This window comes from Cupressus sempervirens, chromosome 6 (genome assembly GCF_028749045.1).
Source record: "Cupressus sempervirens isolate cs-2001-9-10 chromosome 6, ASM2874904v1, whole genome shotgun sequence".
NCBI lineage: Eukaryota > Viridiplantae > Streptophyta > Pinopsida > Cupressales > Cupressaceae > Cupressus > Cupressus sempervirens.
In genome coordinates, this window is record NC_143123.1 from 471,644,351 (window position 1) to 471,716,439 (window position 72,089).

At 37.1% G+C, this 72,089-nt stretch overlaps 1 protein-coding gene across 1 annotated transcript; it reads right to left on the reverse strand.

Moving 5' to 3' along the window:
• Positions 1-11,935: 11,935 nt before the first annotated feature.
• SNX1 (sorting nexin 1) lies at positions 11,936-50,128 on the reverse strand. Its single transcript, XM_089788607.1, has 11 exons — positions 49,769-50,128; positions 48,778-48,903; positions 46,307-46,442; positions 17,557-17,690; positions 14,470-14,544; positions 13,579-13,738; positions 13,296-13,429; positions 13,088-13,156; positions 12,860-12,939; positions 12,678-12,741; positions 11,936-12,583 (listed from the first exon to the last, which is right to left on the reverse strand). Exons 1-11 carry the CDS (start codon positions 49,778-49,780, stop codon positions 12,341-12,343), a joined length of 1,233 nt encoding a protein of 410 aa, XP_089644733.1. The 5' UTR covers positions 49,781-50,128; the 3' UTR covers positions 11,936-12,340.
• Between the last annotated feature and the right edge of the window lie 21,961 nt (positions 50,129-72,089).

Genomic DNA, 72,089 nt, shown 5'->3' on the forward strand with positions numbered 1-72,089 from the left:
TAACGTGGAGAATGTATGCCTTACATGTGATGGAACAGATATAATGGGTTGCCCTAAGTGCTATGGCAAAAGATAATCTCATGTTTTAATCTGATAAGTTGGTGATAGTTGGGTTTGTGGCAAAGGGAGAGACGATTCTTGTGGATGGAAGCGATTATGAGCACGTACTGGCTTATTGTTATGGAGTTCCCTAATAATCCCAAGCTCTCTGAGGCATGGATGGAGGACAAGCATGCACATTGCGATGCTTTCTTCAATTTGGTCAAAATCTTGCATACAGCATGCACATTGTTGTGCCTTTTTCAAACTTAGTCAAACTCCGGTGGATGGCCAGGTATGTTGCGATGCCTCCTTAAAAAGACTATTTTGAGTCTCACGTTCCTTAAAATTTTGAGATTCTTCTGCAACTATTTGAAGCCATCCTTGAAGATGAGTAGTACATAGAAGATGCGAGGGGGATATCCCACCATGGGCTAAACAGGAAGTCAACAGCTCTACAGGTGAGAATAAAAGTGGAAAGAGAAGAAATAAAGTGCAAGAAAGTAAGAAAAACCATATGCAATCTAATGATGTGGAGGATGCATTTGAAGAAGCATTGGAGGACAAGGAGTGGAAAAACGTAGAGACTTGGGTTGGTTTTGTCCATCCAAAAGAAGACTCTACTTAAGAGTTTTAATCCCACATTGCCAGGGCGAAAGAACTTTTTTCATTTTTTATATGGGATCACTCTAATGCATAACGTCTCAAAGACATCAATTTTTGTAAGCCGTAAGAAGCTCATGTGGAGCCTACGGCCAGTTAGAGGGGAAGGCTAAGAAATTTTGACGATGGGGCACTATGATGTAAAGATCCAGATGAATCAGAAAGAGACAAGTGGCAAGATATCTACAAGCCTAGCATGAAGTTTGAGGCGATGATGTGGTGAGAAGTGACATGTGGCACAATGTCACTATGTCTCTTGTGACATGGCAGTTGCTAACTGTGATAGTGACATAGTGACATTGCGACACATGGCAGGGGCAATGAGGTGGTAGTTACCAATCAGATGCACAGGATTTTGCCATGTGGTGCAAAATTGACGGTTGTCGCTACGTCGCCATGAGAAGTTGTAAGGAAGATAGCCATAGCAACATAGTGATGCACTAACATGTGGCAGAAGGCCCACTCAGAGGTGTGATAGATTCGACCAATCAAGAAGTGCCACGTGGCAGTGACGTGGCAGGGCACCCAGTAGGTGATAACATGGCACAATAATTGTGCATAGAAGAGCTAATGAAATGGTGACATGTGGCAATGTGTCAAATGATAGGTGGAAATTAAAGGGTCCAATCAAAGGGTGCCACATGGCACCTAGGTGGTAGTGACAGAGCAGAACCCAGCGAATCACAGGCTAACACATGGCATAGGGGGGTCAAACTTGAGTTAATGCATAATTGGAAGGAAAAATCAGATTCAGAAAAATAATATTTTTATTATTATTTTTTGGTTTTGGATGTCCAAGAGGTTTTTAATCAAAAAGTTTTTATTATATAGTTTTGACTTTAGGAAAATTTAATTTTTTGCATAAAAATACAGTCTTGAGGGTCATGTCAGGAACCTGATCTTCAAATGGACATTCTAGGCATTTTCAATGAGTGGGTATAGGACTATCATATATCGTCAGAACCAAGAGAGAACAAACTTTCCATATTTGTAGTTAACTTTTGCACAAGAAGCCATGTATTCAAGTTATTCAAGGTTCTTTTTACCAAGAGCCTTTTTTCAACCTCATTCGATTGGTGCAGTTCAAATTTGACTTTTGGCAAGATGGTGAATTGGATGTGTGACAGAGGCAATAAGGATGCATTTAGGGATGGTTTTTTCATCTCTAAGTCAGTTTAGTGAAGGTTTTATCAACATTTCATATGCATATCTAATGCTTTTGTCAAGACAAGGGTTTCTCATCAGTTACAGAAGATATTTTGAGTTTGTTAAAACTTAATAATGAGATTCATTTCATATGTTGGTTGTAGAGAGAAGAGAGATGCTTTGCAATAGCGGGAGATGGAGATTCAAGTGGACATGTGTCCCTTCCAGATCGGATCCAGTTTCTTCTTCCTTTCTATATCTTTCTCTTTCTCTCTCATTGTAAGGGTTTTAGTTTTGGAGAAATTTTCTCATTGTTGTGATACCAAGGTTGGTTCCAGTTAGTCTGTGATACCACAAGGTTGGATCGAGAGTTGTAATTCCACCGTATTCTTCAGCTTTCTCTCTTGTATGAATAGCAGTAATGAAGCTAATATAGATATTTTTGATCTACTTAGTAGTTTTATGGGTCATTTACATGTATCTTGAATGTATAGTTTCAAACAAATGAATACAATGGGCAGCAAACTTCTTACTTTCATTCTGATTCTCGTCTCCTACCTCTGTAATTTGCAATGTTTTGTGGTTTCGGGACAAAGAACTTAAACCCTTTTGCATCCCCTTAAGATTGTATGTCTTGTATGTTTTGTTGTTGGAACAAAGAGCCACGTAAATGCTTGATATATTTGACAAGGTTGCTAGTTATTTGAGAAGGAATATTTCATGAGAATGAGGTCTTTATAACATTGATGTTTGATTCATAAAGTGATAGAATAGATTTGATATCTTGATGTATGAAATATGTCATTGGTAGCATAGATATATGTGTGTGATTTATGGAACTGCTTGATAGGTAAGGCACTAATCAACTACAAGATCAACATGTTTCTTACTGTTGCATATTTGGGATCTGTTGAAATCAAATTTATAATCATCCATTTCCCTTTCTATTTAAGGGCTAAAAGGATGCCCTCACTTAGCTTGTGGATTTCATAGGATTTGCAATTTACTACTACACATTTTTGTTATTGCATAAGTATAGGAGAAATAAGGGTTTTATCTACTTTATTTAGATTCAGTTGAATGTTTTTAACACTGGTACTATATGAAGAATCTATAGGTCCACCCACCTAGGTTTTGCAGAGCCTGAAGTAGAAGAAAGGTCTAGCCTTATAGTTGGCTTGGTGTCTGAAAGGGTATATTGTAGATGGGAAGTAGCTGCCCCTAGATGTATTTGTTCTCATTGGGATATTTGAAACATGATGTTTTAAGACACCAACATAGCCCATTATTTCTCTTAGGTGCATTATATTTATGCTTGTCTTTCATAGGTATACATCTTGAGCTATGGTACATGAGTTAGTTCTAGAGGGTTCATTTGATAACTGGTTTAGCATTGATTATCTCCTTGTACATATGTTGTTATGTTGCTTGAGTTTGGGAGATGGTTTTATTGGGCATATTCCTTGGTTTATGAGTTTCATCTTCATGTGAGAGGCTTACATCCATGATTAATTATATGGTACGGTGTTGGTACCCAATATGGACACAGTTTTAAAACTTCCAGTGTGGAGTCCTGAACTACTTCAACTAAGGTTCAAAGCAGTTCAAAGTGCTTTGAATTGGTTCAATTTGCTAGAAATGGTTCAAATGATTCTACAAGCTCGTTGGTTCAATGTAGCATAACAAACGTGTTCAGAGAATATTATTAGAAGTGCAAGGTTATGGTTGGAATCTTTAGTGCATTATTTCAATAGTTCGGTCTACATAAGAAGATTCACAGGTTTAGAGGTTCACATTGCCAAGTTTGAAATACAGTCCAGTGCTTCAGGCACTCAGATTTATATTGACTCCATCATTGATCAATACCTCAAAGTTCATATGCTCAAAGTGCCCACCAATGTTCAGTTTTCAAATTCAAGGTTTCATAATGCAGTTTCAAACACTCCAAATCTATGACAAAAAGCTTGAAGATCAAGTTTGGACTCAAAGACGCACCCTTTGTCTTAGAAGTGCAGGTCCAAAATTCGGTGGTGTAAATTAAAAAGTAGAAATTCTCATGAGCCATTTCGAAATGTGTGGCAATTTAAATCTAAGAAGTATTGCTATTCATAAATGAGAATTATGTTATTATAGACACTCATGATTACACAAAAGGTTCGTTGACACTAGCAACGGGTCAAAGTTTACATCAAGTAAGTCTTGCTGCCCTCAATCCACACGATCAGCAGATAATTCGAATAGGGAACCGAGGTGTGGAAGACCTGCATATAACCATATGGGAAACCGAGATTTTGATGGCAATCACCTCCGTGGATGGTTGATAAATTTGCAATAGAGTGCAAACACACGAGTGGCCAATAACTAAGTCATCCACATGGCACATTGATCTCATCACAGTGATGACAATATCTGCAGTTAATACTTTTCTTTCAAAACTAGGAGAGTACAAAGTAGCAATGAAGTCGGCAAAGGTGCCTGACCGATCCTGGTAAATTAGAGATGCACCCAAATCATGAAGATACAGCTCTTTATGTCAAGCTCCTACCAATGAAGTGTTTTAATTGCTTCATCAGATTCAGTCAAATGGATTCCGGCTCTATTTACTTTAGACACATCTAATGGTCATTCTTCCCGAAGAATGGATATTATAAACAAAACTGTTTCAAGAGATTTGGAAATCTGTCCAAAGGATCGGACCTTATCTATATTGGTTTCTTTATGTCCAAAGTTATAAAAGTTTATTAAACGACTCTATCAATGGACATAAGACCAATTTTTAAAAATGGAGAATATCGACAAATTGTTTGACAAATGATAGCGTCAAACCCTCGTCTAAGCCTGCAAGTGTATGTAATGTCTCCCGATCCCCATAGTCAAATGGCATGAAGTCTGAAACCAAAATATTGATTCTATCATTTGTGCAAAGTGTGATTGCGCCCGTGGAAGTATCATTGTGAAGGTTTCGAAGCCATAAATCAAATTCTCCATAATGAAATGCGAGCTCTGTCATAGACAGCCCCGAGACGGTGATACCACAAGGTTTCATTTTATATATATGTATACAGAGGCCCGACGAGTGCCTTCTAACCAAATCCTTCACTACCACAATGCTTGTTCCATACCAATGCTGAGAGACGGCAATCATTTGAACAAATGATCGGTATGATAAAGCTTAGTATCCATACTCAGAGTCGGCGTCTTCAATAGAAGTGGGAATACCAGAAATGAAAATACCCTTGACCGGTTGATACGAAGTTGAATATGCATTGGGTCTATCATAAACCCATCACCATGGATGCGTTCATACAAGAGCACACATGAACCGACGTATATCATGAGGCAGGTGTGCAATCTCTACATAGAAAACCTGAGCTCAAATAGTGAGTATATGGGCTCGGCTCCCTTAGAGGAAGAGAGAACCTGCAGATATCCTCACCCACGCAATCAATGGTCTTCTTGCAATGATGAGATTGTTATTTTGATGAGTGCAAAGTCTGTCAGACTTAGAGAAGAAAAAGACGTCCTCCATATATCTGAATGACTCACAAACATAAACATCATCTGTATGATCGGGTATAAGTTTTCATTTGACAAAATACCTCATATGACAAAGCTTGATCAACTCATCCCAGCATGTTGTACTGGAATCAAGAGATGAATCATGCGGCCGAGTTGCGTGTTTGAAGACACAGAGATGTGCACCTAATATTCAGCAGAATTCTCATGGCTATATTAAAGGAAGTAATAACAATAGCCCGATAATAGTCAACATGGTTGGTTTGAAAAGTTTCACTACCAGAAACCCAACTATACCAGAGATATTTCGTGATAGTAAAGTCACAGAGGAGTAAACATTTTTAGACAAGTCTTCCCTAAGGTTATGACGGGTGAGTTCTATACAATAAGCATTCTCGGTGTCATCTCAAAGATAAACTTCTGTTGCCGAATCATATGACCACCTGTCATTTTACCTGTATTATAGGAGTCTCGTATTCACAATGTTATAAACAATCAATAAAGTTTATAATGTTGAAAAAGTATAAGCAAGAAGATATTTTCAGTCTCTTGTTACCACGCATCGGTTGCCATAATTGTTTATCAGTTACAAACCGAAGGAGAATTATTCCAGAGAACTATTTAACCTGGCAGAGAAATCAAATGGAGTTCGACTTTTCCTTCTGTTGACTGCAGACTGTTTGCTACAGCAGGGAAGGGAAAGTTTCCAGATTTGTTCCATTTTTTTTAGAAAGAGAGGGCAGAGTTTGTTTCTAAACTATGTGTTAGAGATAAGAGTAAATTTTGATTGTTAATGTAATATTAAAGAAAAGAGTTTCAGTTTTTCTTTAGACAATAGTTTTGGCTGTAAATGTGTAAGAAGATCTTGGTTGTTCTTTACATTTAGAGAAGGGAGGCTGGGGGATAATTGTATCAAAACTTTGATTATGATGCATTTTCCTTCCACTGATCACGATCTTTGTGTTGTTTTTATTTTTCTCTAAAAATATATTGTAATATCATTGTTTTATAATTACATTATCATTTCAAGATATCTTTAACAGCTCTGATTCCTCATTCTCTCAAGAGGATGGAAGATACTTTCTTTGTGTTTGTTTACTTTTAATGCAACATCCAAGCAAATAGACTCTGTGTAATTTGTTGTTCTTTCCTTTTCAGTTTCTTAGTTTTCGCATCTATTTTGTGTTTACAGGTAGATGTTTGTAAATCTTTCATGCTTTCTGATTAAAAGCATCCATATTTAAATTCATTGTAAATCATATACAAAGAGTTGTACCTGGATAAAGTCAGAGGGTGCTTACACTCTTTCAATAGTGAAGTGACCCAACTATTAGTGCTGATTCAGTCTTCCTATCTGGGCATTTAGAGTTAATTTGTGTTTATTTCTTCGAAAGACAATCTGTTCACTAGCATACACTTTGGGCTTTGATGTGGTTTCTTGGTTGGAGTTTAATGGAGGACATAATACTTGGCATAGTTTAAATTTTAGGAGTGTGTGTAGAAGGACATGACACAGGTTATGATTTGCATTATTTCTCTTTGGTCTTGGTTATCTTCCTAGATGTTCAGTTTCACTTATATTCGATTTGGGATTAGTTAGAACTTGTGATCACTTGTTTGTGTTCATATATGTCATGTGAGAGATGACATGATTAATTACTTATATCTTTCTTTTGTGATTATGGAGAACATGGGAGACTATTGAAGTCTTGGTTTATATGTTGCACATCATTGTGCATGTCCTTGATGCTACATTGATTCACTTCTATGAGATGTTGTGAGTGGATTGGTTTCAGATTTGACATTATCTTTGTAGTGAGAGCTTATTGGTGTGTATGTGGATAGTATTGTACTTCAGGCTTGTGATTGCAGGTTAAAGGTTGGAAATGTTGATGATGTGAGATTCACCTAGTATACTTCTAGAGGTATCGAAAGTTGGATGGGTTAGCATTTTTTATGGGTTTTATTTTAATTATGGATTTTGACAAGTAGTGATTACATTTTGAATTGGGTGTTTGTGCTTAACATTTCAGTTGGTATAAGATTTGATGATTCTTATGTGACACATTGCGTGGCTTTCTCTTTAAGTGGTTTTTATGTATGTCTGGTGGCAGTGGCATAATAGGAAGTGGGATCATTCATGTTCGAAATGATAGATGCTTTGATTTTGTTTCAGGTACTTAGATGGAGCACATGGTATACTTTGATCTATGATGGTGGATGTGTTAGGAGGGATTGTTCTCTTGTATTGCAATGGTGATTTGCAAATGATTTTGGAGGTTGGGTTTTTCCCTCAAAATGAAGGTTTCTCAGGGTGTATCTCGTGTCACATTTTTGTGAATATGTTGTTTATTCTCTTACATGTGAATTCTAAGTGTCTATTTATTATGGTGATCTTTATTGGTTGCAAGTTTACTTCGTTCTAAATGTGCAACTTTAAAAAAGAGAAGTATCTACTCTTTACATTGTTTCCATTTTCATATTGTACATGTCCTACTAGGTTTTGTGCTTTGGAATGCTCATGGGTCCTATGTGAAAAAAATTACTAAGCAGCTCAACAATGTATACTCATGAGGCCCTATATGATGATGTTATAAGAAACTAGTCTACTAAGGTGGAGGATGTCATAAAGAAAAAGTAGAGAACTCCCATGAGAGAACAAAAGTTGAAGAGGAATTTAGATCCAATTTTTTAGGCTTCTTTCACAATTTGCCTCCCTTGCAAAGAATTTAATCAGTTGATGCAAAATTAAGATAAGTTGTGTGGCAAAGTCCCACAATTGAACATAAACCATAACCCCCACATTTCCCACCAAAATTTTTTTAAAAATATAGGTGTCCTACTCAAAGAACACAGAGAAGAGGTGGTGTCAGCAAATAGAGCTACACTCACTTGTGAGCCTGAATTAAAGAGGCAGGTAATCGTCCCTCATGTTGCTTAGTCTTTTCATGAAGTAGTAGTTAAGAGTGGTGGCGGTGAAGATGAAGTGGACTGGGTCACCAAAAGAATACGTGAACAATTGGATGAGGACCCTGAGGAAAGAATGGAGATCAATAAGGAAGTTCCACTCAACAAGTTCATGGTGAGAGACTGATAGCACCAAAACAATTTCTTGAGGATAAAAAAAATTGTCCAATCAAAGGAGTTTAAAGGTTTTCTATTGAAACTTAAAGGTAGAGAGATTCAAAAGAGACTGGAACAAGAAAGATATGGCGACGGCCCTAATCAATAGAGTAAGGTTGTTCTTTCTGCTATTCATAACTTTGATCATGATCAAATCATTTTGTCAGTTGAGGAGGTTAGAAAACTTGTAATGAAAAGCGGGATGCTTTTGCACCTTGGTTGGGACTTACAGTCCTCGTTTATTCTTGACCAAGTCAGGAATCAAAAAGATCTAGTATTTGCTTCAAATTTTAAAGTTGGTCAGTTTGTACCAGGATTGGGATTTGATCCTAATTCCTAGATTTAAGCTATTTGGACATTGGCTTCTTCCATGATTGGAGAAGAAAAAAGGGTGAACTGACTTTTATAGTTGAGATGGAATACTTGGTGTCTCATATTGCAATGTTGTCTAAGGCTGCAATTGATAAGGAAAGGAACATAAAGAAGTATCAGAAGATCGTGTTATATTGGCTAAGAAATTTGGTGTACTTTTGACGGACAATGCATTTTTGAAAGAGCAAATAGAAAAATATCTTATGCAGCTTCCCATGTCCACACATGCAGAATAGGTCAACACGGACACTCCAATGCAAATACCTCGTGAAGATACCAATGTCTCTAATTATGAAACAACTAAAGAACATATAGGGAGAATTGAGGAGTTTGAAGTGCATGTTAAGGATGCAGAAGCATTAATTTGGTTGAAGAGTGTCAATACCCTAATGAAGCTTCTTGAGCGCAGGGTGGGTAAAAGTTTGATGTTGTACATCAAAGTTACATTTTTCTGTTACAAACTCAGCTATTATGCTTGAAATTTAATTGTCTTCTTAAAATCATTATACAAATATTGACACCCAAGAATGGATCTAATAGAAAAGTTGGAAATTGTTTTTTGATTCAGAGATTCAATTATTATTGAGACGAGGAAGAGTTCAAAATAAATTTTCATTGTTGGCCTTCTTTGAAGGGAAGGAAAAGTTAATTAAGATCCAAGCATTGTTCAACATAAAGCATCCCCCTAATACCAGATATCATGGATAAAGATGAGAATTTGAGAATTTTCGAGAAATGGACATTTGCTCTGAGTCGATTGTCCTTTGGTGTAGATAGTGGAGAAATTGAAATTGAGCAATTCAATAGCATAATCGATAAAATGTTGAGTTTTGAGGTTGTTATTCAAAGTTTGCCTCAGAGTTGAGCAATTACAGTTGATATGTGGAAGGTAGTAGTTGGATAAAAGGAGCAACTGCAAAGCCTCCGGTGGCCAAATGAAGTGGATGTGACGAAATTAGCAACAAAAACTTTTGAACAAGAAAAGCTGGTAAAAGAATTTGTATAAGCTGTACCTATGATGACAGAGCCACAAATAGACATCCAAGCAATTGATCAATTATTTGCACGGGACACGAGTCATTTACACTACAAGTGGTCTACATGGTATGGAATGAAGCTGACAAACAGTTTGAAGGTTGTGGGATATAACCACTGCCTTTGTTCATTCCCGACAACTTTTCTCTTCAGTTTCTACTTGCAGATTGTGGAGGTCGCATCATTAGGTTTTCAACTTCCTTTTTGTATGTAGCAAGATCAAATATCATATTCCTTGAGAACATTCACATTTAATAGATCTCACAAGCATCTATGTCTTGCTGAAGATCAGTTAGGCTAGGAATAGAATATTTGTTGTCACAATGCAATCTTGTAAATAATTTGACGCTTGTTACATTCTTTGTTTATAAAGGGGATTCGTGGATCATGTATTACTTCTTCAAAAACTTACTAATATGATATAATAGTGTCAAGTTTCTATAATGGAAAACCTAAGCCAAACAGGTGCCAAATAGGTGTTGAATGTCAAACATTGGCTTGAAGTCGTATTCAGACATTTACGTGAATTCAATATAAAGTATACCAAAGTTCATCTGTCCCATATGTTGTGGATTTGTATTGATTATTTTTAGCTCTCTTTCAAGAAAAGGGTTAGATGTAATATATTAGTAGTAGATGTGTGAATAGAATTCAGCCTTCACAAGAAAAATGTATTATATAAATGCAAGGCATTATTTAGTAGACTAGTTTTAAATGTCCTTTCTTTATTCAAGGGAATTAATATAATCTATCTTGTTTGCCTCTATCACTCAAATGGATAGGCACTTGTCTGGCGTGTTCTTACGGTTAAAACTGAAACATATCAAAAAATTAGAACCAAATTCATTTTATGTTTTAGGTGTGGGGATAGTTTACCATTTGCTCCCAACTAGTGATTGATGGTATACGTCAAGTAAATAGATCAACAAAAGAATTCAAATTTGTTGCCCTTGTCATAATTTCATTGGGAATCTATTATTTTTATATTTGAATATTTGTAGAATGTTAAGTTGTGAGAATGTTTAAATGCAAGGTATTATTTAGCAGTTTAGTTTTGAGTATCTTTTCATTATTGAAGGGAATTAATATAATCTATCTTTTTTGCCTCTGTCACTGTGGATAGGCACTAGTCTTGAGTGTTCATATGATTTTAACTGAAACAAATAAAAAATTAGAATCAGTTTCATTTTATGTTTAAGGTGTAGGATAGTTCAGTATTTGCTCCCAACTGGTGATTGATGGTATATGTCAAGTAAATTGATCAACAGAAGAGTTCAGATTTGTTGCCCTTGGCATAATTTCATTGGAAATCTATCATTTTTATATTTGAATATTTGTAGAATGTTACATTGTGAGAATGTTTAAGGGTATGCCCGCCTAAATTTGGCAGCACTTAAAATGCAGAAGGATTGTAAGCGCTTGTTTGTTAACCACTGAGCCTAATTGTCTGTTGATAATGGGCAGCAACCCTTAGGATTTTCTACAACATTGGTTGGAGTCACTAACACAGAAAGCTCAAGCACAACCTGAATATTTGCAGGTGCAGTGATAGAACCAGTGGTAGCTTTTTAGAAGCTGTTTTCTTAAACATGGCTGCTGAATTCAGACCAACTACTAACTATCTCTACTAGAGACATGATTGTGGAATACAGCAATGATGGTCAAATATGAAAGGACTTTTTGTCAAATCGTGTAGAATTAATTAGTACTTTTATGATTAGAGGTATAAATATATGACATGCAAACTTTGAAAATAAGGATCTGAATTACATGCCATGAAAACCTAGGAAAAAGAAAACTCTGAATGCTAACCCGGGAGCAAGAATAATATAGGCTAGAAGCATTCGATTCACTGTCCGAAAAATTATGTTATTTTGCTAACCGACACAACTCAAACTGGCTTTCCACTTGGGTATCTTAGTTTTTAGTTTTAATTTTACCTCTGCACAATATAGCATTTGCTTTCCAAAACTCATAACAGAGGGCAGCTGACAACATTTCCAAGAAAACTGGATCCACCATTAACTTTGAACAAAACCTATATGAAACTTTTGCAGGCACTATGAACGTCCATTCATAATTTTAGGAGAAAATTGAGTTCCACAAAACTGAGATAGCAGTTCCACGTATTGACTATGATACATGTTCATAAAACAGAAACCAATAGCATAAACAGTAGTGGATATGACCCTTCCACTAATTTCAACAGGAAAAAGGTTCGGAGATGCATTCTCCTGTAAAATATCCCTCCAAAGCAAAAGCTTTAAGAGGAATACTCACAATAATGACAAATGTTGATATGAACATCTATCATACTAACCAGGTTGGCCTCTAATTTTCAAGAATTGCAATAACTCAAATCAGACGAACGCTTTAATTACAGAGTGGTTATGCTCTACAAGTACAAAATCCTTTTCCACCTGAATTCATCATCTTGTGGAAGAGATCAATCTGAAGAATCTATGGTTGCTTTGGCTTTGGAATCTTGAGAGCAGTTGTCTAATTTAGGAAGAAGGGTCCGCCAAGCTTCAGCAATATCCTTCGCAAGCTGTGCCTGACCTTTTGCAAATTCATGAAAAACAAAACCTAAATCAAGAGTTTTCTCTTCCTGAAATCTTTTGATCTCCTGATTCATTAATTTTATGATTGACTCTAACCGTTGAGTTGCTTCTTCACTCTGAATCTTAACCTGCAACAGAGGTGGGTAAGAACAACTTACTAAAAAAATTCCACGAGATAAAACCAATTCAATGCAGTAAAATCCACAAAAATGGATCCCTCACATCTCTGTATTCTGCTTCTGCCTCTGGGACTTTGCTGTCCTGTCTAGTAGCTTTCAATCTCTCTCTGAAATGTGGAAATAACAATAAATCATTGGCGCATCAAATTCAGGAATAAGTTATAGCTAATAAAATTTCAAGAAAGACATAAAAATCAATACAGAGGCAAACTACCCAGCACATACACGTTGATCTCTTTCAATTTTGCTGTCTCTGACAATTCACATTGTTGTCTGAAAGCTTGAGCTCTGTCAACTATAGTTGCCTGCTTTGGTAAACAATGTGAAGGGCATGTTTTGGGGAAAAAAATATTTACGGCAATGGTCCTATAGCTTAAATCAAAATTAAAATAGTCATAGAAGGATTGTTTCAAATCCTATTTCTCAGAAGCCAATCCAAAACCTAAGTCATACCTTTATAGACTGCACCGTACGTACATAGTCCTTAAGTGGTTCTTCAAAGTTCAGTAGAAGATCCTGTGCCTGATTCAAATTCATTCAAATTGAATAAATGTATCACATTCTTCCATGATGAAAAGCATTTGTTCCGCTTCATTTTGATTCCGTCTTAAGTTCAAATAGTTTCAACAGATAATGGAAAAATGATAAGTAGATTGAATACCTCTTTCTGCAGTTTAAATGACAACATCTCTGACTGAGAGCCAAGAGCTGAAAATGCTTTTCCAAGTGAACCTCCTTCACAGTCACCAAGTAACTTGATTGCTTTCCCAAAATCAACTAAGGACTGGCCCAGCTCTGAATGTTTTATTCAATTTGAGCAAAAGGCACACACAGAAGTCAATGCAAAATATAAAGCTAAAATGAGTACCAAAACAAGGCGCATTCTATAATTAATAATTATGGAATAACCCTGACAATATGATTATTGCCAATGACACATTTACCTCTATGTCTTTTCACCAAACGAAATGCTTGTTTTTGGGCCTCCGACAAGTGATCTTCCAATTCAAAAACATAATGTTTAAGCTTTTCATACTGAGGGTCACTCTCTTCAACAGGCTTTTCCTTGCCAAGTACGGCATCACTAACCCTTGTTTGTACATCCTGGATTCAGAACAAATTATAAGTAAGATTCTTTCCCAAAATTATGAATCATAAAAATCATATATGTTCTTTGAAAAATTAGAATGCCCTTAGAAGAACATCTAGATTCTGGACTCAGAAGTCATAATAAGGGTTTGCAGCCATATACAGGATTAAACACACCATGATGTAGGCCCAGACTTCATCATCTAATTAAATACATACTATTAAGTAATACTTAAATTGCATTACCAAAGAAGAATATCACCCACTGTTCCCTGAAAATAATCAACATGATTTGAAGTATGAATTCATTAATAATCAGTTTGTAGTTTTATTTAAAAACAAATTAAAATACCTAATAATGCTATCTGTACTTGAAAGAATTTTAATTTAGCAAGGGAAAAAATTGTCTTAACTCACCATAACAAACAAAAGTTATCAGAGATGATATAACAAATCAAGAATATATTTATCAGTACAAGAACAATGGCATCAACACGAAGCCGAGAACCTAAAAATTAACTGGAACCAGGAAAAATACAAAATGGTAGTTTATTCTTCTACAACATGTATCAAAGAGATAAAATCTGTCTGGACTCAAGATGAAACAAATTCTATGTGAGCACGCAAAAATATATTTTAGAAAGTTGTTCATTAAATGTAACAAGCAAAGTACTTCCTATATTCACATATTACATAACTCGATATTCCCTTTCTAATCCGCTAAGCTAATCACAACGTTGTTATACCTTAAATATCTGAATAAAATCACTAGGCTTCTTTCCAAAGATAGTACTCTCCACAGATCTAGTTCGGTCCATTGCCTGCAAAATGCCAAAGAGTGTCATAGAATTTGTTAATTGACAAGATTGACTTGCTTTCCAAAATGCCTAACATTTTATCAATAAGCCAAGTCGAAGAATTCCACCAGTGAACAGGTAAATGCAAGATCAGAAAATAAGCACCCCAGAGCCATGCTGATAACCAAAAGTATATTATATATTTTTCCAATTCCAGTAGCAAAAGAAATTTTGAAAACTAAGATCTCATTGTCGATCTATAAATAAATTCCAATATCCTTTAGGCTCTCTTGGAATTTTGAAACGACATCTATATCTATATTAGCCCCCTCAGCCAGGGATCTAGACTCTAAACTGATATATTACTAGAGAGGACAAACAGATTTAGAGCAGAGAAACTATCTTGATAACATGCTAATATAGGCATGTCACCATGTCCCAGTGATCGACAGCTTGGACAATTAAAAAAAAATCGAGTTAAATTACCAAGTATTTTATAATTCATTTGACAATTATATATCAAATTAAAAAAATGTATAATTTACATATCCAATAAATCAATCAAAACATCTATTTCTGATGATTCAGTTGATCTTCATCTCATTAAAAACCAATACTTCACTGGTAGGAAGAGAATAATTTAAACATGTTATTCATCTTAACACAAACAAGGAACAAGTATGACAACCAACAGGTTGATATTTTTGGACATCATAATGGCAATCTACTTGTGGTTAATGGGCATAGTGGGGCATGGAAGGTTGAAGTGCCTTTCTAGGTGAGTACCTTAAGTTTAGAATGAAAAGGCTCCGGTACAATGTGCTTTACACTGGTGGTAATCTATAAATAAAAGGAATTACTGTGCTTAAGTACTCAACCAATCAAGCCTTGTCACCTGTAAACACAAAAGGAGATCACCTGTATTCTATGGCTTATTATAATTTATAATTGAATTGGTTTCACAGGCCCCAACTTAAGCTTCACAGTCAAATGATAAAACGGCCACAGGCTCTTCATGGCTTATAACAGTAGGAGGTTCTACCTGCATGGTTTTGCCAAAAATGCATCACATGGAACAGCACTTTGCTTCGATCAGCTGATAGTGGGTATTTTAATGAATAGAAATCTGAATTCCTTTGAAGAAACCTCATCAAATAATCTTTGCTACTACTATATATGAAGGGCATATAAAAAAGATATTAAGAATTGTTCACAGCTGTGATTGTTTGAACCCAATCAAGAAAGTCAAGTGCTCTATAACTTTAATCCATAACTATTTAATTGAACAAAGATGGCATAGATCTCACTATAATTGAACTAAACATTTCCCCGGTGAAGCTTCTAAGAAAGTCACTAAACTAAACAAAAGCTTTTCAAGAATCCATTGGGACAGAACCTAGACCACGAACAAGTGAGCTTTATAAGTCACTGTAGCTTTATCTGTTTCCCAAGAGAAGAAAGACTATTATGGTCGTGAAACCACATCATCAAACAAACTACAATAGCCAACAGCTATCACATGGTTCTTGAATCCATGTCTCCTTTTTGGAATGGCCGGATCTAGAAGCTTGGGTTTGATCAGCTATTAGCATATTACAAATGGTGTTATCAATCTCTGTACTGTGCTACCCCCACCACTCATTTGGCTAATTGCAATATCCATGTCTTAACGTGCAAGTTGAACAGGCTCATTTGTATTGTGTATCTATATGCTCCACCAAAGTAAAAGTTTTGATCACTGATACTTCCCACCTGATGATTATACAAACTTCTAGGTTACAATTTATTACTCGGCAATTGTATAACACAACAAAACATTGATAATTAACTGAAAATGTACAGAACACCTAGGCAAATTGCAACTATGATACTTTAAACAAAGTACCTCGAAAATTATAAATGTTTTATTGGAAATACAAAATTAAAACTTTAACAAATCATATGCCTCCAACATGTCAAATTTACCAGCTAATTTATCTTTAATCAGCACTACCCCAAAAATCAAATGGATAATATTAGCATATGTTACTTTGAGTTTCTAGATGGTGAGGATAAAAGGATGAATTTAAGGACAGAAAAAATTTCCTCAATTTTGGAGATGGCTGGCAAATTGCAACTATGTTTGCATGTATATGTAAGCAAGCATTTTATAGCATTCACATTGTATAATTAAACTGGTAAGCATCATTAAACATTAGAATTTTCAAGCTATTTGGAAAACATTGTAGTAATGTTTAATCAACATTTAGTATCAGAGAGTGTAATCCCAAATGTTGATGTAAAATTGCTACACAATTTTCTCCAAAATGATTGAAAAGCACCATTAAATGGAATATGAAAATCCAATGCTGCTAATCATTAAGCATTCTCAGGAGCTGAAATTCAGTAGACAACAGTACATTACCATGAACAACACTGTAGGTTGAAAGTGGAACAATGAACATTCAGCTTTGACTGCTGAATGATTAAAATTGAACCCAACAAAACACTAAGATGCATATATATGACAATGCTAACAAAACACTAAGATGCATATAGATGACAATGTTAACATAATCAATGATCATACAAATAATTGTTTTGAAATAACCCATGCTTGTTTTCTTGAGTTTACTACAATTTTTTGAATTTTCAAACACTTTTGGTGTGGGCAATCAGGATACACCCGGAACATTTTTAGCAGATTGAGAATGTTCCTCAATGTCTCTAGGCTTACTAAAGTCCCCATGTAGAACTCGAAATGTAGCAAGAATACAGAAATTTCTTGTTAAAGTGAAGAAAATATGCAGAATAAATGAAGATTGCAAGGCACGGAAAATTTGCACTTGTGCCCCATCATGCCTTTGCATTCATCAAACACTCAGGATGACCCATATGGCACAGAACAACCTAGTAGAACACTAAAATATTTGCTTAATCTGCTAACAAACATTTGATGTTATGAACTATCAAGAATTAATCAACACTAATTTCTAAACTTTTTATTTTACTTGCAAAATATACATCTTATTAGAAATTTTGTAACAGCCATCATACCTCTTCATTCACTTGCAAGAAGAACTTTAAATCTTCACTTTGTCGCAGTTGTGGATGAGAAGCTATTCTATTTAAAAAGACATCTAGTCCACGGCGCCTCAGCTCAATAAACTCTGCACTAAAACGGAACTTCTCTGCATTGCAAAACAATTGGATTAAAGTATGGGAAAAAGTAAGTACAACTACAACTTGTCTACTTTATTACTTGTTTTACAACAACAACTAGAATCATATGTTCATTCGCTATTGTCGGACTTTCAGCCTAGTATATGGCATTCCAAGAACAAAAGTAACCCAAACATAATGTTTCCACAGTGCATTATAGTTGTAGAACACTATGTTTGAGATTTTGCATGAATATAGTTTAAAACACCATGCATATAGCCCATCAGATTGTCGCCGATACATCTAAAAACATTACCCAATTGACTTAGGATTCAATAATTGTATCCACGAAATAAAATCAACTAAAAGAACATAAATGTTGATTTTGCATATATATAATCATTTCAAAAGAGGTATTGTACGACAATCAGTGAATAAATAAAAACTATCAAAGAAGCACAGACAAACAAATATATAATGTCGTTCACCTGAGCATATCTAAGTATATGAATCAAGGCAGGTAAATGCAGTTGGTTTTGTGACTTTTCTAAAGTGATGCAAAGATAAATAAAGCCTTCTCTACTTCAATGTGAAAAGAAAATTGAATGTTGTATTAAACAAAAGAGAAGAATACTCCTTATTAGAAGATATCAGATCTTTCCACAACAAAAACATACAAGAACTAAAGATATAAATGGAAATTACTAAAACTGACTTACACAATAGTAAGTTACTAACTAAACTACTTAGATGACCATTATAAGCTAAATATTAAAATATTACTTTCATGTAATGCATAGTTACAAGGACACATACAGATACAACAAACTTCAAGCCCCCCTAATATGGATACAGCACTCATTAAAGAACATGTGTATATAATTATATCAAAAGACGTGAGTATAATTTTTAAAACAAAAACTATTTTGATTACAAGGGAAGTAAAATACATTACTATTGCTGAGTTCCAAAATGTTTACCCTTTACATCTAATTTTATCATTGAAAGTAAAACATCAATATAATTGCATACTATAAAAAAGGTAGAGATACATAGGGAGGAATTACTTATTATGGATATAGTTAAACCTTTCTCACACAACCACTGCCCTTTAGTAAATAATAGTTTAATTTTAATTCAATTCTTCTTTCCCAATCACTAGTACAAAACAAGTGTCACTTTTTTCCTTCAGCATTATCTCCATAAACTTATATGATAATGGCACCACTTCAAGTGATTCCCTTATTTCTTAGTTTAAGCAGCTTACTATTGTCTAATGCTAGGAAGCAATCTCTGATACCAACATTCTTTGTCTTTTTGATATGTGTGATTCATATTATAATTCCAATCCGTAAAGCTGCTGTTTTCAAATGTTAGAGAAGGGATTTGTTATTTCCGAATCATCCAAAGTTCAAACCATCCAAAGCTACCCCAAGAATCGCAACGTAGCCACATTGAATGTGTCGTTTATGATGCAAATGGGAATTGTTGGGTATTGGAGTATTATATGGAGCTGCTAGGTAGAGAACTAGTGACTTAATCATGTTGGTTCCAATGAGCTCAGTTGAATTAGAGGAGTTAAGTGATGCTCTCAGGGTTTTTTTTGGGCTTCTAGTTTGGGCTCCAAGAATCTTGGAGAGAGCATCTATTAATAGTAAGTCACCCCATTAGGTTCATTTGTCGTCTTTCTTCATCAAGATCACTCTGGTGTTTTCAAATTTCGATTTTGATGCATCTATAGTTGTTTTTGCAAGATAGGTGATTTATTATTATTATTCATCTAAATATGCTGAGGTTTCATAAAATATCTCTGTGATATTTATTTTTAAAAATCGAAAAGCAAATTTCTGGAAAAAAATCCAAATCAAAAGAGGCTCTTATAAAATATGCCAAATTTTATGAAATCCAATCGACCTACTCTGATACCATGTTATGGTAAATTGATGTCGTTGTAGTTGTAATAAAGAAAGGAGATGAAAGCTCCTTATATAGATTTACAAAGACGATGTTTCTAAAAGAAACAATTGTGAAGTAAACACGGAAATAGAAACTACCTTAATAAACTAAAGACTAACTAAGATGACCATTAAAGAAACACAATAATATCTTAATATGCTGATGGTGATCATATTAAATGATTATCACTTATGTTGGCAATTTATTATTCGTTGCTTCATCTCCTCTCACCATCAACAGTATCGTCACTTTTGTCCATGCCTCTATTATGGTTGTTGCATGGAAAGAGAAGTATGATTTGAGTTATTAATATCTCTCTTGGTTGTAGGGGGCAACAAAAAGCAATGTGATGAGGATGTTGACTTGATGATACACGTACACAAGGAAACACATATTCATGAGACTTTAGTGTGAAATGCTAGAAACGATAGTAAATCTAATGACAAAGTAGACCCAAGAAACTACCAAATTAACCTTTCAAGAACATCTCATGTCTCCCTAACTACAACTGCTCAAATTGCTCTCAGATCAACATCTTAGTGACAGTCCTAGAATGAGATTAAGCTATTATGCAAATCTATAATGATGCTTTGAAGATTTGAAAAAGCTAAATGAAAGTTATATGGATGAATGACCTAACAAGATGTAGACATGAAATACTTTAAATATGATGCTAAATGATGCAAAAATGCTCTAGAATTGCCTATAATTATATTGCTTAATGACTTGATATCTCTTAGCTCTAGAATGCCTATAGTAATGATGCATAAAACTTGGGTCCATTTGCTCTTGAATGGCCTTGTATTTATAGATTTTCCAAAGGGGTTTGGGTAAGGTTTAGGTTTAACATGGTCTTAGTAGGGTAAGGTCAAATGAGGTCCACCAAGGATAAGAAATCCATAAAAGGAAAATCCATTTTGCATTATCATTTAGGATATTTGAGGATAAATATTCATTTTCTTTTATTCTTTTATTGATTTTTATCTTTTGAGATATTTTCCAAAAAAGTGAGGATAAATACTCATTTTCTTTTATTATTTTTGTTGATTTTATCTTTTGAGATATTTTCTAAAAAGGTGAGGATAAATGTTTATTTTATTTCTTTTTTGAATTGATTTTAGAATTTGGATTTCAATATGATCGAGAACTAGGCAATTAATTGACTAGATTAATTACATAATAATCTAATGTTGTGATTAATCCAAATGTCTTTTGTTTTCCTCATTTCTCTAATATTAACCCTTAATAATTTGATTAAAATCATGTTTTTGAAACCCTGCCAAATTTAGGGTGTCTACAATACATATTCGGAGGGAGATATTCATCTTCAAAAGCTATCTTATTGTGTTGATCAAAGTTGTCCCTACGAAGAGGGAGTCTTTGTTGAGAGAGAATCTCAATCATTGCTATACATGTGTTAATGAGTTCTTTTCCGTGAGAGAAATTCAAGATGCAATCCCTTCTTAATGAGTTCTTCTTTGTGAGAGGAGTTTAAGGTGCAATCTCTTGTTAATGAGTTCTTCTCTATGAGAGAAGTTGAGGTGAAATTCCTTGTTCCACCATTTACGAGTAGGTATGATGGATCCACCCTCTACAATGAGGCATGGTAGAAATGCATTCTTCTTAGGGAGAAGTTTGAGGTGAAAGCCCTTGTTCCACCCCATGCAATGAGGCATGCTAAAAGTCATGTGTGTGACTCCATGATATTAATCTTATGCTACTATGATAAATTATCTTATGCTGCGATAACATGTTTTTATGTGATGAAAATTTATCATTGACATCTTTGGTTGCAGCTATGTGTGACTGCCATACTGAAGATCTCTTTCTTGCTAAGAGGGAGTGTTCAATAACGAGCAATTCTAAAATCTCGCTTGCTCTTTGTTGAAATGTTTCAAACATGTGACTATATTTAGAGAGGAAGGACGCAGGGAAAGGGAGAACATATTTAATAAATTGATAATATATATGTAATTATACATTGAATATATTATATATTAATATTATCTATTATTATGATTTATTATACAATATATATTATTATCAATATAAAAATGCTATAGGGTTGACCACAAAGTGCAATGGTAGTTGCAATGTAGTGTTATTGCTGCAATCATGGTTCAAATCTCACCAGCAGGGTGTTAATGCCTTGGCATGTTCTTGGGTGTGGAGATACCATTGTGGCCCCACTAGTACAAGCTCCAATCAAAAGTGGTCACTAATCAATATATATGTGTGTGTGTGTGCGCTCACTATTATAATATGATTTTTAAATGTTATGTCTTTTAAAAACAAATTTGCAACTGCAACTAGAAGCATCCAAACAAATCACAAGATGGAAGGGGCATGCCAAGGCTATCTTGTGCAGAGCCCTACTCCACTCCCATTTGTTTCGAATACTGCACGAGTACTCAATGTACCTAATAACATAGAATTACAATAACAAATTGTTTTAAATTACTATTGGCATTAGCCTAATAAGATTGTAAAATACTCCAATTTGTCATGTTAAACTCATTGGAAATATTTAAGAAACATTGGCAAAATTAGAATTACATAGCCTATTATTCAACAAAGGTGAGAGAAGCTCAACAATCTCGTGTACATGGTTGCATGTGCATTGAATCTCAAATATTATATGTAAAGGCCTAGCAAAGATGTAAAGACAAATAAAGAGGTGAACTGAAGCTTCATGAAGGCACTACAAAATATGTACAATGCAACGAAGGCTGCTAACCCCTATCATGAGTGAACAAAATTTACCACACTCAGTCTATGCAGAAAAGACAAAGGAAGAGAGTTTAAGGTGCACGACATCCCACTATAATGGTCAACATTGAAGGGGCCTCATTCATCGGCAACCGCACTAGCCATTCGCCTCTTCCCACAAGTTTGTAGTTTCCCTACTGCTGAAATGAATTGATCTACATATAGCTTAATCCACTCTTATCAAGAGAAGCGAGCTTACCTCTTCAAGAGCAAAGAAGCTACTGCTTGTGTATTGTGTCTTACATCTAATGGACCACAATACACTTGCACATGGAGAGCCCAACAGCATAGAGGGTGCAGACCCAAAAAGCTGACATAGATTCATGAGAACCAGGAAACAGAAGAAAGGTTGGTTATTGTCAATTTGGAGGATATTTATTATTAAACTATATGGGTCCAACAATTCTAATAATAAGGAGTTTGCCATGGCATTTGGGGAGATCTATTAAATCATTGAAGCACTGGCCCATTGTACTTGAATGTAATCGTGATAGTGAAAATAAGTCTTTACTGATTTAAGAAATCTGAAAGCACTGTTGATTAATCTGATTAGTTGATTCATTGTGTTTACAGTTTAGCTTCCCATAGAAGACAAATTGTAATTATAGCTATTTTTCAAGAACTACATAAGACTTGTATCGTTATCCCCCTGCCATCCCCAATTTTTGGATTGTTGATGTTCGCATTTACAGCATATTTACTGATTACCTGCGTGGTGCTCTTTCATATACTCCCGTTTGGAAATATGAAGAGATATGTTTGAGGATATGAAGAGACATGTGAAGAGACCTGCATCTGGAAATATAAAGGCCACACAGTTGGAAAATTAAGAGACATTCAGTTATGATATATATATCATTGCCTTGTGTTATGAGTTGTGTATTCAATCAACAGTCTTGTACTCAGACCTCGATTATTTAATTAAAGAGATCTATTGTTTTGGTGTGGCTGGGGCTTTTCCCTCAACTTAAAGGGTATTCCCAGGATAAATTGTTGTGTCTTTATATGTCTTAGTGTTCCTTTTTATATTGTTGTTTAACTTTATTTCTGGCCAAAACATTAACAGGATATCAGAGTGGGCTGGATAACAGCAAATAGGGTTTATTCAAGCATGTTCAGTGTTTTATTGAATTTAATTAAATTGTTGATGCTTCGAAATTAACAGAGAATTCCTGGAGACAAAAAAAAAAAACCTTCAGGCATTTAATAGGAGAGCTGGACGGAAACCTAGTTCTCTACTTAGGAGTGGGTTGATGACAGAGTCCACATTTGTACAAAATCTGTAAGATTTATAATCTGTTCCAATCATAAAGGTGTTGCAATTTTAAGATATTTGATGTTATTGATTTGATAAAGAAGAGATTTTACTAATTGCCGAATATTTTATAATGTGCTATTCATGGCAGTTCAATATTTATATCAATCTTTGTGGGTCCCGAACTGTTGAGAAAAACTTTACTGAGTATTACTGTGAAGTAACATTTGAGTGGGCTTGTTGAGTATTATTTACAAATATTAATAACAGTGTGGAGGTGAAACTATACTTGACTGGAGACCACGTTTTAGCGATTGCCATATATATTCATCTAGGCTAGACAATGGAATTGACTTTGGTGTGACAAGAGACATTTTAATTAAATGAACAAACAATAGCATGAAGCGGCATGAAGCGGCAAATTAAGGACAAACCTCCACCTTTGAGCATTATCACATTCAGCTTAGCAATTAAATGGCATGATTATTTATTTGAAAAATGATTTGTTAACTGATGGGGGCTGCATATGTGTTGGATGCTATATATGTTTTAACTAAAAAGAGCAAAGGTTAGGGCAATACTAATATTTGCAAAACCAAGAATACCATGTTGATTGACGGGAAGATATAACTGGCGGCATCAAATATTCTAAGCAGCCGGGTTTGAACCCTCGAGCTTAGGTCTGGATCCAAATTCAAGCTCAGGTCTGCTTCGAGTCCAGGCACAATCCCTATTGAGAACTGTGGGTCCACCTAAGTCTACACAAGTACAGACCCGGATGGACCTACAATCCCCAGCAGGGACCTTGCTTGAAACCACTGTGTACCTAGGCGAATCCAAGTGGACCCGTGAGAATCCATGTGGACCCGCGGCCTGTGGGGCTAAAAAGGTGACTTTAAAAATATAAAAACTTGCTTTTTTAAAAAAAATTCATTTGTAACCCTAATCTCTCATTTCATTCATCTAATCTCTCATTTTGGTGTGGCCATTTTGCAAGTTCGAAGAAAACATTGTCGAGATTGTTTGTGTAGTCTCAAATCCTTCCAGTAATTAGTGTTGAGTGTTCCAAATATACATTTGATCCTTCCCTTTGCTTCTTTGATAGTTTGTTTTACTTTTTTTATTGGTCTAAAATTTTATCAAGTTCTTGTATAAGTTTTGAAATATTTTTTATTTATTTTTGTTATAGATTGCACGAATAAGTAGTCAGAGTTCAATGGGTGGGGAGGGATCCCAAATATTCATAATTGATAAAAATTATCCTTTGTGGAAGTATACAACAAGAATTGAGCAATGTGTTGGAGGGGGAGGGTATATATGGAAATGCAATTTTTACCAAACCCAATATAGAAGCTCATATACTGAGTTAAACATCATTTCGTAGGCCCTATAGGTCAAGGGATTAGCATGTGTGAGGGGCCCCCAAGTGGAGATAGGAAGGGGTTGTCGGCTTCTCAAATAGCAAGCCTATTAAAAGAACAAGAGGTTGATAGGTTAGTGTCTAAGGGGAAAAAAGATAGAACAAAGCAAAAACCACCAACACCACCCTCTCAAACAGCCACTAGACAACATCCCTTCCTACCTACCCCTTCTACGAATGAAGAAGAAATAGAAACACCCCCATCCCACAAGAGAGTCCCATTAATAAGGCATTTCAAAATGAATTGAGAGAAATTGCTGACATAAAGGTTGGGCGTTCTCTTAATGAATGGTGTTCCGTTCAATCTATTGAGATCACTATACTGGAGAGAGATAGTGCGAGCAATAAATGAAGCACCTCGTGGTTACCGAGGCCTTGGATATGAAAAGTTGAGAACCACCATATTGCATTATGAGAGAAAGAATGTATTGCATAATGAGAGAAAGAATGTAGACACCCTCCTCAAACCAAAGAGATTCTTGGATCCAAACGGGGTTGAGTATTGTCTCTAATGGATAGAACGATTGCAAAAATTGCCCATTAATAAATGTGATTGCTGTCTCCCCCTAAGGGGCAATGTTTTTGAGGGTGATTGATTGCGAAGGCTAGGTAAAGGATGCAAATTTTATTTCCGGGCTTCTCATTCAATCCATAGAGTCCATGGGAGTTGACAATGTTGTCCAAATAATAACAGACAATGCTAAAGTTTGTAGGGCTGCAGGTGCTTTGGTAAAAGCACGTTATGATCATATCTTTTGGACACCATGCACCATCCACTCCTTGAACTTGGTAATGAAAGCAATTGGCACCCAAATTGAATGGGTGAAAAAAGTGTATGAGGGTGAGGAGATCCAAATGTGTGTGACAAACCCCCAAATGTCACTGTTAAAGTTTGAGGATTGTTGCATATGCAAATAAGTAACATCTATATATTTTCAAATACAACAATCTACACCATTTATATTGAAAATAAGTCTATGAAGAGACATGTCCCTTCAACAGACATGTCTATAAATTAGTTATGTAATATATATATATATATATATATATATATATAAACACATTATATCTCATATATAATTATCCATAGGTTTATCCAACTAAAGCTATAAAACATTAACACTCCCTCTTAGCTACAAAGGATAAACACATGATAAATATTACACCATTGATAATGTTAGGAAATCACATCAAGGAAATCTTTGATCAGAAGACTTCCATTATATAATATCATATAGGTGTTGGCCTATCAAAATATCAACATGTGATATTCACCAAATACTCTTTTGATATCATATTAGGTAACATGAGTATTGACCTATCAAAATATCAATCAAATGATATTCACCAAGTACTCTAAGTAATGGCCTATCAGAACATCAACTAAATGATTTTCACCAAGTACTCAATGCGGTAATGGCCTATCAAAATATCAAGGCAAGATATTCACCAAATACCTCTCATATATCTATACAAACAACTTATAGGCAGTCAATTTAATGACATCTAACACTTAGTTCTTGATTTACATGGTAAAGCCTTTCATGATCTATTTCAACATTTACTCAAAATGTATATCATGATATAAGTTGTTGTAAGATTGTCACCTTCCAATAACTTCTACAAATACAAGTGATAATCATTTGGAATTCATCACTTGCTCATGATGTACACAGAGGGCAAACCCATACATATATTACATCAACATTTTGCATGAAGTCACCACTGAGACTATCATGTGGCGTTTTCATGACATTCACCATGAACCATATCAAGGGATAAGGTTTTCACCTCAAACTTATCTCTCATAGACAAGAATGTACTACAAGGGATTGCACTTGGAACTTCTTCACAAAGAAACGCTAACTTGTTGACCTCCTTGTCAAGGTTACCAATAAAGTGTCAAAACTAGTCCAATATCAAATTATCTAACCTCTTAGTACAAGGTTGTCTTTGATGAAGTGTCAAACTCCCTCTAAATATGATATCATCCTTCTGCCCTTCTGGCAAAAAGTCATGTCATGCTTCCCTAATTCAACAAGTCTCCTGATAGCATAAGCCCTTCCACCTACATACATGAAACTTTATCCCATGAATCTTAGTCCTTTAACTACTATAGTTTCTGATCACTAGAGAATCCATCTCGACATGGTCTACTCTCTCTTAATCAATATGACCAAGATTCTTGAAATTCAACTAAAGCATATCCTCTATCTGCTCCTTAGATGAATGTGTCAGACTCCCTCTCTTTCAAGGTTGCCTCTAATGAAATGCCAGGCTCCCGAAGAATCTCAATCAATCTCATTTTTCTGTAAGATCATTCTCAGAGGAAAAAAATCAAGGCAAATATCTCTTATAGTACGTATATAAATACAAAAAAAAAGAGAAAGAATGATGTAGTACTCAAAAATAAATACTTATCTGCACATTAACTTTCTTGATACAACTTGCTCCAATGAAGATACATCAAAATAATAATAAAATGCTATCTTGGATTATTTGAGAGACATCTCCCCTCTAAAGATACTTCAAATCAGAATAGAACATTGGTCATTACTCCCCTCCACAATGTAAAATTCCCTCACTTATATGATTTGAACAATCACATCAAATATGACAAACTACTTCTTCTTCTTCTTTTACTTTTTTTGTGTTCTCACTAAATAGTTAATATGCTTCATCACATATAAATCTTCATATTATTAAATGCTACATCATGTCTAAGAATTTGGTCTTCTTGCCTAGAAAGGGAGCCTATTAGCATTCATTGTGCCTTTTCATACTTCAGCTGCTCTAACTAAGCAACATGTAGGTTGAATATTTGTGAAACATTACATGTCGAGCTTGTACTGATGAAGGGTCCAATATAGATCACGGGCATGTCATGTTACCAATGTATAGACTCAAGGGACTTTCTCTAAATGTCTACTACTAGCGATGCCAGAGATAAAGTCACTATAAGCATCATATTCTAACCAATTTCAGGGCCTCCATCCAAGAAACGACCTATGGCCAACGATCAACTTTGGCAAAGGTGTCATTATCACAGTCCTCAACACAGACATGTAGCCAAAGAGCTTTCTTTCTCTGACATTGGAACATCCACCCCGTTGGCAAAGTGGAAAGACATCTATTAGAATGTCCCAAATTTCAACTCATCATACCATATAGGACACTCTTATCGCCTAGTTGGACTTTCATGGTGAAGCTCGTGTTCATTGTGTTGGCGCCCACTGTCATGATCCACGGTGCCTCACTGGAAAGGCTAGATTAACCGGAAAAGGTCTCTCACCAGTCTTGCCTCTTGTCCATTGGTAGAAGCTCATCTGACTGTGAGTTTTGTATCACCCATCTTCAAATTATTAAGAGCATAATCAATATCAATCATTTGCATATCTTGATAGACACATAAACCGTAATCTTTTGAGTTTTCCATCACACGATCCTTTACAAGACCAAATGCACCCAATGGTTCAATTGACAAAAGATTAATAATCTATTTCATGTTTTTCATCGTGCGCATAGGCTGTGAGAAATGTTGGAAAAGAGGTGGAATTTGGCATGATACCTCATGTGAATCCTCATCAAATAATTGATGTATTTGTTTTGACACCATTCAAACTGAAATATTAATTTCATACTTCAATATTCACTGGTTTAACATCATTGGAAGTTCTTATCATATTTTCTCCCTCTTCAAGAATGAAAGTCATTTTCGTGATGTGGTACACTCAGTTGCACTTTTTCATTTATTACTCAAAGTCGCATCAATTAATTTTATAACTGCTTTATTCTTTAAGATTATGCAAATCACATGAGCTTTCAGATTTTCTGACGTTGATGCTTCAAAGTACTTTACATGGTGACCCATGTCATTCTTTGTAGCATCAACTAATATTTCCACAACGGTTTGATAAGGATCACTTGATTCCTGTTGAAAAGTTTGTTTTTGTGTGATGATAGAATCGTTGCTAGACAATATGATTGATCTGTCACAAAAAGTCTTCTCAGTTCTGTTAGAATGCTTGGCAACAGTATTATATTTCAAAAAATAAGCAATTTACACTAAAAGATTCGGTCACAACACCCATAATAGCCTTCATGTCCAACTTCATCCAATGTCAACAAATTTACCTTGCTTTTATAGTGTATTCCTCTTATCGATTGTGTATTAGTGACTATAACACATGACAATTTTCAGCTACTGCCATATCTCTGCATTACACTCGTTTCAAGGGATTGAAGTTACCAATTCAAGATCCGCACACATATTCGACTATAAAAGGCTATCAACATTCATCAGTTGCAGAACTCTAAGAACTTTATTGATCACAATCACAAGGATATCGTTGCCATCATCTTCATTATTTAGATCGCATATGTGACATATATATATATATATATATATATATATATATATATATATATATAGTGTCAAGTCATAAACATTGTCTCTTGGAAGGGGATTCACTCTATGATTAAACAAGAATATATATCTCTGAGGTTGAGCTAGCTCCATACTATTGCCACCATAAAAATATAAAACGAAATTCCTTATGGAGTTCCTAATAAAGTCAAATCTCTTGCACTCTTACAAAATCAACACTCATTGGAGTGATGAATAAGACTACCGATGTCATGGAGATTTTATTACAATAATAGATAAGACGTCTATTATTAGTTAATGGTTATCTTGTAAATATCTTAAGCTTTAGTTTGCTTTCGTTTTTTGCTTTCTCTGGAATAGAATGTTTCTATTCTTTACGATCGTTTCCTAAGGAAACATCGTCTCATTCTTTTGTATAAATTGACCTTTCGGTCTCTGTTAATAACAAGCAAGTATTTACCAATTACCTCGTAATATGGAATCAGAGCTAAATGCTTAAATTTTTTTTGTTAAAATTTATAATTTCTTCTTGAAATTATTTGTTTAAATTTTTCCAAAATTATTTCAGCTATTTTCTCCAAAAACCTGCCTAGGTTTTTCTGTCTAGAGAAATTTTGAACTCGGGTCTACAAATTGCATGAAAATCGTGGTCGTTTTGTACCATTCTCAGTTGGTATCTGAAAATTGCAATTTCTTTTGCCTAACATCCTCTGCAAATCGCGTTTTTTTTTACACTCCATTTTCGCGTCTTCAGCCTGCGCATTTTTGGGGTGAAAATCTGCATGTTTCTGTATCAAATCTTCATGCTCGTAGCCGTCTCAGTCTGTCATCGTGCTCTGGGAAGCAGATTCGACCATTTTTTATCAAGAAATCTGAAGTTTTTTCAAGCTTTTTTCAGCTAGGGCCGTTTTTTTCGAAACCCTAATTTTTGGGGTCGAAAAAATATTTTGTTTACAGATTTTTGGTGGGTCTTTCGAGAGCTCAACTGGGTTGTTGTCCGTTTTTTTTGGGTGCCTCGATTTTTGTGCCTCGATTTTCGAGCTAGCAGATTCAAAAAACGACAGCAGATTCCTTTTGGGTTTTTTGAGCTCTCTTCTGGGTCATTCTCTGATTCTTTTGGGTCTTCTGTATTTTTGCCTCGAAGAACGTGCCTTCACAGATTTTCACAGTTTTTCATTAAAAAACATGCCATGGCATCTCTGACAAATATTCTGCTCGAGCATAATTCCAAATTCAACGGTCGCAATTATGGAACCTGGAAGCAGCGCATCATCGCAATCTTCGAATATCAAAACACCGATCAACTTGTTCTGGGTGTTAAGCAGCTCCGACTTCTCCGGGTCCTGATCATGATACATGGGATCTGAACAATCGAGAGGCAGTATTGCTTCTCAAACTCTCCGTAGCTGATGACCAGCTTTCTCAGATTCCATCCGGCAAGACAGCGGCCGAAATCTGGACACATCTCAAAGGTCTTCATGAGACTTCCGACAAGAGCAAAGCCTTCTTTCTGAAAAACACTCTGTTTTCTATTGTCATGGATGAGCGCACCTCGCTCCAGGCACACCTGAATCGGATTCAGGAAATCCGTGATCAGTTACTTGCCATCGGTCACAAGATGGAGGAAGAGGATATTGTGGTAATCACTCTTCGGAGTTTACCAAATTCCTATGAGCATTTTATCGAGACTCTCAACATCACATCTACTAGTGTTGATCTAAAGTTCACTGATCTCTGCACCCTGCTACTTCAGCAAGATCGGTGGAAACAACAGTTCGGTAGCAGCTCCAGTTCCACCTCCACTGAGCAAGCCTTTGCTGCGAAATCCTTTCAGAAGGATAAGGGCAAGTTTGAGCAACCATCTCAGCAGAAGTCTTCTGCTCCAGCATCCGATGGTACCAAAAAGAAGAACATTCAATGCAACTATTGCCACAAGTATGGTCACATGAAGGTTGCATGTCGGAAACGCTTAGCTGCCCAGTCTAAGCAATCAAATTTGCAACCCAAAGCGAACAGTGCAGAGCACACTGAGCAGGCGAAATCTACCTTTTACGCCTTCATGGCTAAAAGACCCGCAGATCATGTGCAGTCATCTGCCTGGTACATTGATTCAGGTGCCTCTCGACATTTCACTCACCGCAGAGACTGGTTTACTGACTACCAACCTTATCCAGATTCTGTTATCTTTGGTGGTGGAGAAGAGTACACGGTTGTTGGTAAAGGCAACATTCAAATTCAGTCTGTTGGGAGGAAGCTCATATTCCTTGATGTGTACCACGTTCCAGGGATGGAACTAAATCTACTCTCGATCAGTCAGTTGTTGCGACATTCTCCACACTTGGCAGTCACCTTCAGTTCACATCAGTGCACCATCACTGATCGGGCGACTAAGTCTACTGTTGCAGTTGGTCTTGATGATCATGGTCTTTTCAAACTTACTGATTCTGGTGATTCTCAGGACTTAGTTATGGCTGCTCGGCGATCTTCCATCAGCACACTTTGGCATCAACGATATGGGCACTTAAATGTGCATTATCTCTCACAACTTGCTCGAGATGAGCTTGTTCTTGGTTTGCCAGAGATTCAAACCCAACACCTTGGAGTTTGTGACGCATGTCAGGCTGGGAAGCAACATCGCACACCTTTCCCCAGTGGCGATTCTTGGCAAGCTTCTCAAGTCCTTCAGCTTGTTCATGCTGATATCTGCGGCCCTATGGCCACTCTTTCTGTTCTTGGGTACAGGTATTTTTTGTTGTTTGTAGATGATTTCAGTAGAAAAATGTGGGTGTATTTCCTTAAAAAGAAATCCGATGCATTTACTGTATTTCAAAAGTTTAAACCCTTAGTTGAAAAAGAGTCTAGGAAATCTATTATTACTCTTAGATCAGACAATGGGGGGGAATTTTGTTCTAATGTTTTCTCCAGCTTCTTGGATACACATGGCATCCAACGCCAGTTCACCACACCCCACACGCCACAACAAAACAGTGTAGTTGAACATCGGAACAGGACAATCACCGAAATGGCTCATTCCATGCTCGAACACAGACATGTTCCGAAGCGTTTTTGGGCAGAAGCAGTTAACACTGCAGTTTATCTGTAGAACCGGTCACCCATAGTGGCGATCAAAGGTAAAACTCCGGAAGAGGCCTGATCTTGTCGCAAGCCCAAAATCAGTCACCTGAAGGTTTTTGGCTCTCTTGCTTTTGTTTGGATCCCTGATGCTTCACGCACCAAGTTGGATGCCAAAAATCAGAAACTAATGCTTGCTGGATATAGCAGTCTTCACAAAGCCTACCGCCTTATTGATGTTGAGACATCTCGTCTCATATACAGCCGCGATGTAGTCTTTGATGAGCAGCGAGGACCATTCATGCCTGTTTCTCCTGTTCCTGATCCAACAGACCAGCCTATGCAGGTTCATGATTTGGGAGTTCGGCTTCCATTAGGCCCACCTGATGGGAGGGCTCCAGTAGCTCCTCCAGCTCCAGTCCTGCCAGTGATACCTGTACAGACACCTCCGGCTTCTCCTGCAGGATCACCTCGTTTTGAAGATGCTTCACCTGAGTTTGATCCAGATTCTTCTTATCAAGATCCTACTAATCAAGCATCTCCTAGTACTACTGTTGGTCATTCTCCTCTCTGACCTAAGTGGTGGGCTAAGACACTTGCTGATCTTCATGATGATGAGCTCATTGATGGGAGAACTACTCGGAAAAAGAGCAAAACTACAGATTCTGTTAACTTTTCTCTTATGGCCAACATTCACAGTGTGTTTGAACCTCAAACATATTCCGAGGCTAAAGGAATTCCAGAGTGGGAACAGGCCATGCAATCTGAACACCAGAGCCTGCTGAAGAACAACACTTGGGTCCTTTCTGATCTTCCCCCAGGGAAGAAACCCATTAGCTGCAAATGGGTCTACAAAATCAAATACAAATCAGATGGTACTTTGGATAAGTACAAAGCTCGTTTAGTGGCAAAGGGCTTTTCTCAGCATCAGGGCATTGATTATGAGGAGACCTTTGCTCCTATTGCAAAGATGAGCACCATCAGATTAGTCCTAGCCATGGCAGCACAGTTTGGTTGGAAGGTCCATCAGATGGACGTAAAGAGTGCTTTCCTGAATGGTGATCTCCATGAAGAGGTCTACATGGCGCAACCTCCTAGTTTCAAGGTTGCTGGTAAAGACCATCAGGTTCTCAGATTGGTAAAAGCTCTCTATGGTTTGAAGCAGGCCCCTCGGGCATGGTACATCAAGATTGATACGTACCTCAGTGATCAAGGCTTCAAGAGGAGTTCTTCAGACTCAAATCTGTACATCAAGACTACTAACAGTGACATCATCCTTCTGGTTATCTATGTGGACGATCTGATCATCACTGGCAGTTCGGCATCTTTGATTCAGGGAATCAAACAACACTTATGCCAGTCTTTTGATATAATTGACCTTGGGCTCATGCATTATTGCTTAGGTGTTGAAGTTTGGCAACAGTCTTCTGGTATATTCATCTCTCAGTCCAAATATGCCAGGGCCTTGTTAGACAAATTCCGAATGCAGGATTGCAAACCTACATCTACACCTATAGAGAAAAGTCTCAAGTTATCAGCCAAGTCTGATTCTCCTTCCGTTGATGATACTACGTATAGGCAACTAGTAGGGAGCCTCATCTACCTATCTGCTACTAGGCCTGATATCAACTTCGCAGTCAGCTATATTTCACGCTTTATGACAGCTCCTAAGGCTGATCATTGGATGGCAGCAAAGCGTGTGCTTCGTTATGTGAAGGGCACTTCTGATTATGGACTTCTGTATTCTCGGAGTTCTAATCCTAAACTCAGTGGGTTCACAGATTCAGATTGGGCAGGCTCTGTTGATGATTAAAAGTCAACATCTGGATATGTGTTCAGTTTGGGATCCGGTGCAGTCACATGAACCAGCAAGAAGCAGCAGGCAATTTCTCTCTCTTCTACAGAGGGACTGTTAAGGCAGGATGTGAAGCTGTCTGGCTTCATCGGATGCTTGGGGATATGCAGATGTCACCAGCAGGACCGACTACTCTGTTTGTTGATAACAAAGGCGTTATCAAGTTAGCACGGAATCCAGTCTTCCATGAACGAACCAAGCATGTGGATGTTCATTGTCATTACATACGACAGCTGGTTGAAGACGGGACTATAGATCTGCAGTATGTTCCTACCACAGATCAGACTGCAGACATTCTCACCAAGCCTCTTGGTCCTGATAAGTTTGTCAAATTCAAAGGACAGCTTGGTGTGTTAGATAGATTAACCATTAAAAGAGGGTATTACAATAATAGATAAGACGTCTATTATTAGTTAATGGTTATCTTGTAAATATCTTTAGCTTTAGTTTGCTTTCGTTTTTTGCTTTCTCTAGAATAGAATGTTTCTATTCTTTACGATCGTTTCCTAAGGAAACATCGTCTCATTCTTTTGTATAAATTGACCTTTCGGTCTCTGTTAATAACAAGCAAGTATTTACCAATTACCTCGTAATAGATTTCACATCTATCTTCTACATCTTGTAAACAAATCACATGTTCTTTGGATTCCTTAGATCTGAATTTCTTCGAATAGTCCATAACAGGAACTATACACTTCTTCACATCATCTACTTCTCACACTAGCACTAAACTCACAACAGCGTTGATCACTGCAAAGTAGTTACAGATTTATTCTGCACATCAGCATGCTCATGTGACGCCCAAACACCATCTTTTGCACACTTTGTCAAAGTCTATATGATCACTTTTTGGTCCAAGTAGAGATCATCTTGCTCTGATACCATGTTAAAGTTTTGAGGATTGCTGCATATGAAAATAATGTTGTTGGTGATATCTATATATTTTCAAATACAACAATCTCTCTCCATTTATATTGAAAATAAGTCTATGAAGAGACATGTCCCTTCAACGGACATGTTTGTTCATTAGTTATGTAATTAATATAATAACACACAACATATAATAATTATCCATAGGTTTATCCAACTAAAGCTATAAAACATTAATTGTCACAAGCAATTTTCATAACTTTCTCCCACTTGAAATTATTGAAGGTAAATTTTAAACTTTATTTAGTTTCATTTATCTTTGTGTGTCTTACTTTACATAATTGAATAAAATGTTTTTTGTGTTGTTTATAATGTACATATTTGAAATGTGTTATTAACTTACAATTTCAATTAACATGGTAATGCGTTGCTGAGACAAGGTTTGCTTCACACAAAATCGTCCTTAGATGACTTGTGAGGGTGAAACAAGCATTGCGCCAAATGGTTATTAGAAACCAATAGGGTGGATGGAAGCAAGCTGATACAGAAAGGGTTAAAAATGTAAAGGATTTGATCTTGAGTGATGATTTTTGGAATAGGGTGGAATATGTATTAGAATTCACTAAGCCCATAATGTCTATGCTACGGTTTGCCGACACAGATGAGCATTGTTTGGGGGACATTTATGATGTTATGGACTCCATGCTAGAGAGTGAAAATGGTAAGTTTAAATTTTATACAATATTTTATCCTTGTTTATTGAGATATTTTGATTTTTAATTTTAATTAATGCTAGATCAAGATAACTTACATGAACATTTGAACATCATTTGACATCCCACGTCATTCAAAAAAGAGATCGAGATCCTGAAGAAACCTTCTACAAACTAGTAGAGAAATTTGTTCTACATCACTAGAACAAGATGACTACACCTCCTGGCATATGCACTTTCTCCCAAGAATTATAGCGGTGAGATACTTTCTAGCACCATACAAAGATCCTAAGGTTGCAAGTGGGTATAAGAGGGCATTAAGCAAGCTCTTTAGCAATCCTAAGGTGGCATCCAATGTTAGAAGAGAGTTTGTAGACTTTGTCTCAGGAAAAATGCAGACCTTGATGCAATCAATGGCCAAAGTAGAATGGATGTCATTAGATAGTGGTACTTACATGGGCAAGGTTACATGTACCTCCAACCTTTTGCCATTAAGATCTTGTCACAAGTAAGTATTTAAGTTTCTTTTTTCTCTTTTTTTTATGGCCACTTAGCTTGTAAAATTAGCACTCTTAAATTCCTATTGTATTATAATTTACAATTTCTAATTTTTTTTAATTTTGTTGATGTCTCTCTAAGTTGCGAGCTCTTCTGTTGCTGAACAGAATTGGAGTACATACTCCTTTATCCACTCAATGAAGCATAACCAGTCGAGTTCCAAGAAAGCAAAGGACTTGGTATATATTCACAACAACTAGCACCTCCTGTCATGCAAGGATCCAAAATACAAGAAGGGGTCGAAGAAGTTGTGGGATGTATTACCCAAGACTAATGACTTCAATATGATCATCCAGGATCTAGCTCGGATTGCCTTGCTAGATGTTGAGGAGGACAAGGAGATGGATGTGACAGCATCTAGGGCTAGTGGAACCAATTTGGGTTCCAATGATGAGGATGTAGATATAGTTGGGGATGAAGCCATTGATCCCTCATTTTTTGATGACCCGTTGTTAGGATTTAAAGAGACAAAAATAACAATTACATGCAAATATAACCAATATCAAAAAATAATAAATCTAACAGAAGAGAACACAAGACACAAAGATTTAATGTGGTTCACCCAATCCTTGGGCTATGTCCACCAAACAGCGAGTCCAATTTTCTTATTATCCAGTGATTACAATCTAATTACAATCCGCAATCCCTTACAGCTCACTACTGCTGCAAGAAGCTACAATCTCATCATACATTATGAAATCCCTAACCCTAAGCCATTTTATACAAGATTTGTGTTGCTTACAAAATTAGGGCTATAATAAGTTGTCCAATAGCAAAATAGTAGTCGACGCCTTTGACAATAATAAAGTCAGTTGAACTTTTGGGGGCACTACCCAAGGACCCCACATCTAGGGCTCTGCCCTATGACCCTGCAAGGGGCACTTCCCCCAAACTCCTATAGTAATATCTAGGGGAAACCCGCACCAAATCAAGTGGGAAAAATTAACCTCCAAGTCTGATTAGGTTCCACATCACAACACCATTGGACTCTTGAAGGGCATTTGCATCTTTAATAGTATGAGTCTATGATCATTGATAAACTATTAAACATTTGTCATATATCATTATGTTTCAAACTTTATTATACATCAATCTAATGAACTAGTTTATGTTTTGAAATTTCATGTATAATTTTCTTTACAATCATGAGCATAAATTAGTGAGCGAGTATTTAATGTTTATCTTTGACATTTGGCATTGATCAATGATCAAGTAACATTGATATATTCATACTATGAAATGACTTAGTATCATGCATGTTCCTCTTTTGTTTTGCACATATATATGTGTGTGTGTGTGTGTGTGTGTGTATGTATACACACACACACACACACATACACACACACATATACATACATACATACATACATACATATATATATATATATATATATATATATATATATATATATATATATATATATATATATATATATATACTCACGAACTCACCCACAAACCCAAATGGGAAAGAAAAAATTGCTCGAACCCATGAACACAAACCTCAAACCCAAATTGGCAACTTAGCAAATATTTTGTTCACTAACTTTAGAAACTATTAAATCCAAGGGGAATATTATTGGGGTGATTCAATAACACTTTGGCTGTTAGTGGAAATATATGGATCAAATCAAATCACAAAAGGCACATTACAGCCGCAATGATTCCTGTAGTCAATTGAAACTCCAGTGGTTGCACAGATTGGGAACGGGCAACGTGATTTCCATTACTACTATGTTGCATCTGAGTATAGGAGAGGTTCCTTCATCACCATGGAATTAAATTGAGCGAGCCCAAATATAATATGACATCCAGTTTATTGTTGCCGTGTTGTGAAGACTATTTGAGCAAGCGGTCTTGGCATGATAGAATCCATAGACAAGCTGACAAGTATCTCCAGATTGGTCAAGAAATTCTGAGGAGCCAGCATTAATCTTTGAGCAAGTGGTCTTGGCATGGTAGAATCCATAGACAAGCTTACAAGTATCTCCAGATTGGTGAAGAAATTCTGAGCAGCCAGCTTCTACCATTGCATAATCAAGGCCAGAGCTGCTGTGTTAATATTTTATGACTGTGCAACAATAATATTGTGTGAGTTGTGTTGGGTGTAACCTTTCTCAAAAAGGAGAAATTTGTGTTAAGTGTCAATTGTGGAGATCATCTTGGAAGTGATCATTATGGTGTTGATGTGGTAAAAGAGATGATGTTGCTGATAGCAGGGAAAAATATGAAGATCAAAATCTGAAAGATCATTGCCCAATTAATCAACAATAAAGAGATAAGTATTTTATGTTTGTATGCTTTTAGCATTGGTCTGTATATTTCTCTTCAGGGTATTTTTCTATTATTAATCCCTCTAAATGCTTCTAGGATGGATTGAGGAGCACGAGAAGAACTTGATGAATCCAGAGGAATGGAGACACACTTTATTAAAGAGGTAGAACCTATACAGATCGTCCTTACATCAGTTTCTTCAAAGAGGAAGAAATGGCATTCAGAGGGAGTCTCTGCTGAGGAGTCTCAACATGTGTAATTCTCTGTTGAGAGAGAGTCTCAGCTTCAGTGATTCTTATACATGTCAATGAGTTCTTCTCTGTGAGAGAGAAGTTCAAGGGGCAATCCCTTGTTAATTAGTTCTTCTCGAGGGAGAAATTCGAGGTGAAATCCCTTGTTAATGAGTTTTTCTTTGTGAAAGAGAAGTTTGATTTGCAATCCCTTGTTAATGATTTCTTCTCCATGAGGGAGAAGTTTGTAATGTTTCCTGGTAATTTATTATTTAAATTAATTTCAATTCTTTATATGACAAATAAATGCATTGCTTTTTATCCATATACAACACAAATAGGGACAATCATCTATTCGAATTTCATATTAAGTAATCTAATTTCACATGCTATCTAAATTCCCTAACTGCTAAGTCTGATCCGATTTTACTTTGCTCTAAGCAAAGGAGAGGTCTGAATACAACCCCAAGGTGCTTAGAGACTACTTGATAAATTCCCTCAAAGTTTACAGATCCAAGCCCTTATCCTATCTTGGGACTATGCCCACAAGGCGCTTAGGATCTTTGATCCCCAACCTATATTGAGAACTATCCTTTTGGGATTTAGACCGTCATTCCTTGTATTGCTTTGGCCTTCCTTCCTATCACTAAAGCAATAAAGAGATCTTAGCCATGCTTCCATATATATATATATATATATATATATATATATATATATATTCAATTACTGATTAGTTCAGACCTAAGCACTTACCTGTTTTAGGAATTTATATGTTTGGCAGTCTATGACAGCCCTTCTAACTCTAGCAGCTCTCTTCCCCACGTCAAAAGTATTCTCAATGACAATTTGTATCCTCTTAGAGGGGTGATGGGGTGCGCATCTAAGGACATGTCTCCTCTATTGTACCCTCTCATTTAGCATGCTAATCGCCTAGTCCTCTTACGAAATCAAAATAATTAATTGCTCCACACATAATAACCAAATTTAATGATTGTATAACAGATTTCATCTCTTGTATTAGCAATGATATTAACAGATGGGCGACACAAAATTTACATAATCCTAACTTCATTATATATGCAATTGCATTAGAGATTAATTTCCACATAATCTTCGAACTCTCTAGACAATTACAACCTTTGTGTATTTATGCCAACGTGGATGGTTCAGTTTATTAAACTATTGTTTCCTAATGCTTGATGGTCATCGTTCGGTCTGGTTTAATTATAATAGCTCAACATCATTACCGTTTGTTGTAACTCGTAAGTAATGATAACCATTTATTAATTCATTAATTTATTAATTAAGAACGATAATTGATTAATGATAGTTAATTTATTAAAAATAACAGTTGGCTTGTTTAATATATTTATTTATTAATTGATAAGTATTATTTATTCAATCATTTCCTTAATAATAATATATTCAATTATTTAGGCAAGAGCCTACAACACAATGGTAATTTGTGAGCCTCTCATGTGGGAGTCTTGAGTTCGACTTTGCCTAACACATAAAAATAATAATTAATTATAATAAATAACAATAATTAATCTAGGCTTCGGCCATTTACCGATCCAAATATATATATATATTCAATTATTTAATTATTAATTAATACATGTAAAAAAATAGTTATATATAAAATAGTCAAGGACTATCACAGTCCACCCCTCCTAAATTTGCTTGTCCTCAAGCAATTTATGGTTTCTCTCTTCCTCATTATACATAGCCTTATTTCTAGGATTTTCTTCATTTCCTTCCTGGGAAGCTACTTCTATGAGGTGGACTTGGCTTTTACATTTATGGTCAAGTTTACATTTGTCCTTGCATCTATAACATGAATTTTTCTTAGGGCACAAATGTCCTTTTTCTCATGGCTCTTGATATGAGAAACATAAACCCTTTTTCCTTAGCTCATAGTTGAGGTCTGTGTCTAGGTAATCCTTGCAATGGTTGTCCTTTTCATGAAGAATCTTTGTATGATCATCAAGACCTCCCTTATGAAGGTGTCTTACATGCTCATTAGGACCCTTGTCATTTAGGGACGAAGTCTCCACATTTAGGGTTGTTTCTATTGCGTCTTCTAAAGTGGTCGGTTTGAAAGTGGCCACTAACCCCCTTATTGATTCCTTTAACCCATCCACAAATAGATAGGATAGTTTTTCATCATATAGCCCGATAGTTTTTCATCATATAGCCCCGTGACTCCCGTTGAAATTCTTTGGAATCTCCGAATGTATTCATCTATTGTCTTTGTTTATATTTGTTGGGTTAATTTCTTGAAACCCTTCTGGGGATGTCTACAATCAAACCTATTAATCATTTTTTGTAAGAATTCCTCATAAGAGGTTATGTTGTCATATCCTTGGGTGTAGACCCCACGGTGCCACAAATCATACGTGGCATCTTCCAAGTGTACGACTACATATTGAATCACATCTTTTTTCTTCATGGGATTGAGGGTCAAGTATGTATTTCATTTAATTTTAGCAACCATCCTTGGTCGGTGATTTTGTCAGATCCATCAAAAGTCCAAATGGTAACCTTATTTACTTTGTGTTTTAAGTCCTTATTAGACTATTTTCTTTCCCTTCAAGGCGCTTTTAATTTCTTTGATTCATAATAATCCTCAAAAGATATATTCCTCTTTATTTCAGGATTTATGTTCTTCCTCCATTGTTGTATCACTTCTGAGTAGGAAGGATAGTTTCTTAACTTGGGGTGTGTTTGTTTGGCTATTATTTTCTAAATGATTTGTATTAATGTCCCTTCCCCTAGGGTATGATCTAAGATTGTAATTGAAGTATTCATATTTTTCAAGGCATCCATGAGGAATTGGGCTCTTCCATTTTGTTCCATTAATGTCTTGATTGTTGTTTCCATGAATGATCTCATTTCTTCACAAGTTAGTTCATCCATCTTGTTTAATATTGGGTTAGACTTTGTTACTGGTTTCCTCCTTTCTCTTTTTAATTCCCTTTGAGCCCTTTGGCTAGTTTGCATTAACTACTTTCCACAAGATGGCAAGAAAGATGCTTTGATACCAATTGTTGTCTCCCCTGCTAATTTATTATTTAAATTAATTTCAATCTTTAAATGACAAGTAAATGCATTGCTTTTTATCCATATATAATACAAATAGGGACAATCATTTATTCAAATTTAATGGTAAGTAATCTAAATCCATATGCTATCTAAATTTCCTAACTACCAAGTCCAATCCGATATTACTTTATTATAAGGAAAGGGAAGGTCCAAATACAATCCAAGGCGCTTAGAGACCACTTTATACTCGATAGATTCCCTCAAAGTTTACAGATCCAAGCCCTTATCCTATCTTAAGACTATGTTCACATGGCACTTAGGGTCGTTGATCCCCACTCTATCTTGCGAAGTATCCTTTTGGAAATTAGACTGTCATTCCTTCCTTGTCATTAAGCAATAACGAGATCTTAGCCACACTTCCATTATTATTATTATATAATCGGCATCCAATATATCCGATTCAATTACTAATTAGTTCCGACTAAAGCACTTACATGTTATTATATATTTAGCAGTTTGTGACAGCCCTTGTCACTCTAGCGGCACTGCTGGCTATTTAAAATTCTATATATATAGATAGATAGATAGATATTCAGCATCCAATATATCCAATTCAATTACTAATTACTTCAGACTAAAGCACTTACATGTTATAGGAATTTATATATTTAGCAATTTGTGACATCCCTTGCCACTCTAGCAGCACTGCTGGCTATTTAAAATTCTCAAAGAGTTTACTGTTAATTCCTTTCTAATTCATAAAAGTATCAATCAATATTTAAATACTTTGTATTTCTCAACTTCTTATTCTCTTCACCCCTTTGGAAGGATTCTCAGTGGCAATTTGCATCCTCTTGGCAAGTTGATGGGGTGCACGTCTAAGGATGTGTTTCCTTTGTCGCACCCTCTCATTTAGCCTATTAATCGCTTAGTCCTCTTACTAAATCAATATCACTAATCACTCCACACAAAATAACCAAATTCAATTATAGTATCAAAGATCTAATCGTTGTATTAGCAATGATATTAGCAGATGGGCAACAAAAAATTCATGTACTCCTTATTTCATTAGAATGTGATTGCATTAGAGATTGGTTTCCACGTAATCTTCAAAATCTTTAGGCAATTGTAACTTCCACATATTTATGCCAACGTGGATGTTGCAATGTATTAAACTCAAAGAACCAAAACTCAAAATCGGCAAGGCCTACTTGAATCGTGAATCGCCTATGAATCACCTATGAATCGGTTACGAATCAGCAAAGTGAAAAAACCCTTGAAATTTAAAGATTTTAATGATTTAAAACTTATTTCATGCACCCTTTATTGAATATAACTTAAACACAATATAATGCCATTAAATAGAAGCTAACATGCATAAACAGGAAACATAAATGATAAATCCATCACATATGTAAAATGTAAATTTTAGCTTAAATAAATAGAAACTGATAATATCATATATCATATATCTAATCTAATGAAAGGTTTTACGTGTTGCATATGATTGAAAGAGGTTAAGGAGGATCTAATCAATCTTCTAAGAATGTTGGAGTTAATGGACGTTCAGTCAAGGAAGCTATTCTCAAAGTTATTTGTAACTATATATCTGATGTGTTTCCAAAACACCAATATCTGCTGATCGAACAATAAAAAATTTAAATAATCGAGATGCAACCAAAAAATAAAAACTGACCCAAAAAAAAAATTTTTTTTTTTGCCAAGTCATGAGGCACATAACTCAGGGGTTTAGGAAAAAATACCTAAATTTGCCTAAACCGGCGGTTTAGGAGATTTATGCCTAAAAAATCGTCAAGCCAATTCAACGAGTTTAATCTTCAAAATCTTTAGGCAATTGTAACTACCACATATTTATGCCAATGTGGATGTTGCGGTGTATTAAACTCAAAGAACCTCAAAATCGGATCGGAATTTGCAACGCCTACTCGAATTGTGAATCGCCTATGATTCGGCAAAGTGAAAAAACCCTTGAAATTTAAAGATTTTAACAATTCAAAGCTTATTTCATGCACCCTTTATTGAATATAACTTAAACACACTATAACACCATCAAATAGAAGCTAACATACATAAACAAGAAACATAAATGATAAATCCATCATATACATAAAATGTCAATTTTAGCTTAAGTAAATTGAAATTGATAATATCATATATCATATATCTGATCTAATGCAAGGTTTTAAGTGTTGCATATGATTGAACGAGGTTAAGGAGGATCTAATCAATCTTCTAAGAATGTTGGAGTTCATGGTATGTTCGGTCAAGGAAGGTATTTTCCAAGTTATTTGTAACTATATATCTGATGTGTTTCCAAAACACCAATATCTGTTGATCGAACAATAAAAAATTTAAATAATCATAACTCATAATTGAGAAACAACCAAGAAAAAAGAAACTGGCAAAAAAAAAATTGATCTTTTTTTTTTTTTTTTTTTGTCGAGTCATGAGGCACATAACTCGGTGATTTAGGCAAAAATCACCCAAATTTGCCTAGACCGGCGATTTAGGCAATTTATGCCTCAAAAATTGCCAAGGCGATTCATCAAATTAGGAAAAATCCGGAGGGTCGAGTCGAATCACCGAATCAAACGAATCGCGGCAGTTCTCGTTGCTTTGATTAAACAATTGTTTCCCAAAGCCTGACAATCATCGTTTTGTATGGTTCTAGTTATAATGGTTCAATGTCATTACCATTTGTTGTAGATAATGATAACCATTCATTAATTAAGATATTATCTAAGAATAATATTTTATTTATTAAAAAAAGATTACATGCTTGTTTAATATATATTTATTTATTGATAATTATAATTCATTCAATCATTTACTTAATAAGAATAAATTCAATTTATGGGTGTTTTCTTCCCCATTCTTTTTCCCCTGATGCCTACACTTTGAATGCGGTAAAATGTAAAGTTATGAAAATTAATAAAAGAGCAAGCAAAAGCCCATTACCCAGCAAAAAATTAATATTAATAATAATATATTTAATTAAATATTAATTGATTCATATACAATTAATATGTATTTATTTAATATTTCTGGGGCTATCACAAAGTTAAAGGTGCAATCCCTTATTAATGCATTCTTCCCTGCAAGAGAAGTTTGAGGTGAAAGCCCTTGTTCCACCCTCTGGGAATAGCCGTGGTGGATCACCCTCTAGGAGTGGCCATAGTGGAAGTCAGTGTGGAACTCCATGACTAGGCTCTTGTGTTCCTTAACCCTCTAGGAGTAGCCATGGTGAATGTCATGCTAAGATGACCATATCATGTTGAAAAAATCAGTGATAAAGTTTTGTTTTTGGCACACGTGGATGTAGCCATTGTGTTTTGTCATGGATGACATGAAATCTGCAAATGATATCTCTTTTGCTAAGAGGGAGTGTTGAAGTTTGTGGCTGCTAGAGATATCCTGATTCCTAATTACCTGCATGGTGCTCTTTCATATATAGGTATGAAGAGACACACATTTGGAAAATGAAGAGACATTCGGTTATGATATGAAGAGTCTCTCAATTCAAGATATATAGCATTGCTTTGTGTGATGGTTGAGTATTCAGTTGAGAGTCTTGTACTCAGACCTCGATTATTTAATTTAAGAGATATTTTTTTGGGTGTGGCTGGGTTTTTCCCCTCAAGTTGGAGGGTTTCCCAGAATAAGTTGTTGTCTTTTGGTGTATTAGTGTTCCGTATTTTGTTTATTGTTGTTTATTTCCTGGCAAAACATTAACATGGAAGATAGTCCTCCCATGCCCAAAATATGTCCCTGTATAAAGTTTAAACTTCAAAATCAATAGTAAAATGAACATTCAGAAGGATTTCACAATAAAGAACAAGATGATTTCATTGCTTCTCATAGTGTCTAATATGGTTCAAATAAAGTATTTGTGATCTTTTAGACGAGATTTAATTTCAATGCATTGCATGGGTTTGATTAGGCAATTTTTTGCAGGTTCGCCGACCAGATTAGATTGACAACAATATATACAGGTTGACAGCAAACAAGAAGAAGAAATTTCATCCAGCATGATCAACATTAGGGATTGTTCTTGGATATGGTAGATATGATATGGTAATCAATTCTGGTATTTACTATTTTGGCATCTATTGGTTTTCTGCATTCTTCCAAAGTAATTTTGAATAAACTAATGGCAGCAGACATAAGAAAAAACCCTAATAATATAATACAGAAAATATACAAAACTCAAACAAACTTACCTACAGCACTTTTCTCTGGAAGGGGTGGGATAAAAATCCCCTTATTCTTTTCAGCAAGTCGCTCGTGCAACCAAACAAAATCACTGTATCTTCTAATTACATGAAATTCTGGGGCTTGATACTCAGGCATGTTTGTCTGCTTATAAAACACAAGCCCCGAGAAATCAACAGAGTTAGCAATCATTTATACAACAGTCCTGTAATCAATTGTTACAATATTAATAATAATATAAAATATACTTCTGAAACATGGCACTGACCCTCCTAATCCTAAATGCTGAACAATGACAATTCAATAACTAAATCTTAGAAGTAGTTGTAAAATAGTAAAGTTTAGAAACGTTTTGTACAATAGTAAAGTTTAGAAACATTTTGTGATGTTACAAAATAAACAGGGACTTAGCATAAAACTTCTGGAAAAAACAGTACTGAAAACCTTGTTTTTCTTGAACGGGACATTTTGAAAAACAATTCAACCAATTCAAATTACAAAATCTTATTAAACTAGCATACATTTGAATGCAATAGTTGTTTCTTGACTCTCAACTTTTTCTTTCTTGAATGCAATAGTTGTTTGTTAAACCTAAAGACACATGAATTTCACAAATCATGTTTGAAAGAAACCCAAAGAACAAAAGCAGGTAGATTCAACATGTTGTTGAAAATCAAAATGTTTCCAACAAACCATGACAAAGTCTTCAATTTAACACTAAACCAAAGGCAAAGAACCTTTGGAAGCTTAAATGATGTCCAGAGATCAAGGTTAGGAGAATTCTCTTGCACTCCATCACATAACTCCTAGGAAATGGTATCAATTCAATGTGAATCAACAACCATATTAATTGAGCATCAATGATAGGTGCATTAGATGGAATAACTCCTCTATAATCCAGTACTCACCACCATAAATGGGGTCTTAGTTCATTTGCTTTTCTTTTTCTCTAACTAGTTAGATGTGGTAGAAGTGAATCACCTAAGCTTGGTTAAGTGAATCGCCTAAGCTTCGCTGACTTTCTATAAATTAATTCTTATTGCTTGAATTAATTGCTGTGCGATAAGAAACTCTAAAGTCAAATGACAAATGTTCACATGGTGTAACAGTATGTTTGTTGGCTATTGGGTGATAGGTACTGAGTATGAGTCCTGTAGTGGACATTGATGCGTTGGTTGAGTTTGTCCTCAGTGAATTCAGTGCTTCAATGTACAGGGATGAGGCCCCATGTTTGTGGCCTCACCACCTGGGTCCAATAATCCAAATTTACCTGTGAAAACTGAAAAAGCTACTTGGTCAGTCTCCTATAAGTTTATAGCAGATATTCATACTAGTAAAACCTACTTGAGATCTATTAAAAGTCAAAAAACATGTAAAACAAGCACGGTTTGTTACCTTTCGAGTATTTCTGGGTCTCTCAGGCATAGTAGGCTAAGTTGTGTCAAGTTACACTTCATTTTCTAATCCAGCCCACCCATTGTTTAAAAGATTTAAGAAAAACTAGGGATGCATACCCAGGGCCTAGACACCCATCCCATATGTCCAAGACAATCTGAAGATGGGAGTATTGACGAAAATCTGTACAAGAAATTAGGATCAAGAAGAATCCATACAGCAGAAAACAAGACATGCAGACAGGTTCATCACAAACTGAACCTATCTAGGTAATCATAAGAAAATAAGCCGACTCAAGTAGTCCATATACTTGGAACTCCATTTATTTCAAAGACTAATACCCTTTGGCATCTTTGTTCAGCCCTTTTGTCAATTCTGTAAAATGCACACCCTTGGAGCGATATGCAATTCTTCTTGGTTGAATGTATTTTGGTGTTGTAGCAATTAAGTGCGGTGTAGGAGAATGCATAGAAGCAAGTCGCAGAGTGGGGAAATCCAGAAGATTAACATAAATAAAATACTTCAAGAACAACACACATAATCAGCTTAATCAAATCTCTTAAGATAAAATTTGTGTTGCTGAATTGGCTATGGATATCTATATTTTTTTTACAGATCATCATACTAAATGAAAAATATTTGGACGGCATCCTTGGATTTTTCTATAAAAACATGTTGCCAATGTTTACGCTTATTCACCAAATATTTTTCCTGTGCATTGAATAACAGTGTATTTTAAACATTAGGCAAGAGCCTACAACACAACGGTAAATTGTGAGCCTCTTATCGAAGAGATCTTGGGTTCGAATCTACCCGTGCTTAATAAAAGAATAATTAATAATAATATATAATAAATAATCTGACTTTGGCCTCTTACCAATCAAAATTAAAAAAAAGTGTATTTTAAACAATTATCATGTTTTAGTATGAAACAAATGCTAACTTAACACAATAACAGATAACTATCTTTTAGAGAAACATCCAAACGACCACAGAACTAAATTATAATCACACAATAATATAGGACTGGAAGATTCCAGTAATTTAGTCCTAAAAGATAAAGAGATCAAGTTTATGAACAGACCTTGGCAATAACACGATATGAAACATAAGCCTGGACTCCATTGCCCATCTTGACAGGATCAGTTACTGTAACTGACAAATAGTACTGCCCTGTGGGGGCGGCTGAAGATCCCACAGAGCTCCGTTGCTGCATTATATTGACAATCCAGCGTCAATATAGATACAATTGAATTTGAACCAATACCAATACAAATTTAATCCAGATTCTTCTTATTCAAGCCCAGATTACAGAGAATCAAACAATTTTTAACACGGAGCTTCAAATCAGAAAATTCCAGCTCATTTTTAACCCGTCTATTTATTTGCTTGTAAATCAACAGACATCAAATATCCAACTTTAAAACTTTAACAACCATAAGCTGGAAAGGATCCATGAAGCATAACACCAAAAGCACCAGCAGCAGGACAGAGAGGGGCGCTGACTCATCAACCCAAACACACGCCCAAATCCTACTTTCAGATTAGATAAATTTTAAGGGCCGGTAGGCCTCATGATTGACCTCTTGATTGAAATCCATCAATAAACAACCGAATTAGAGACTGATTTGAATTAAAAAGCCCCTCTCGCGCAATTAAACCAATACTCTAAACTCCTCAAAGAACAGACATGAACGAAATCCCGTATTCAACGAGTTGTCCGTGTCTAGTTTAGGTCGTAAAATATGTTTTTGCATAGCTACCATTGACAACTCAAGCGCTTAGATTACTACTTATACAAAATACTCTAATTCGGAATTCTAACCCCCCAAAAATGCCCTAATCAACCAATTGAAAGAAATCCATCACCCACAAAATTAAACCCAACACCCAATTCCCAACGATAGCAACTTACACAGCAAATCCCCAAAAAAAAGACAAAAAGTTGAAATAAGTTAAACAGTGCGCTATGGTGCGATTAATAACTATTAGCTGGAAAGTTACAGAGTAGCTTCAAACGATACATGAATTTATATAAAACCAATTGAATTTGATTGTCAATTGCTGGAACTCACCTTGGAGATCATGGTTTTTGAGCAGGTTTATTCTCTCGCAGAGTTAAAAGGGTTGCAAATGTCCCAGATACCAACACAGATCCACAAACGTATTCCCAAAAACGTGTTAGAAAATACAGAATATAAGATCAGTTATGACATGATTAGTGATAGACAGAATTGTATTTTTATTTCCTAATAGCCTGTGAGAGAATGGGTTAAATAATCAGACTTTTCTTAAGGCAGATAATTTTTTCAATTCAATGAAACAACTGCAGCTGGATGCCCTTTCCGTTTTATGCAGCGCAGGTTTATGGCGTGGGTGGCCATTTTATTGCATTTGTCTTGACTTCCGGTGGCTAGCGAACTAAAGCGGACTTCTCTTTAATTGTACACGAGCACTTCACTTAAAGGAGGTGCAAGAGGCATGTCCATAGGTTTTTATTTAGGAGTAAAGATATATGCTTGATATATAATGAAAAGGAAGTATATAAAATTGATATTATATAAATATTGTAAGTATGGAAGTGAGTCGTATATATACAAATGTGGAAATCTATTATTAATGTAATGTTCTATTTAATTTATGTCATCATAAGTGATAAGTGAATTGTTGGTTTGAAATGTACGAAAAAATAATAAAATTAGTGTAGCAAGGTAGCGACAATCTATAGAAAAAGAAAAAATGAATTAATTGATAAGAAAAGAAGATATGATTAAATGGCAGAAATTTTTGAATTGTTAAAATTATATAGTCATTGAATAGGTAACTTCACATACTTAGTTTTTTTGCGATAACAAATAAAAAAATTGTGCATCTCCTTGGTACTCAACGATTGTCAACCTGTAGAATAGAGTAATCGATTACTTATGAAACCAAAAAAGATTGTAAAAAAATGAACAAAGGAAGAAATTTATAATGTTGTATTTTAGAATTTTGTGTACAAGTAGCGTCACAAACCTAGGTTGTATGTGAGATCAAGTATACGTGAGCTTCTTCTTTCTTTCTAATAATCTTGTATAGATTATTTTGAATTTTTCAAAAGTGATTGAAAGAGAAGGTAGGCTCTATACGAAGTCCTTAGAGGGATTTGACTCTAGAGATAGTTGTGAAGGTGAGGCCTTGTCTTTTAATTTTACCTATATCAATTGTGGCTCTATCCAAGGTTTGATCTTGTGATTTGATTATAGTGATATCCCATGTTGTGGCTAGTGGTATTTGTGTATGATTGCCTCGAGCTATAGGTTGTATTGGAATAGTTTTTGGGTTCCTTAGATCCGAAGGTGAACCAATGTAACTATTGAATTCCACCATAACATATGAAGGCAGCAAAAGAGGTTTAGATCTAATTGCATACATAATATCTTTGACCTCTCCAAGAGATTCATTGACAAGCCCAGCTTTGATCCAAAAGTTTATTGTAAGAATTACATGTTAAAGCTTACATAATAAGACCTCTTTGGAAAGTTGGTCATCGTCTGCTAATTCCACAAGCTTATGTTGTATATTTAGCACAACATAGAGTGCAATAGGTGCATTTAGTTGTTTTATCATTTTTTTGTTGTGAAGTGCTACATGCTCATTCATAGCCAATAAAAGTGTTGCTTGGTCAAACTTAGTCGGTTCAATTGATGATAGGTGTTTCTATGTGTGAATAATTAACAACTCCCAATCATGTAGCATTGGTTCTACATTGTGCATGTTTTTAATGCTTGATAAAATTATTTTTGAATTGGATCATCACCTTCTTGTCTAAATATTATTTGCAATGTTGCAATTGTATTAAAAGTGTGCCATAGTTTTTTTTTGCATTTTTGGGTGATGTATATATAGGTTTATCAATAATAGGTGGAAGTTGGGTTAGGTCTCTTACTAAAACTATAGACATGTCACCAAAGGAATGGTGTTGTTTTAGAGGTATAGCTTCACGTAGTTTGGTATCAATTGTTAGTAGTAGTTTGAGTCCTATAAATCTCATTTCATCTATCAAAATGTATTGTATATTTTTCATGTCTTCTTGGAATTTTGTTAATGTTTGTCCATGTACTAATTTCATTTAGACATGTCACCAAAGGAAAGGTGTTGTTTTGGAGGTATAGCTTCACATAGTATGGTATCATTTTTTAATAGTAGTTTGAGCCCTATGAATCTCATTTCATCTATCAAAATGTATTGCATATTTTTCATGTCTTCTTGGAATTTTTTAATGCTTGTCCTTGTAGTGGTTTCATTTCTCAATTGGAATTTTGAGGGATGCATGTATGGTTGATGTATAAATATTGAATGTAGTGATGCTTGTTAGAGAAATAACAAGGAATGGGTCTATCCTTCCCATCCTAGAGTTTTGTGGTATATTTCCTATGTAACTAATAAGATGGGATTTTCAATTCCATGATTCCTTATACAACCATGCATAAAGGTTGTGTTGAGAAATCAACTACAAAGTGGTTTGTAATGAAAGAAAGTGTGATTTCTTGTTGAGGTGATAAACTATAATTGCAGGTTTATGAGAATGTGGAAATGTGAACAGTTGATCTAGTCATCTTGTTTCAGTGTAAAAATTGAATAGCAATGTCATGCGAATCCAAAGGAACATTTTGATCTACCCACCTTATGATTTTTGTCAAAGTCACATATTCCTAAAATTTTAAGATCATTTAATTTGGAACTATTAGCAAGACCCATTTGGGCAAAAATTCCCACTTATTCATTTGTCTAGCAGCATGTTTATCCATCTCCCCATCAAAATTATCCTCCTCTTCCATGACATCTTCAAGTCGATCGATTCAATCAACATGTCATACAATATAATTATATCTTTAGTTGGTTCCAATTTCTAATTATGTCATATGTGTTCAAGCCTATATATATTTGTCTCACACGAAAAAAATTCTATAGGATCGTCTTGCTCCAACAAAATGTTTCAATTTTTACAAACTCTTCTTTTGGAATTGGATAAAACTTTGGAAAGACTTGTACAATTTCTCTTTCTTTTCTAAATTGTCATTTGCATCCTTTGCAAAGCATGGTGTACGTGTATGATCTTGTTGATTCAATTAGAATAAGTAGTTCCAATTGATGTGGAGGTTGCATGTAGGATTGTGTGAGCTAGGTTGTATCTTAGTACCATCAATTATTTGTTTTAGGCAACGCAACACTTTTCTACCCATGTTTAGCAATATAAATTGGTAATTGCAATTTAGAAGAGGCAATTTTGTAGTGTATGACATGTTTCTTGTGCACTAATGTATTTTTTTGCAAGAATATCGAACATAAACTTTTGGTATGCTTTGATGACATGGTCTTCTAGCTTTGAATCTAAACAAATTATTGTCAACATTTGAACACAATTCTCATTTTTTCTAACTTTGGCTACATACTTGGCAATGCATTTGAGAACAAGATTGTGAAATGTTATTGGTTGGGAATCTATATTTGATCTCCATATTAAGAGAATATGTTGATAATGGATACTCAACCTCTCATCATTTCTAGTTGATCTGAGGGATTTATGTACTAATTCATCACATTAAGATATTGATTTTTCACATTCTTTCCAGGATCTTTATATCTATATTGTACATGCTTACCTTTCTTGTGTAGGCACATGCTCTCAATACATATGGTATGTTCGTGTGCACAATTAACGAACTCTTCATAATCAATAGAAGGATCTATACAAAATATTTCATTATTTTTAGAAGGCATGGATCATCTATTGGATCTCTATGTACCATGTTGTCTATTTCAAAATTTGATCGAGGGTTCAAAGTAGTGACATATTTATTGAAGAATGATTTATCTTTTTTACTGCAATAGGGTCTTCACAGTCGAGTGCATCCATATCTAGGGTATTTTTATCCAAATGACTCCATGTGCGTGTGTGAGAATTTTTCCTTGTCATTCAAAATGATACCAATATTTAATTGCACCCATGAGCTTCTCAATGACATGTTCACACATTTTGAATTGTTGATGTAGATATGGTTTTATTGTATGAGGGTTATTCATCAGATTATATATTCATTATTTGTTGGAAAATAATGAAGATGTGATATTGAGGAAAGAATGTTATGTAGATCAAGTCACTTTGTGTTAATCACATTGAATATGAAGAATAAGGTTGGAGAGCCTGTTTGGGTAATCAAATTTGTTAACTGGGTGTGATTCTTATTCCAAAATGAACTTGTCTGTTGTAACTGTAGACACCTAAATCTGATAACATCAATAGGTAATCATATTTAGTCATCTCCTAGGACATTATTGATTAAATATTTACTATTTAATTAATTAATTGTCATCCCCTAGTTAATTAATTAATTTAATTAACTATAGTCCAATTGATAAAATCAAATGATCACCCAAAATCAATTTATCAATTAAATCCCTCTTCCGCTATTAAATTGAATAAATCATCAAATCTATTCAATTTAATTCCATACTCCCCATTTTATTAAATAAATCATTTAATAAAATATCTAAAATCCTAAGAGCCTCCCTAAACCCTATCATAATCCCTAATCCAACCCATTCACACATACTAACCTCACTTAGCCATCTAACTAACCCATCCCATCAAATCTAAGCCACTTACTCCCTAACCCCCCCTCTAAGTTAATCCTAATCTCCCTCCTAAACATGTGATAACTTTAAGTAAGGGTTAAGACTTGCTAACCCAAGCCAAAGTCAACAATCTCATCCTCACCCTCACCCTCCAACATTTATGACTCTTACACCTCTCCTATCCTCACTCATGACTCTTACATACTCAATCACCCTCATCAAGCCTTTGACCAACCCTTATCCTATCCTCTCACACTCATCCTCTTGTGACAAGTGTCACCTCCCCATTGGTGCTAAACTAGCACAATCCTTGTGCTCCCTTTTGAGTGCATCCTGACCCTCCCTCACCATCTCATCATCTTGACATCTTGGCCCTCCATTTCTCCAACCCTTGGCCTATAAATTGAACTTCCTCCCTTCACAAAATCATCCACCTTTTATGCAAAGTTATAATGCTATTTTGAGAGATTAAAAACTACCAAAATACCATCATAATGTTGAAATCCTTCCATACCTCCATTGTTGAAACCCTCATCCACACTCATATTTGATTATCACCCATCTACTTGGAGCTTGAGCACAACATGAGCATACATCCCCTCTCATCAGGGACATAGCTTCATCATCATGAGAAGCACTTGAGGAGTTTACCATCTTTGGTCTACTTTCCTCAAGTTTGTCTTCTTTGGTCCTATCTTAAGTGTTAGTTTTGTTTAGTATGGTTAATGTTTTCCTTAATAGCTAGTATTCAATTTACACTACTAAACTAGGTGATACATTTTGGCACGCCCGGTGGGACCCCGCATTTAGGTCAATCTAATCAGTTTTTAGTTTTTTTTTTAATGAACTAACCAAAGTAACGTTGTTTGCTTGTGGGTTTTTGTAGGCGATTTGCTAACATTGCTATAGGTACACAAGTTAATCTTTGGGAAATGCGCTCTTGGCCATCTAAACATTTTTCAATTTTAAATACTTCGGAATAACTTATTTTCACGATCCTACAACCCCAAGAACGTGATCCCACAATCGTGGGAACGTGAACCCGCGACTGCGAGTTTGATGTTCATCCCACAAGCAACAGAAACACCAGCAAAAAACTCGTTGCATTCCTGTCGGTCTTTCATTCTGCAGGAACGCATTAAACTCCTGCGAGATTGCTACTATTTCCCTGCGAGAACGCATTTGTTGCCCGTCAAACCTGCTCATCCTTGCCAACTGTTGACCTTTCAAACCCGCCGAAACAATTTCCTACAGGAACGCGCTAAATTATACTTGCGGGATTGCTTGTTTGTGGGATCGCTCTGCATTTTTAAACCTGTGATTGCAATTTTTACTGTCACTAGTTTTCTGTCCCGTGTTCCCGCCGATTGTTTCCACATTCCCACAATTGCGAGATCACTGCATTAACCCGCAGGATCGCTTTGCCTTTTGGTCCAAAACTCAGCTTCACCTTTTTCGCGTTCTTGCTGACAGTTTTCGCATTCTTGCGCCCGCGAGAACGCGTTCTTAACCCGCGGGGTCGTTGTGAGATTTGTTTTTCTCAAAGTTCTAACAGTTTTTCATTTGCAGGTTTTATGTTGACGTGTTTTGTGTAGATTTTATCATCATCAATCATCTGTTGAATGGCTTAAAATTAAACAAATCTTGCTTTTTCATGGAATGAATGATTAGTAATTAACCATTGGGATGAACACTTCATTTTAAGGCGTTAAAGAACATTATGTGCAAACACTTCAAATTTGGGGCTTAAAATAAACTTCATCAAATCTTGAATGCCTTAAAGATTTAAAACACTCTTATTCGCTCCTCTTTGAAGCTTTGGCGCACGATTTCCCCTTTGTTGACTCGATTTAATTTTGTTGGTGACATTGTGAAGTTGGAATGAATCTTATATGCTAAACACGTGTGTTTTCAAAAGTTGTAGAGTAGAGCATCAAAGTGTCCAAATAGCAATGAACCCCATGTCTTGCGTGTTTTGAGATTGTGCATTTTCACGCATCTTAGACTTCTCTCTTTTCATGCAAAGTAAGACCATTAAAGTACATGATGCATGTACCGAAAGTTGTTAGCAAGATCATCCGCAACAACCTAGGAGTGCTTCTAGCGAGTTCATCCACCTGTGGGAAGCATGTCCCCTTTGGTGAGAAGCTCAAACTAGTAAATAGTCTGGCCGATATATAAATGAGGGGAAGGGTAAACCTTCTCGCTCCATCTCTTTAGTTCAGGCGGCATGTTTCTGGGGGTAGTCTGAGGTGGGAAAACTTTCCCACGATTTTAGCATGTATGGAATAGACCCTTAAGTGGATCACAGCCAGTAACAACCGTTGCAGAGACTCCATAGACCCATTTACAACCATCTTAGTCTAAAGTATCTCATTTTCTTTCATGGTATGTTATTCACAGTGCAAGGGAAACAACATCCCTCAAGATTACTCACCATTGTGCTCCCCTGGTAGAGGCATAGGGCCACTTGGGTTTCATCTCCAAGGGTCGTTGTTCCCGCAGAAGGGGAACTTCTATTTGTCATGCCTTGAAGGTTCTCTAATGTGTATCCTTTGTCGATCGACTCTTATATCGACTCACCTCTATGATTAGAGGGAAATATTGCACTAGAACCAAGTGACATCAAGCTGTGGGCCGTTGAATAACATATGACAATCAAATTCTGACTTTTAGGGATAAAGTGTGTGTTTAAACTGTCCTAAATTGTGCTCAAGACCTATGAAAACATTTGTTGAACATACACAATTCAGTGGTTACTATCAAAAAAAATCCTTTTGCTAAAGAGATCAATTGTTTGTATTTCTCAAAGTTGTTTTGTCCTTTGAGAAATTGTTTGTTCATTTATCCTTGTATTAGAAGAAAGAAAGTTTCACCTTCCTCATTTCAAAACAATGGTTGTTAGCAAGTCCATTCGCAACAACTACTTGTCTCGCTGGTCCAATTTGTCCATTTGTTTCAAAGCAATCTACTTATTCCCTCAAAAATCACTAAGAAGACCTTAAGTTATAAATCTTTTGTTGGCCCAAAGTCTTGCTCTTTTTCAAAAATACTTTGCCATTTACCCTACTTGACTGAAAATATCACAAATTTTACCTTTGAGAGACCTCACCTTCATATGTAAGAAACGGTTGTTAGCAAGCCCACTCACAACACCATACTTTTAAGTTTACCTTTTGCCTACACTTATTACCTAGAAAATACCCCACAAAAGTCTAGTTACCAACGAACCCCTTTTGCTCTAAAAAGATCTAACAGTTGCTCTTTTCAATATACCTTTTGCTACCAATCTACTTGATCGAAAATGACACATTTTTCCTTGCCTAGAAGATAGTTAGCCAAATTCATCTTGAAAAAAATCCAAAACTGGCTATTTCTCAATTGATTTATGTTCCAACCCAAGGTCTAGAAGGTATACTTAGCGTAGTCACTACCTCCAAATGTATCACTTAATTTAGTGTTGTAATATGAATACTATCTATTAAGGAAAGCATTAACCATACTAAACAAAACTAACACTTAAGATAGGACCAAAGAAGACAAACTTGAGTAAAGTAGACCAAGAATGGTAAACTCCTCAAATGCTTCTCATGATGGCGAAGCTATGTCCCTGATGGGAGGGGATGTATGCTCACTTTGTGCTCAAGCTTCCAATGGATGGGGGTTTTTACCAAGTGTGTGCATGGGTGAGGGTTTCAAACAAGGGAGTCATGGAGGTATTTTAGCATTATAATGGTATTTTGGTAGTTTCTAAGCTCTCAAAATAGCATTATAACTTTGCATGAAAGGTGAATTATTTTGTGAAGGGAGGAGGTTCAATTTATAGGCCAAGGGTTGGAGAAATGGAGGGCCAAGATGTCAAGATGATGAAATGATGAGGGATGGTCAGGATGCACTCAAAAGGGAGCACATGGATTTTGCTTGTTTAGCACCAATCGGGAGGTGACACTTGTCACAAGGAGGATGAGTGTGAGAGGATAGGATAAGGGTTGGTCAAAGGCTTGATGAGGGTGGTTGAGTATGTAAGAGACACGAGTGAGGATGGGAGAGGTGTAAGAGTCATAAATGTTGGAGGGTGAGGGTAAGGATGAGATTGTTGACTTTGGCTTGGGTTAGCAAGTCTTAACCCATGCTTAAAGTTGTCACATGTTTAGGAGGGAGATTAGGATTAACTTAGAAGGGGGGTTAGGGAGTAAGTGATTTAGCTTTGATGGGATGGGTTAGTTAGGAGGCTAAGTGAGGCTAGTATGGGTGAATGGGTTGGATTAGGGGTTAGGATAGGGTTTTAGGATTTTAGATATTTTATTAAATGATTTATTCAATAAAATGGGAGTGTGGAATTAAATTGAATAGATTTGGTGATTTATTCAATTTAATAGGGGAAGAGGGATTTAATTGATAAATTGATTTTGGGTGATCATTTGATTTTATCAATTGGACTATAGTTAATTAGATAAATTAATTAACTAGGGATGAAAATTAATTAATTAAATAGTAAATATTTAATCAATAATGTCCTAGGAGATGACTAAATATGATTACTTATTGATGTAATCAGATTTAGGTGTCTACATTTTTCCCCTCTTTGACATAGTGTTGAAGCAACACTATTTCAAAGAAGTTCAAACATACACGACGTGAAAAAGACTTTTTAAAGCAACATAGTGTGGAATTAAATTGAATAGATTTGGTGATTTATTCAATTTAATAGAGGAATAGGGATTTAATTGATAAATTAATTTCGGGTGATCTTTTAATTTTATCAATTGGACTATAGTTAATTAAATTAACTAATTAACTAGGGGATGACAATAGATTAATTAAATATTAAATACTTAATTAATGATGCCTTAGGAGATGACAAAATAGGATTACTTAAGTGATGTAATCAGATTTAGGTGTCTACACCAAAAACCCCACAGTTGTGATTTAAATCCTTGGAAATATCTCATGTCAAGCCATCCCAAGGCTAAGTTTAAGAAGGCTAAGCTTCCTCAAATACCAGCTTATAAGGAAATCGAAGTAGAGCATAAGAAACATACCCCTAACCCTAGGATTGCCAAATTGGATCAAATTGAGAAAGACGGAGCTGGGGTAGCATTGCAAACTGAATGGGACTACAAAATCCAAAACCTAACCCTTCGACATGGTGTTAAAATGAGCCTTATCAACAACCCTACTGTTACTCATTCTGATTAGGTCCTTCCTTTTTTTCTCACACACTTACGCACTTATAGGTTTAGTCTCTCATCTAGGAATTGCATTATCCCATTCAAACATTTGAAGTTAGACTATCTCCTCTTATCTTAGGTTGTTGAAGCAAAATCCTCCACATGCATTGATAAAAATCTTAGCATCTCCCCATTAGATTCTCACTCACTTAGAAACCTTTTTTCATCAAATCTCTCATCATCCTAAGCATCCTTGAAACACACCATTTTCTAGAAACAAAGTTGTCATTAGTACCCAACATCACCTTGAGCTGAAGGTTAGGGTCACACTTTTCGCATCACCATCACATTTCCATATTCATATTTTAGGAAAACACAAGTCTCTTGCACTTAGCACCATATCATTTAGACTTCCTTTTTATCATCCCTCGTTGCATTTACATCTTTAGGAAAAGCATCCTTTCATGCCACCCACCACACGTTTTGGTAGGAACACACGAAAAAAAGATATGGATCCTAGTCATAGTGGTAACACATCTCGAGCTCAGTCATACTCTATAGTATCCATGACACCATCAGACTCACCATCGCAAATCCCAGAAGAACTAGGATCATCCATAGATATTGAGGCTTTCATGAACCAACTTGGTCACACTACCATCGTAAATGCCATCATAGATCGCAACAAGGAAACCATCATGGAAAATTTCTTACGAGATAATGTTGGTGTCTTTAAGTTTGGACATCCACCACCTATCGACATAACAGATCCTACTCACCCATTGTTCGGATGGCAACCACCTCAGGTAGAACCAGCAGACCCAAATATACCCTCGACCCAAGTGCTAGTTCCCATTCTACAAAACACTCAACCCATTCTCACTCAACCATTAGTGCATACTACATCTCAACCAACCTCAAGTATACCATTTGCATATGTTTCCACTACTCACTTTTTCGCTCCACCAAATCCCCCATTTGCATCTAGCAACACTACCTTTTCGCTTCCACCACATATCACATCTAGTCCATTTGCTACTCAAATACCACCATTAGGGTCCAATACCTCATCTTCCATCCCCCCAAACATCACTATTAACCCCTTTGTAGCTAGTCAAAGCTCTTCAGCCACATTTCCTTTGGGACCTTGGAATGTTACCACCACACAGGGCCTTATCACCAGTATCGCCTCTAGCACTACAGTTGTATCCGCACCTTAGGCACTGTCATCCACTGCTTCACATAGCTATTCACTCCCACCCCTCACCAACTATTTCTCAATGCCACCTCTAGGCAATAACCCAAATACACTTTGCCGCAAATTAACTACCTTGCACCTATTCCAAATCAGTCCTACTGTCAAGCAGACGCACAACCCACATATATTGGGCATGGTATATATTCCCAGAGCATAGCACAAGCATTATCCACATTACCACCATTTCAACCGCAGCCTTCACATTAGCAGTATGCCCAAGCACCCACACAGAACTATCTCATAGGGCAACAACCTCATCGTTATCTACCACACCAACCTCGACAGATGCAATAGTATGCACAACCCACATTCCAGTAAAGCATAGCATCCACTCCACTGGTTATGCAACCCATTTTTCCACAGATGCCATATGGTCATCAGAGTTCTCCATATCACACCTTAGATTTTGGCACGTATCCTACACCAGGGGTACCCGCTCCTCCACTTGTAAATTCTGAATGGGAAGAGATGAAAAATGCTCTCAAAGCCCTCAAGGATGGGACAAACACCAAAAATTTCAAATTTGAAAATGATTGCCCTTACCCTTTTGATAGGACTATCACATTGACTCCATTTTCTAAACATTTCAAGATCCCCAAGTTTGACAAATTTAGGGGGAAGAGTGATCCAGTCACACATGTTAAGGAATTCTATATGCATTGTTAGGAGGTAGCTTATAATGATGTGTTCCTCATGCGACTCTTTCCTAAGAGCCTAGCAAGACCAGCCTTGGAATGGTTATGTCGTATCCCTCAAGGTACTATTAAAACTTTTACAAAACTTTTTGAGGCCTTTGTTTCTCAGTATACCCATCTCATTGAAACTGAATTATCTATAGTAGACCTCGTCCACACTAAACAAAAGGGAGGAGAAAGCCTTGCAGAGTACTTACAACGCTGGCAGATCCTCACAACAAGGATCTCTTGTACCATCCCTAAGCGCCATCTTGTCAAGATGTTCATAAACAATGCACATCCAAGCCTCACTCATCATATGGTTATGAACTATTTGCAAACATACGAGGACATCAAAGAAAAAGGAATGGGCCTCGAGCAAGGCCTCATTAAGGATGGTGTCATCAAATTGTACAAAGAAAACACCTAGGACCACGGTCCGAGCAATGAGAAAACTCGATATTGGAACAAAAACAAGAATACAGTGACAGATGGTGCCACTGACACTCGACAGGTCTATATTGTTGGGGTGGCTACCAATGTTCCCACCACATTTTTCCAACAACAAACTTATCAACAACAACGCCCTGTGTATCACCAGCCACCTGTGCAAACTCATCAGCAAATACCTATTCCTCATAATCAAACTAATGCTATCACACTGTCGGCAGGTAGTAAACCCCATGTTCAGAGGCAATCACGAACATACACCCCATTAGGGGAACCTCTTGATACAATCTTCGAAAAATTGGCCAAAGATAACCTTGTTCGTTATCCACAAATGCAACCCTTGAAACCTAATCAATCTAGAGCATCCTGGTACAAAGATAATGAATATTACAAATTCCATCATGTCAAAGGGCACACTACCCTTAAATGCATGCAACTTAATGATTATGTACAGGACCTCATTGACCAAAAAGAGATCACAGTGGGGGCACAACCCTCACCTAATGTAGGATTAATGATGTTTCAAAATGCTTTCCCTCCTCACAAACATGAATCTGGGAAAGGCACTTGCAAACCCTCTTGTCAACAAACCTAACAATGCTCTAGGTAAACAAGGTGACAACCGAGACACATCTCAGAATTATACCTCAACATACTTAGACTATGGTAGCTTAATTGGTTGCATATCACAAGTTGAACCATCCGTCAATGTCATCAATATCAAAGGCCCAGACACTCAGTGTGCAGTTGCTACCTGTCGAACATGACTCAATATAGCTGGTCCACTTGTATCCACACAAATCAGACCACCATCAGCACAACCACCTCCATCTCAAGCATCTCCATCAGAATCACCTTCACTAGGCCCATAGTATAACATCTTGGAACACCTTGGAAACACGCCGGCCCAGATCTCCATCCTGGATCTCTTACGGACAAGTCCACTTTATCAATAGATCCTTGACAACACTCTACGTAAGTCACACATCCCCTTCAACATAAACGCCATTGAGTTTCACAACTTGGTTGGCCATCTTTCAGCCTCATGTGCCTTATCCTTCAAAATCACTGATATCCTAGTAGTTGAACCCGGTCACATCCTCCCACGTCACATCGTTGTAATGGTTTTTGACTTTGTAGTTAAACGTGTCATGATAGATAATGGATCAGCTCTAAACCTATGTACTCTAAAGTTCATCAAATAGGCAGGATATACAGAAGCAGATATCATCAATGAGGTGATCACCATGAAGGCATATGACAATTTGGAGCATACTACTGAAGGAACCATCTTGCTCCCTATCAGAGTCGGTCCAGCCACTCAAGAAAAACTTTGTCACATAGTTGATCTTAACCTTCCATATAACATCCTCCTCGATCGCCCATGGATTCACACCATGAAGGCCGTTCCATCCGCATATCATCAGTGCATCAAATTCTCACATAATGGCACTGAGATAACCATCCACGCAAATCCTGAACCCTTTGCTTAGTGCAATGCGGTTGAAGCTTCATACACCAATCATTGTCCTGGGATCGAAATTGGCACCACCATGACTAGCTCCTCTAGCACCTGCCATGATCCAGACACCATTTTAGCCTCCACTCTTTCCACAGTTAAGATCAACTACTAGGGTTGTGGCAAGTATAGTCTCACAGATGCTTTTGCTGTTGGTGCTCTACCACTTGATCCACATACTCAAGGATGCCTGACACATCAAGGGTCCATACTAGAAACCACCTCTCAACTTCACCAGTTGGGCCCTACCACATTTGTCACCAAAGGTATCCTTGATGGAGCAAAAAATGCACCAGACATTAACACATGGCTATACAAAGAGCCACCTCCTAAAAGTGAAGCACTTCTTGATCACTTAAAACAAAAATATCCCTGGTCACATCGCTTGGCCACGGAGCAATGGGATTATCAAGGAGGTGGTTTAGGCCCCTAGGAATCAGGTATGAGATAGCCTATAGAAGCACACCAAGGGCAGAAAACCAAAGGCTTGGGCTATGGACTCCCCTCAACTAGGGGCACTACAACGGAAGGCCACGCCTTTATGAACATCCAAAACACTCTCATTGAGGTTGGAAACATCTGTAAGGAAGTTGAAAAGAAAGCTTATGACGATATTTTCCTTGACGAAATAATCCTTGGAGCCTCTGTGCTCTACCAATTATCCTTGAATCTCATAGACCTCCCCCTCGCTCACCCCGATCTCGTAGATTACGACCAACCAAGTGTCGTTCATGTTGATGAGTTCTCTACCGAGCATGTGCTCCTTAAATTCATGGGGGTAGAAATGCCACATAAATGGCCGCCACCACCATCGGCATATGTCTACAAGTTGGATCCCGCAGGTTACTTCGGGGAGGAGGAAATCTCTAGTCACAAAAATGAAATTCAAAAAGAAACAAAAAAGCAAAAAGAGAAAAGAAAAATATCCCATGGTGAAAACTCCTTTGGAGCACCATTGGGTGACTCAAAAAATGAAACAAAAATAAAGGACGTATCCGACGGTGAAAACCTCTCAAAGGCACCTAAGGATGGAGATTTCATCCTCCCCCCATAAGAGCATCGACCTCCTATATCTTCAGTTTTGATAGAAGCAACTCGGCCTATAAATATCAGCTTGACAGAGGTACCACATATCACATACATCATAGCCTCTCTACCACCTAAACAAGCAGATCTTCTTCTTGAAGTTCTCCGTGAAAATGTGGGCCACTTTGCATGGTCATATCAGGACATGTTGGGGTTGGACCCCAAACTAGTCGTACACCATCTGGTAGTGGATCCAGGGGCCAAGCCCGTCAAGCAGAAACTTCGAAAAATGCACCCCAAGGTGGCTTTATTAGTCAAAGCAGAGCTAGAGAAGTTGTTAGAGGCCAAAATTATTCGACCAGTAGATTATTCTAAATGGATTTCTAATATGGTACCTATTACCAAGCCCTCTGGTGATATTAGGATTTGCACCGATTTTAGGGATCTTAATAAAGCTTGTCCAAAGGATGACTTTCCACTACCAAATATCGACATGATTATGGATCTCACCGTAGGTCATGAACTCTTGTCACTAATGGATGGTTTCTCTGGGTATAATTAGATTCATATTGTAGAAGAAGATCAGCATAAAACAACATTCACTACACCTTGGGGCACATTCTGCTACACCATGATGCCATTTGGGTTAAAGAACGTTGAGGCAACCTATCAGCGCGCGATGACGATCATCTTCCATGACCTGATCCATAAGATACTTGAGGATTACGTGGATGATATTCTAGTCAAGTCTCTCAATGCTTTGGATCACTTATCTCACCTCGAGGAAGTGTTCAATCAACTAGCAAAATATCGTCTCATGCTAAATCCAAAGAAGTGTATCTTTGATGTTACTTCATGAAATCTCCTAGGCTTCATTGTGTCACAACGTGGTATTGAGATTGACCCTAAGAAGGTCAAAGCCATCATCAATATGGCTCCTCCTAAGACACTCAGGCACCTTAGTTCTTTGCAAGGAAAACTCCAATTAGTCCGGTGGTTCATTTCTCAGCTTGCTGATAAGTGTCAACCTTTCACTCACCTACTTAAGAAAGATCAGAATTTCAAATGGGACTCAGCTTGCCAGTGCAATTTTGAGCTCATCAAGAAATACTTACCTAATCCACATATTTTGGTTCCTCCAGTTGCAAGGCACCCACTCATATTGTACATCACAGCTACTCCCATAGCATTAGGTGCTCTTTTAGCACAAGTTGACAATGTAGGAAAGGAATGAGCTATTTATTACATCAGTTGAACATTAGTGGGCTATGAGCTCAACTACACGCCAATGGAGAAGGCATGCTTAGTAGTGGTGTTTTCCACCTAGAAGCTACGTCATTACATGTTGAGTCATACTGTGCAACTGATATCAAAGATTGATCCATTGAAATATATGCTCTCTTGCACAGTACTCACCGGATGCCTGGCAAAATGGGTTATGCTTCTCAATGAGTTTGACATTCAATATGTTGATAGAAAGGCCATCAAAGGCCAGGCTATTGTAGATCACTTGGTTGATGCACCCTTAGTTGCAAATCACCCACTCATCATGGAATTTCCAGACGAATACCTCAGTTTGATAGAAAAATAATCACTCTGGAAGCTATATTTTAATGGCTCCTATACATCTCATGGCTCCGATGTGGGCATACTCTTGGTTACACCTCAAGGTGATTATATTCCTAAATCTTTCAACCTACAATTTTGGTGTACCAATAACATTGTAGAGTATGAGGCTCTTGTTGCGGGACTAAAAATTGCCATTAAATGAAATATCACAGAGCTTCAGGTCTATGATGATTCTCAACTTATCATCAAACAAGCTTTGAATGAATATCAAACCAAGGATGACAAGTTACTACCTTAGAAAGATCTAGTTGATCAATTAAAGGAGCATTTCACTCAGATCTAGTTCATACAGGTACCTAGACTCCAAAATAAGGCAACTGATGCTATGGCTACTATTGGTTCTCTTTTGGAAATACCGCGCGAAGCTACACAATATGAATTCTTGGTTGAGCAGTTGCACGAACCTGTCTATGAGAACGATGAATCAACACGGGTCTATATCTTGGTTGGTCCCCAATCTCCATGGTACCACAAAATTCACACTTACCTAGTAAATGGTATCATATCTCCTCACCTCACACGAACCCAATGCCAAAACCTTATTCATAAAGCTTCCCGTTACACTATCATTGCCCAAACCCTATATCGTAGTGGTTATCATGATACTCTCTCTCAATGTTTAGATCAAAATGAGGCTGCGATGGCTCTTAAAGAGGTACACACTGGACTTTGTGGTGCTCACATGAGCGGGATGGTGCTAGCAAACCAAATCCTTCGGGCTGGATATTGTTGGCCTACTCTAGAACATGATGCATGTGAATTTGTGAAACGATGTTTACCTTGTCAACAACATGCTAATTTAATCCAGGCTCCAGCACAAGACTTGCAACCCATTGCAGCACCATGGCCTTTTGCCTGCTGGGGATTTGATCTTGTTGGTCTTATTGCGCCACTTTCTTCAGAAGGGCACAAGTGGATAATCACCACCACTGATTATTTCACTAAGTGGGTTGAAGTAGTTCCCCTTGTTACTGCCACAAGAGTTCAGGTGTCCAAGTTTATATTGTATCATATCATATGTCTCTTTGGCATCCCAGCTACCATTTTCACAAACCACGGAGGTAATTTTGAAAACTTAAATATGGAAGAGTTGTGCACTTCCCTTCACATCCATCACCGCTTTTCTAGCCCATATTTTCCACAAGGTAATGGTTAGGTAGAGGCAACTAATAAAATCCTACTTAGAATCCTTAAGAAAGTTGTCAATGACTCCGGCCGTGATTGGCATTTGCAAATTAATCTCACCCTATGGGCATACCGCACTTTATTCCGTATAGTCACTGGCACAACTCCATACTCCTTGGTCTATGGTGCTGAAGCAGTCCTACCTATTGAGGTTGAACTCCCATCGCTCTGCATTTCTTTATGAGGACAGATATCTGATGAAGAATATAGAGTGGCCCGACTTACTCAACTTGATCTATATTGCATCACATCTACAATATCATAAGGAAAATCATGTCATCAAGGATCACATCAAATCACATCACATCTGTGATATCATAGATAAAAATCACATCACATCATATCTGCACTATCGTAGCCAATCACATCAAAAACATATTGTATAATATATACAATATCATCAAAAATCACATCCTGCATCCCCAATCGTCAGTAATATCATCAAAACATCACTACCTATCCAATGCATATCAACCATTATACATAGCATCACTAGTCCATAACACATATCTCACCAGAATCATCAGATCTATATATCAATGAAAGAATAACAGTCCATTAGTGTACAATGTCCATATCATACAAACAGGTCTGAGCCCACACAAAATCTCCATGTGTCTCAAAAAAGTCAATATATACAGAATACTCGATATCCCAAAAAGTCACCTTCTCGTCGATGGTCAGCCCATCGTCCCCACATCATCAATCTCCTCCTCTACCCCTCTCTTGGCCCCTGGTGGTGGTGGTGGTGGAGGTGGTGGCCTCATCAGTCCTCCCCCTGTCCCGAAGCTCTCTGCCTCTTGCCTCCTCCCCCACCACTGGCTCGACCCTACCCTCTGACTATGCCCTGTGCGTTGGGACCTGCCTGTACTCTCCCCCCAGTGCTCCATCCACTCTCCCCTCCTCCGTGCATCCCTATGTGGGTACCTGCTATCCTTGACCGAGTCGGTCGCCTGTAGTGCTCAATCTATGATGCTGGCACTGCGGCATGGTACCTCCCTCGGTAGAATCCAGCCCTCTCCCTCAAATCCTCCATCTCTGCTCGAAGTCTCCGTAGCTCATCCAAACCCCCTCTCACTGCCAGTTGCGCCCGTAAGGTCGCCACCTCCACCACCATCCTATCTCGCTCTTGCTGAAGGGCATCTAGTCTCGCCTACACCCCCTACCGCTCCAAAGTTACGGCATCCAACCTCCCCTCCACCGACCCACCTCCATCTGTAGCCTCCACACCTGCCCTGTCTGCCTACTCCTAGGTTGTATCCCACTCCTATCTAAATTGGTCCCGCTCTACCTGGAGCTGATCTCTCTCCTGTTGTGTATCACGGAGCAGCTGGCTCATCACTGTGTGTGCCTACTCTGGTGAGGTGTACCAGGCTACCAATCAGTCATCTCCTCCCTTGGCAGATGATCCCCCTGTTGCCCTCTGTCACCCCTATGCCTCCTCTCCTCCTCTCTCTGGTTGGACTCCCCTCTCCTTTGCTCTCCTCTCTGGCAGAGCTCTCCTTTGCTCCCCCCCACCCTCCTCCTTTGTCGGGCTGACTCCTCCTCTTGTGCAACCTCTACTACCCGCTGTCGCAACCCTCTCACCACATACCGCCCATGTCGGGCTACTCAGGCTAGCTCACCTACCACCACTACTGACCTCATGCCTTGTGCTCTCCCCACTAGTCTCGACTACACAAAAGTATCTCGGTACTCCTGTGTGGAGCCTGCATCTGCCGCCTTGCCGAACCAATCCCACTGTTGTGGCTCTAGCTCCAACCATGCCCTCAAAAAACCATCCCTCTGAAGGGCTAGCCTGTACATCGATACTGGCTTGCGTGTCACCTGCTAATACCAGTTCAACTCCCCTGGTTGCTGCCATCCAAACTGTTGTAGCACCCTGTCTTGGCCTGTACTGCTCTGCCACATACTCCCACCTCCCAAACACAAAACATGGAGAAATAGTGTATGAGAGCTGCTCTCTCTCCTCTGCCCATGGTCCTAGGCCCATGTATGGCCTCCACACCACTGTCACTATCTCATCGATGCACACTCTCCAGTAGTCCACTGAATCCGTGTGGTGGTATGTCAATGGCTCGGCCCAGCTGTATGCCACTAGCTCCTTTGTTTGTCTATCTTTGTGCCCTAATGGCTTGAGCACTACAATATGCTCCCACACCCATACCTATAAGAATGTAGGAAACCCAATACTCCCCCCTATCGACTGCCACCCTGGTATACTATTTGATGTAGGTCTCGGTATAGCTCGACTAACATCAGAGACCCCCATGCCGCTAGGCATCCCACATCCACAATCTACATCACCACTAGAATCAATGCCAGCGTAACCCCTGTACCACCTGTATCTAGGGCAATGTACCCCAAAACTAGCCCTAGCACATAGAAATAGATCCGTCGCTCCGCCGCAACACTATCCAGATGCTTGTCTAGTGCAAACTATCCCCGTCAAATCTTGTACTTGACTCCCGGCCCCACCAGTCTCTGTACGCTCACCTCTTCTGTCATCTCTCTAATCACCATGACTAGTGTCCCCTATACTGGCATTCTGAATATCCGATACACATCCTCCAACATCACCGTCATCTCCCCCGTCGGTAAGTGGAACATTATTGTCTCACTATGCCATCTCTCGCACAACACTGTGACCATCGCCATGTAAGTGCGAGTATGAGGCAACCTCGCCAAGTAGCCTAGTCTGATCGCCTCAATTTGCACCCAGTCGATCAATGTTAGCATCTCTTTAGCGTGCAACATTGCTGCTTGCCACTCGCATGACACTAATGCATCCACGAACTAGTGCACACCACCAAAACAAATCCAAAAGTTAGTTTTCTATCTCCTTGTTTATCCTCCCACCCTCCCTTTCGTCAACCCTAGATTTTTTTACCTTTATTCTGCATAATCCTCGTTCTCGTAGAGTCGCGTTCCCGCGAAGCCTACCAGCTCGCGTTCCTGCAGAACTATATTCCAGCGGGATCACGGTGTTGACCTTGGTATTCCCCTTGACCTTTTTGCCTCGATCTCGCTAGCATGTTCTCGCGGTAGCTACACCTAGCGATCCCACTAATCCTTGGTCTCGCGGGATCACGTTCTCACACTATGCCCAAATTCCCACTTCCTCGTTGTGCAAGCCCTTAAACCGCGGGTTCACATTCCTGCGACATGACTCGCGTTCCTCTTTGCGGAGATGCGATCCCGTCTAACTAGCCTTGTTCTTGCATAAAGTTCCACCATGGGAACACATTCTTGCAAAATATTGTTTGAATCCTCGCTCGACTCTCGGACTATGCTATTGTCACGGGACCGCGATCCCGCTGATCTCGCTAGTGTTCTCACTGGACCCGTGCCAACGGGATCGCATTTTTGCTTTCGTAGGAATGCCCTAACAAATGCATACACAAAAATTACAAAGAGTTTTTAGACCCTACCGATCGATCGGGCATCCCTCGTACTCATCGCACTATGTCTGCTCGGTGCTCTGGTCACCCAATACCCGCCATCGTAATCTCCACTGTAGAGCTCCTAACCAACAATATATCCTCCTCAATCTGATTGCAACTGACCCCTTCTGGCCCCCTCTTAGCCACTTATAACCCACCCAGGTGCCCTGGCTACCCCTCTCAATCATCCAGCACTCCAATTTTCCTTGCCCCTTTGCTTTTTTTTCCTTTGTTTTCTCTTCTTTTATTTATTTTTCCCTCTTCTGCGCCTTTCGAGCCCTTGCCAGCTTCCTACTTTTTTGTTAAGATGTCATCGTGTAGCTTTTTCTTTCCCCACCGCCTTCTTGAGGGGGCATCATGCAGTCCATTCTCTCCTCTTCTACTCAAAATTGGGGCAACTATGTTGCTTTAAAAAGTCTTCTTTGTGTTGTTTATGTTTTAACTTCTTTGAAATAGTGTTGTTTCAACACTATGTCAAAGAGGGGCAAAATGTAGACACTTAAATCTGATTACATCAATAGGTAATCATATTTAGTCATCTCCTAGGACATTATTAATTAAATATTTACTATTTAATTAATGAATTGTCATCCCCTAGTTAATTAATTAATTAAATTAACTATAGTCCAATTGATAAAATCAAATGATCACCCAAAATTAATTTATCAATTAAATCCCTCTTCCCCTATTAAATTAAATAAATCATCAAATCTATTCAATTTAATTCCATACTCCCCATTTTATTAAATAAATCATTTAATAAAATATCTAAAATCCTAAGAGCCTCCCTAAACCCTATCCTAATCCCTAATCCAACCCATTCACACATACTAACCTCACTTAGCCATCTAACTAACCCATCCCATCAAATCTAAGCCACTTACTCCCTAACCCCCTTTCTAAGTTAATCCTAATCTCCCTCCTAAACATGTGACAACTTTAAGTAAGGGTTAAGACTTGCTAACCCAAGCCAAAGTCAACAAGCTCATCCTCACCCTCACCCTCCAACATTTATGACTCTTAAACCTCTCCCATCCTCACTCATGACTCTTACACCTCTCTCATCCTCACTCATGACTCTTACATACTCAACCACCCTCATCAAGCCTTTGACCAACCCTTATAATATCCTCTCACACTCATCCTCCTTGTGACAAGTGTCACCTTCCCATTGGTGCTAAACTAGCACAATCTTTGTGCTCCCTTTTGAGTGCATCCTGACCCTCCCTCACCATCTCATCATCTTGACATCTTGGCCCTCCATTTCTCCAACCCTTGGCCTATAAATTGAACCTCCTCCCTTCACAAAATCATCCACCTTTTATGCAAAGTTATAATGCTATTTTGAGAGCTTAAAAACTACCAAAATACCATCATAATGCTGAAATCCTTCCATACCTCCATTGTTGAAACCCTCATCCAC

What these genes read in the sequence shown, in the direction of transcription:
- SNX1 (XM_089788607.1), bottom strand. An exon ending in CATATCGTGTTATTGCCAAG is followed by an intron (nt 46,443 to 48,777) that starts GTCTGTTCATAA and finishes TTTTATAAGCAG; the next exon opens with ACAAACATGCCTGAGTATCA. An exon ending in TCTTGCAAGTGAATGAAGAG is followed by an intron (nt 14,545 to 17,556) that starts GTATGATGGCTG and finishes GGCATTTTGCAG; the next exon opens with GCAATGGACCGAACTAGATC.